This window comes from Thalia democratica, chromosome 8 (assembly GCF_965202585.1).
Source record: "Thalia democratica chromosome 8, ktThaDemo2.hap1.1, whole genome shotgun sequence".
NCBI lineage: Eukaryota > Metazoa > Chordata > Thaliacea > Salpida > Salpidae > Thalia > Thalia democratica.
Genome location: NC_139172.1, coordinates 20,180,104 through 20,252,192, shown reverse-complemented (window position 1 = coordinate 20,252,192; position 72,089 = coordinate 20,180,104). Strand labels below are relative to the sequence as shown.

The window sequence follows — 72,089 nt, the reverse complement described above, 5'->3', positions numbered from 1 at the left end:
TTAGACCAGCTAAACAAAAAACATTTTTCATTGAACGTATGTCAATATTTATGTCTAGATGAGGCAGATCGAATGATTGATCTTGGTTTTGAGGAAAATGTCAGAGAAATATTTTCATTTTTTGATGGCCAAAGGCAAACTTTACTTTTTAGTGCTACTATGCCAAAAAAAATTCAGAATTTTGCAAGATCAGCTTTGGTATGTCCAATCTCAGTGAATGTTGGACGCGCTGGAGCAGCAAGCTTGAATGTGACCCAAGAAGTAGAACATGTAAAGGACGAGGAAAAAATATCTCACCTACTTAATTGCTTACAAAAAACTGAGCCACCTGTATTAATATTTGCACAAAAGAAAAATGACGTGGACGACATTCATGAGTATCTTCTGCTTAAAGGTGTTGGAGCAGTTGCCATTCATGGTGGCAAAGACCAAGAAGATAGAAGTAGAGCTATTGATTGCTTTCGTAGCAAAGAAAAAGACATTTTAGTAGCCACTGACATTGCATCTAAAGGTCTAGATTTTCAAGAAATTAAACACGTAATAAATTATGACATGCCTGAAGATGTAGAAAATTATGTTCACAGAATAGGGCGTACAGGTAGATCTAAAAACAGAGGTATTGCCACAACATTCATTAACAAGGGTTGTGATAGGTCCATTTTACTTGATTTAAGGGCTTTGCTTGTTGAAGCAGGTCAAAAAATTCCAGATATACTTGAAGAGTTAGGACCAGCTGAAGCACTAGAGTTGGGAGGACAAAAAGGTTGTACTTATTGTGGTGGTCTTGGTCATCGTATCAAAGACTGTCCTAAGCTGGAAGCTATTAGAAACAAAAAAGTTTCTAGTATTGGCAGACCAGATTTTAGACCTGGAAATACAAATGAGTATTAAACATTTTAAATTTGAACCTTTTTATACTTTTGCTTAATAAGTTTTTTAGTGCTTAAAATATACATTAAGGTTTTAGTTAGTTTTGTATAAATTTTAAATTATTTATGTTTTAATTTGTTTACTATGTGTAGGGAATGTGATAATAATCATTACAAAATTTTAATTGTTTCTCTAGTTTTATTAAACTTTGTTCTTAGTGATACATTCAAGTTATTTTAAGAGCGTTGACTAAAATAAATTTTAATATTTTATTTTTATGCATTCTAGCTTCATAAAAACCAAAGTTTCTTATTCTGACAGTAACAAAAACTAACATTCTAACAGGTGTTTGTTCTTAAATTACTTAAATTCAAGAATGCTTGCCTCTACATTAGGTAAAATAGCTACAAGTACTGGAGCTAGGTAATATTTTATTTTATTTACTTAATTATAAGTTTAATCTATTTAGAGTTTTGTAATAAAATCTTTCCGATAGTAACATTGTAAAACTATTGAAGTGCGTTTGAAATTCCAAAACAGCTAATTTTTCATAGCTGTTAATTTTTAATATATAGAAAACTTAAGCTTAATATTATTTATCAAATGATTACTTAATCTAATATCATATATACTGTCCAATTTTTATTTTATTTTAACATTATTGAGCAATATATTACATAAATAAAAAACATGTTAAGACATACGTATTTTTCAAAAACACACTTCATTGAAATAAATAAATATTGTTAATGAATATTAAAAAAAACTTTAATCAATTAAAGGCATGTTAGGGCTAAGGTCCTTTTTCACAAATATTACCATTTGTTCTTTTCTTATATTAAACCTTGATAATAATTTGACCATGTTAAATTTTATTAACACGGTTTGATATTTTTAGGGCATTTTCGTTGTCTTCTTATGCCAGTGGTAGTGGAAATTATGTCCATATAGCTGGTAAATCGTCTCGTAAAATTGAAACGCTGAAAATGGAGCATAAAGAATTGGATAAGAAAGGAGGCAAAAGTACAGATATTGCTGAACTTGCAGAGTCTGATGTGAAGCATTCTGTTAGTTAACTGGTATTTACTATAGGTTTTTAAATATTTCATGTCTTTGATAATAAATAATAATTTATAAAACGTTTTTTTATTAAATTGCTCAGTTGTAGCAAAAAACTATATTATTAATTTTTTTTTTATCGAATTAAAAAAGTATTTAAAAACTAGTGAGTTTTCATTCAAAATTAGTAATGTAAACGTTAGTAAATACGAAATTGATTAAAGCATATGTTCATAATATATACGATAATTCTAAAAACAATCTATATAGTTTCTGTTTATTTAGATAGATTGAATATTATAGATACTAGATATAGTTTCAAAAAAATAAAAACAGCCTTATTCCGTTAGATTTCTTTACAATTTTATTGGCTATATATGTTTTTAACAAAAATGATTTTATTATATGTTTTGACTTTTTTGTCAGTACTTAAATTGTATTTAAGCACTGACGAGGTCTTTGACCGAAACTTAGTTTGCATAAAAAAGTCTTGAAATAATGAATAAATAGAAATGATTTTGTTTTTATATGTTTTTGTTTATAGACAAATTTTGAAAGAAAAGCTGGCTTTTAATTAACAAAACATTTAAAAATTTTCCATTGTGTAATTTTAATTTATAATTGTAAAATATATACACAAACTAAGTTTCTTGCTGAGCAGGTTTTCCAAATTTCTTCCAGGTTTTTAAAAGTACACATTTTTGAATCTATTTTTAGTTTAAAGTTAATGTAAGAAACTGTGTTAAATAGTATAAAGACATTGAAAAGATACTGTAAAGTAACTAATTTTTTTTATTTATACGATAGTTTTTTTGAGTCAAATCGAAGTTTTACTACTGAACATGTGAAAATTATTAAAATTCCAGGTTTATTTTTGCATAAATTGTCAAATTTTAGGTTTTTCCAGGTAAAGTGGCAACCCTGTTAAAATGAAAACATTTGGAATAAAGTTTAAAGTAACATATGAAAAATAAAAATAAATCCTATTAAAAAAAAATCAATTGCGCTTAATTTTATTCAACAATCAAAATTGTCTCTGTGACCACATAGACAACCATACAATATCATGTCAAGCAGTTAGTTACATTTTCAGAATTAACAAAACTTCTCAAACTATTGCTAATAAACAATACAGGACGCTTCAACTTTAAACTACACGCCCGAAAGTTTGTTGGACGGCAGAACTGTGCGAATTTACAAGCCGGCCAAGAGCGCCATGCAGAGCGGCCACCAGAACATGAAGCAGTGGAAAATCGAGTTTGACACCCAGGAAAGATGGGAAAATCCCACCATGGGATGGGGATCCAGGTATTTGTTCTTTCAATTTACTTATAATAAGTTGTACCAAATACCTTTTGTTGTTTTTTTTTGCTTAAAAACGATACTATTTTGATTGCTTTGTATCTGTACTTTGATATCCAAAAATATTTTCATAAACAAATACTTGCCCACAAATTTAATCAAAAGTATCAATTAAAATTTTAATGGCTTAATGCAATTTGATAGTTTTGTTTTTACATTAGATCTTTACAATGTATACTTACGCTAAAGTTGTGTCTCTATGCAGCTACTACGTTTTCTATTTAGTCGTTTTGTTAAATTTTTGAAATAAATTAAATATGTTTTAAATCTATTTATGCTAAGTTATTAGTTTAAGAAATAATAGTTTATTATTTTTTCTCTTTTCAGTTCTGACCCGATGTCCAGCATAGGAATGGCAATGACTTTCAAAACAAAAGAAGAGGCTATTAGATTTGTACAACGTCAAGGTTAACAATGATTTTCTGTTTACAGTTTTTTTGTTGCTAAGGACGTTTTATGTTTATTTAGTTTTATGTTTAAATTTATCTCTTAAAATGTTTCCGCTTTAACTTGTAAAGAAATTAGTTATGGAGAAAATTTGCATTGAACTTAATTCTTGTTTTGTATTGCTTCACTATAGTTTGAAAATATTCGCTAGGTTTTCTGAAATTGTTAAGTGAACTAAATTAAGCTACACGTATTTAATAGATTTAAAAGAAATACACTAAATGGTTTGAAATTAATATTAAAGGAATACCATAGAATAATACTAAACTTTAAACAAATTTATATTGTACTACTAGGAGATAATTCTAATAAAGAAAAGTCTATACATATTTTATGGATATGGCTTACGTACTCATAGAGTTTTTATTATCAGTTTTTAGCTACTTTTATATTAGTTTAACTCAGCATTATTTTAAATCCTTGTGCACACGAATTTTTTTATACTAATACATATTAAGAAAAAAGTTATAGCTAGTTAAAGTGTGTTTGTAACATTTATTACATTAATTTTATCAGGGTGCCACTTTACCTGGAAAATCCTGGAATTTGACAATTTAGGCAAAAAAAAAAAACCTAGAATTTTAGTAATTTTCACATGTTCAGTAGTAGAATTTCGATTAGACTGAAAAAATTTATTATATAAATAAAAAAAATTAGTAGCTTTACAGTATCTTTTCAATGTTTTTAATCTATTTAACACATTTTTTACCTTAAACTTAACTTTAAACTAAAAATAGACCCAAAAATGTGTACTTTTAAAAACCTGGAGGAAATTTGGAAAACCTGGAAAATTTGTTGAAAAAACGAGTGGCAACCCTGTTTTAATTAGAATTTTAAAATGATCTTAAGATGTAAGTCTTCGAAATTCATAAAATAAAATCATATTTGTATTAGTTGTGTTTTAGAAAAACAAAACTATGATAAAAGTTAAAAAAAAGGCTTTTCAGTTAATATAAATCTAATGCAAGTAATTTTAAGCGGTAATTTGTTTTAATATTTTGTTCTAAAATTAAAATAAAACATAATAATGTAAATTTCTTAAATGAATAAGTTATTTTCTAGGTTATAATTTTTTTCAATAACCTTGGTAAGAGTTTGAACTAAAATTTTTATAAATTCAGATAATAAATTCTAAAAGATTAAAAATGTGTGAAGGTAGATTACATTATCTTTGATTATCTGAAAAGTATTATGTTTAAAAAAAATTCCAACTTAAACTATATATTTTTCAATTGCTGTATTTTAGATATAAACTTTAAGTTTAACTTTTAAACTAAAATGATGTTTTATATTAAGTTCAATAAGATTAGATTTTGTCACTCATTTAAACAGTAATTTATTTTCAGTAATTTTAAATTAACTTTTTTCACCTTAAATTATCTATAGAGAAGTATTTAAATAAACAGTTTTTAATTTAAGATGTTTAAAACTTTTACAAACAGACAAATTAGTTTAAAAGTTAAAAGTTTTTATAAATTTTTATAACTTGAAACTTGTGATTTAGAATTATACAGTTTTAATAACACTTAAAATGTAAATCAAAAACAAGCACATTAAAGTTTTTATTATATGTTTTACATATGTTTTGTATCTAGGTTGGCAGTGTTTTGTTGATGAAAATCCTCCAAAGAAGATGCAACCGAAATCATACTCCATCAATTTCGCATGGAACAAGCGCGTCAGGAGAGGAATGAAATAAATGTTATGTTTTTGGTACCTAAATCTTTGTTAACTTAAATGAATATTTTCCTTTTTTTTACAAATTATTAAAAAAGTATTTAGTATTTTGATTAAGGGTGAAAATTCATAATTACTATTGTCACAAGTTTTAGAAAAAAATTTAATGCGATTTTTATTTAAGTTTGTAATAAAACTATAAATAAAAAATTAATCACTTTATTTATGTATCTCAATACCTTAAAGCTTTATTTTTACCTTAAGTTAAAACAAACTATTGAAATATTAATTATTGAATTTGTATATGTCAATTATGTACTTTGGTTTAGTAAAACTGTTATAATTAAAAATATTCAAAATAATTTGTTATAGCAAGAAAAGCATGACGAGTCAGATTAAAAACAAGCTTTTGCCAAGTTAATTATAAGACTTACATGAGTAAACGAGTTTTAGTAAATTTAAGCACTGTTATATTTTGTTTGTTTCTAATAATAATTAACGAATAGTTAAATCACTGATAATGTTTTTCATATAGTAAAAAACTATGGTAATATGGTATATAAATACTTTTTCAACTGAAAAAATTAACGTGATAACATAAAAGTTTTAGTTAAATAGAATTTAATTCATAGTTTTTTTTATACAGGACTAGATTCCTTTATTTAGTATAAACATGCGTATTTTTAATTTTATTTTATAATACAAAGTTTTAGATAACAGCTTTAAATTTTTTTTGCACAGAGACTTTTTTCTTTTTTATATGAGTATAAGTTCAGACACATCTCTTAATAAGCTTAAAATCCTTATAAGCGCGAGTTATTTAGCTAAATTCTATTGTTGTCGAAATTGTAAGCTAAAATCATGTATTATTTATAATGCATTCACCTCTCGCTAATTTACGCACATTTTGTCCACAGAAAAAAAGCGTAACTATAACGTAACTAATGAAGAGAGGTAGGTAATATACCTATGATATTGGCTGTTTTCTTATATTGAATTAGATTAAATACATTTTGATGACTTAACCACTTTTTTTTTGTGTCTACAAAAATAGTTTTCATTCAAGTTGTACATATTTGTAAAAAGCTTTTCAACTAAGTTTGTTTATGTTCATTCAAAGAATTTTTCTACTATGTTCCTCGCCCTCCTAAGATCAAAAAAAATCTTGCTCTAACACCATGCGAGACAAACTTTATTTTAGGTGGGCAAGGAACAAATTAGCTAAAAATAAAGATTTTATTGAGTTGAAATGAAACGTTATGCCTTAAACACTGTGAGTAAATTGAAAATTTTAGCTTGTTAGATATAAAGGTTTAAAGGCGGGCTAAGACACCTAAAAAATAAAGAGCAAAGCCATAGAGCCAATAGGTTTCCTTATGAAAGGCACAAACTCTAAAAACACAAAAGTCTCAATTTTGATGGAAATCTATATCCCCATTAATTAGCACTTGAAATGATATATAAACATTTAAATATCTTACTAACTCAATAAACACAAATAAATCCCAATATCAAATATTTTCCAAGTTAGAATTTTTTTTTCAAATTCTTTAATGCGTAATTGAACGAGATTCCTGAGATGTTACTATAGTACTATAATGACGTTTATTCAAAAGATAAAGTAAAATATTTTCGTTATTTGTGCTTTGCTATCTAAAGTTATAATAAGTTTTAGTGGAAAATACTTTTCCAGTTTGTTTCATGCAAAAAAAAAATTTGCAATCGAGAACTTTTTTTACAATCATTATTTTATTTTAGGATAAATCACTAAGAGTTGAAAAACGCTGTTTTTAATTTCATTACAAAACGATATTAAGTTAAAACTATAATAGTTGCTAGAAAAAAATTATCTAAAAAATAACTATCAAATGTTAAAAAAAATTAACTAATGTAATTTTTTAATACAAATATACGAACTATATAAAAAGATAATCCAAATTCTAAGAGTAAATGAACAACTATTAACAATTGTTTAAGAATTATTCAAACATATTTTATCTTATTTTTATAACAAATTAATTTTCACCTTTAAGTACTTTTTCTTATTCTTTTTGTTTTAAATCTAGTCTAAGTTAATATACTTGTAGCTACAACTCTTTTAAATTTTATACAATTTTGTAAAGTTTTTGACAAAATCCTTAAAAATTATTTTACTAATGAGAATATTTTCTAAGGTTTTTTATTCAATTTGTTATTTTTATGTCTTTCTTCGAGAATGACTAATTAAATCATGGATTAAATTTTAATAAATTTAAAAATACTCATTAAATCACGAAGAAAATAATCTTAAATTTAACTATCTTGTACAATAAATATGACTGGTCAGCTTATTTAATTTTTACAATAAAGCTAAATGAATCTTAAAACGAAAATATAAAGTATTAAGGACACTTTATAAAGCGATGATCTGTTCTTTTTTATAAGCTTTTCAGAATAGTCTTACCCGATTAATTTAAAATGAAAAAATAAAAGTATTTGTACTAAGATCATAAAAACTATTTTCGATACTACAAAACTTATTTTTTTAACACAATTTCAACGTAAGTGTTTTTAAAGATAAATGTAATGTCGCCGGATCATCCTAAATAACATAAAACAAATTATAATTACGAGTGTGAAGTTAGCTTGGTAAAGTTTTTCAAATTTTTTTAAAAAATGTCCAATTATTTTCCTTATCTTAATATCTAAATAAATTTTTTGTATTTTAGAGAACGGTCCTTTGTCTTTAGTTGAAAAAATAATCCATTGGATTAGAGCTTGAAATTTAGTGTGGGGGGCCCCTTAGAAAAAATGAGTTTTTTATCAATTTTTACTTTTCTCAAATTAAAAAAAAAAGCATTTTTTTTTTAATATTCATATTTATTAGTAAATAAATTCTGTACAACACTTTTTTTCTCCAACTATTAATATTTTGTACTATTTAGCCTTATTCTAGATTTTCTTATTCCGAAATAAGGTCAAATAAAACAAAATACTAACATTTGAAAAAAAAAGTATAATACTATTCACAAAATAATATAAAAATTAAGAAATTTTTTTTTTTTTTTTAATTAGACCTAAGTAAAAATCGAGTACAAAACTCATATTTCGTACTATTTAGCCTTATTCCGGAATTAGGAAATCTAGAATAAGGCTAAATAGTACAAAATATTAACAGTTGGAAAAAAAAAGTGTTGTACATAATTTATTCACTAATAAATATCAAAATAAAAAGAATTAATTTTGTTATTTTTTTTTAATTCGAGCTAAGTAAACATTGATAAAAAAAACTCATTTTTTCTAAGGGGCCCCACAATAAAAGTTATGCCCTAATCCAATGGATTTTTTTTTCAAATTAAAGACAAAAGACCGTTCTCTAAAATAAAATAAAAAGTTTTTATTTAGCTATTAAGATAAGGAAAATAATTGAATCTAAAGTTTTGACATTTTTTTTAAATTTTTGAAAAACGTCACCAAGCTATTTTCAAACTCGTATTATAATTTATCTACCTAATTGAACACTAAAAATATTGTGCTCCAGCATAAAATAGATACTGGCTTCTGAGTTAAGATTCTGAAATTTCAGGTACCGCATCCGTTTTTTTTTCCAATTGAGATCCAACTAGTTAAAAATTACTAAAGCAAAATGACGAACTGGACTGCTTCGATTCTTTTATTTATTAAAACATATAAGGTTTGTTAATCGAGAAAATAAATAAGTCATTAAAAAGTTTGGTACAAGGATCTAGTGTATGAAAAATTCTTTTAGTTATAGAGTCATATACAACGGATTTTAGCTTATTAGAGACTATTTTAAACCGATGGGTTTGGTTTAATAGATAAGTTTTTTTGTAAGTGGGAAATATTAAGTATTAAATATTTCATGGCCGCGTTATATTCAAATTTTGCTCGTTTTTTTTTTCAATCATTTTAATGAAAAATTGAATTGAAGTATTAACTTAATTAATTTCACGTAACAAAAAACAAAATGATAGCACATTTAAAGAGCATGTCTCTTAAAATTAAAATTTTGATTGCTTTACAAAAGTTTAATTTCAAGATGAAAACTAATTTTTACGCCTTTGCGGGCTAGATTCAGCTAATGGGTTCACTTAGGCGTTACCCCATCGTAACGTATAATTATGTTGTAGTTAATAATAAAGTCGAGTTTTATAAGAATTTTCCGGTTTAATAATTTTAAGTTCAAACAGTTTTGTTGTAGAGTTAGGGTGTACAACATACAGCCTGCGGTAATTTAAAACTAAAAAATAAGCTCTTAAAGATATAAATTTGTACTAAACATAAAATAAAGTTCGATTATGAACTTTGAGGAAGGTTATATATTAACTAATAAAAGCGTAATTAATTTATTTTTGTAACCTGGTGCAAAAAAAGTTAAAAACTTTGATCTAGTATAGCTTAAAAAATAGCAAAGTTAAACTTTAAACTGTTTTATGCACTAGGCCAGAGGTCGGCAGGCAGTTGGTGCTCGCGGGCCTAATTTCAAGTTTCCAACAACCTAGCTGTCTATAAAAATCGAGCTTGAAAAACATTTTTGGGTCACTTTTATACATTTTTTATATTGTTAACCCTTTTTTCATATCTCAAAAATTATTTACTTTCAAAAATAGTTTTTGCGTCTTAAATACACTCTTTAAAAAATTCAGTAATAAGTTAACTAAATAAAATTAATACTTATTTGTATTCAAAAAACTAAAACAAATTTTTCAACATAATTAATTCTCGAATACTTTAATAAAATACGTTATTAGTAGTTAATTAGTATTTTACATGGTTGTCACTTTCAAATCAAAAATGTCTGAGTTATATCAAACCAACCTAAGTTTATCAAAAGTTGAAAAACCTAAAAACTTGCTGTTAATCAAACTTAAATACATAGTTAAAATATCATCATTATAAAAAAGTACAGTATGTAAAGTACTTTTACAGTACTGTAAAAGTAAGAAAAAATATTACAATTAGTAAACTACATTACAGTCATAAATAGTATTCTAATAATTCAAAGATTTATTCAACAAGTTTCAAATAAAAGTTTCACGAACACCTAAGTTTTTAAAAAACGTCTTAAACACGTTTAATCTAGTCTGAGTTTTTTAAACTTTTAAACTAGCCTGTTTGTTTGGCAATTCTGTTTAAATTAAAGATCACGAAATAAAGAAATGACAAAGTTAATTAATAGTGAACTAAATATATAGAAAAAAATATATATAGTCAGTTTGAATGGACAATTAAGTTTATTTAAAATTTTTAACAAAAGTTTATTGAGTCGTTAATGAAGTAGAAAAACTTTTTTTTTGAGCGTTATAGCAATAAAAATATTGCATTTAAAAAGATTAAATGGGAAATATAAGACGAGTTATAAGAATTAAAAACGTTAGTTAGGAGTTATTGTGAGAAACGAAAAAAAAAAAACAAATCGCTAAAGTCAGTACCAACAAAGTACATGATCATTTTGAGTAACTACAGACTGATCAAAGAAATTGTTAAAGCAAGTTATAAAATGGCAAAAATTTTTACTAAAAAGAAAATACCGCTTATGATTGAAAACTTATTTAAATAATATGTGTTGGCAGTAGTAAAAGATTTTGTTTATTACTTTAATGACAACAAAAAGTCGTGTTTAGGAGATGGCTGAAGATCATAAAGCCGGATAATTCAAATTAGAACTTTAATCAAACTGTTAAGATGAGAGCACTGATACAACAAATATTGCTTATCTGAGAATTTTATTAGAGGTTTTTTTACTAACTTTGACTTTTTAGAAGAATTTATAGGTTTAGTTCCAATGCAAAGCACAAAAATAGGTAAATATATTTTTAAATATATTTTAAAAGCAAAGGTGCAGTGCATCAATATAAAGCTTTTAAAAGTACAAAATTTTTCTTCTATTTTTAGTACAAAATAAAATTAAAGGTGAAATAAACTGTCATAAACAACATACAAATATTAAAATGATACTGCTAAGCTTCTTTAAGTTTATTTTTAATAAAAATATTTATATGGTAGACTTTTTGTGTCAAATCAAAGTTTCATAACTTTAGATGTAAAAGTTGTTAGAAATTATAGGTTTTTTGAAAATTCTCAAGTTCAAGCTTTTTCCAGATTTTTAAAGCATAAATTGTCAAATTCCAAGATTTTCTAGGGTACAAGTTTTTTGGCACCACTGATTGTTCACACTTGTATGTATACAATAATATAAATAATATTTAAAATTATATCTTAAATACTGCAATACTTAAAATTTAACATATGTTATAATTCAATTCAACACTGTGAATTGAACAAAATATACATCATAAGTTTAATTTGTCACTTTTTAAAGCAAAAAAGCCAGCTTGAGTGACAAACTAGCCTTTCATTTTCGTATACAAAAAACAATTCAAGTCAAAAACTGAAAAAATGACTAAATTGGCCTGAAATTTGAAGTCTTCAAACAGTCATAGTTTGATTGTGGTAATGTTTAGTTCTTTTTTTGCTTGAATTTGAACTATTTTGATTAAATTTAGTTTGTATTAAACAGGTAGTTTCACAAAACAGCAATTGTGTATATTAGTATGCAACGAATCAAAATTAACTTAATTTGCCAAAAAACACTGTTTGAAAAATGAAAAAGTATACCTAACGAAAAGTATTTAATTTATGTCATTTACACACTTAGATATTACATGTAGAAACAACAAAGTAAGAAAATTGTGCATAAATTAAACTTAATCAACTTATGTTTCAAAAAAAAGTGGTTTAAAATATGAGCATCTTTGTACATTGGTGTGCATAGAAATTAATTTAAAGTGCAAAAATAACTACTAAAAAATCAAAATGCGTCGAAACCAAAATAAAATAAACTTTATTTCTTATTTTTATGCTATTTCAAATGTTTTTGTGCACACTCAAATATAACATTTAGTAATAAAACATATACAAAAAAAAACTTAGGTATAAAAAACATTTAAAAAGTATACCTAAACTGTAACTAAATGACATTTTAGTTAATTACTGTGAATTACTTTTGTATAAAATGGAAAACATTTGCATTTAGTTTATTAACTAAATAGGTATTATATAACTAACATACTAAATCCAAGAACTTTTTGCACCTTTTTTTTCAGATAATTACTTACTATTGTAAGAAGAATGTTATTATGAGACTGAGAAAAAAACCCTATTAGAATGCTAATCTGTCTTTTTCACGTTTTTAATCTAAGCAATAAAGTAAACGTGCTCGCGGGCCACAGTTGGCCCGCGGGCCGCAATATGCCGATCCCTGCACTAGGCAATGTTAACAAATAACAAGCTCTTTAATCAAAATAAACAGAACTAATTCTAATTATATAACTTACAATCAAAAAATTATTACAAAGGAAGGATACTACAACATTTTATTTATTATATTTTGAATATCTATATTTATGTCAGTGTTTATTACTTAAAAGCGTACTACATATTTCTCAAAATAAATATAATGACAAAAAACATTTTCTTGTATTTATAAATTGGATAAGAAATAAAACTCAGAAGTGTATATTATTTTAGTTAAAAATTTGCTTTACGTATATATATTTAGATTAATTATAATTTTAAATAAAGTGAGTTTTAAATGTGAGCAAACGGTATTTGTAATTATTCCACACTACATAAAATACTATTTTTTCCTCGTACTAAGAACTGATATTGAAAATACTTTTAAAAATGTATCTACTGAACAATCCCTGCTCATTTCATAATTTTTTTAGTAGAAGCACTAGTAGAATTAGTTACGCATATATGCAAAATTTAGAGTCAATAGCGGTATAGCAAATATAAACTTTTAGTACCATCAATTAACTTAAATAAACAACTTAATATTTAAAATCTCTGCGAAATTGTATTCGTTGTTATAGAAGATGCCTAAATTTAAAAAGGTTAAACTGTTAAAGCATAGTAGTTTTTGTATCCTATCAATAAACTTTTACAATATAATGAAAGTATACACTTTATTGAAAGAAAAAAATACGCTCAAAATATTTGGTTCTAGGACCTGGTGCACGAAAAAACTTTTCGGTTATCAAGTCGTAACTTTTAATATTTTGTCCAGGACAATACAAAGAATTTGGATATTCTAAAACTTGCACTATCCTTTCTGCTTATATTTTTACTACAGTGTTTATAGTATTATAGTACTTGTTGTTATGTATCAAAAACATTTTGTACAGTAAACTTGAATACTTAAAAAAATTATATGACAATAAAGTGTTCTGTTTGACATTAAATTCTAAAGTTTGCTACTATATTTACTTTTTGAATTTCACAAGTTTAAAAAATTTTTATGATCAATATAAATAAAACAAGATAAATTATTTTAAATTACAACACTAAAGTTAGTTTAGTAGTTATAAAAATAGTTTTTTTAAATTTATTATTTTACCAAACAATCTACTGGAACAACAAGTTTTGGATCCAGATCTTTTTTTTAATTAAGAACTGGCAGGATCCGGATTTTTTTAAACTAAGATCCTACCAGATCAGGATATTTTTTCAAGTTGAGATCCGGTCGAATCAGATAGATCAACAATTTCTAGTGATTATACTAGCAAGCTTTTCGTAAATGTGTTATAGAAAATCTAATTTCTTTAGGATAATTTATCTTATTTCTTAAAAACAGGCTGCTTTTATAACAAAATCCTTTTAAATAAATCTAAAATGTTTTTAAAAGTATAATAAATAACGAACTTCACCACACGACCAACAACAGCATCCCAGAAAACATACGACCGCTTTCGTTCTTATTAGGAATCATTAGGTAGGCAAAGTCGCGAGAAAGCGCTGTTGAAATCTTAAAAAGCGGGAATAAGTACAAAGTTCTGTAGGACCGTTTGAGGGTAAAGTCAATAAAATTTACAAAGCTTGATCATTCACAGCCCAACATTCCAGACATCGTAACCTTATTGTAAGATTATAGTCTCTGCTTGTTTAAACAGTTTTAACCAATGCTTATTTTGGCCATCATCAACCAAGTCGAGACGTTTGCGCCATCAACAATAAATAATGAACTTCATCACACGACCAACAACATAATTGTTTTAAAAAGATAAGTATAGCAAACTGAAAATGGTTAATTCAATAACTTTTTTAGTCAATACTTAGCAGAGTTGTAATAATAATAAACTTTTAATTATGTGAATTTTGCTTCAAAGTATGTTTTAAGAGTTTTAAATTAGTATACTCAAATAGGTACTGTACTAGTGTTATTTCACTCTCTTTAAATACTGATCTAAACTATTTTTTTAATTAGAATAAAAAATCAAAAAAATTAACGTTTATGTAAAAAAATCATTTATTCTTATATGTTTTTCAGTTTTGCGTACCTTGAACTCAAATTAATCTTTAATCTAATACAAAAAGTATACCTAAAAATGTTTTTTTTTATTAAAATGATAAATGTACATTTTATTATCATTAACGTAGTTATAAACATTTATACAAAAAATCTTAAAGACTAATTTATTTAGGATTTTCTTTTTGATCAATTAAATATTTTTTATAAAACAATGTTTAATGAAAAAAAAAAGGTATAGTAAAAATTTCTATATACCTAATCAATAAAAAACTAATTAGCTTTAAAGTTGTTTTTATGAATTATGTTTACAAGTACTTTAAATATAATAAAATGTACATTAATCTTTAACTTAAAAAAACATTTTTTAGGTTTACTTTTTATATCTTGTTTAGTTCTCAACCAACGTAAACTTTCCAGTTAATACTTTTTTTATTATTTCAAAGTGTTTTTTTTTCTATAAATAGCATATAATGATAGATGAAAACACAAGAAAATTCTTTATAAGAAGCTATTGACTTCTTTAAACAGTTTAATATCAGTATTTAAAAAAATGAACTAAGTTTATGTTCAAAAAGTTTTCGAATAAATCAAGGCATACTATAAAAATATTTAATATAAAGTATTTAATTTGTAATTAATTGTAACAAAATAGGAAATGTTTGAAAATTAATTATTTTTTTGATTGTCTTTACAAAGTCAAAAAAAAAAATATTGGTATAAATTCATATTTATAAACTTAAATAAATATTATCTAGGTAAGTTAATAAATAACGTTTATTTGAAATCATTTAAAGATAGGTGCAAATATTATATTTCTTTATGCATATTTTAAATTTTTTAACTAACGACCTTAAAGCACACAAAAAAATTTCCTGCCGCATAACTAAGCGCATTGAACCCTGGTCAAAAGTTTATGCACAGACTTAAACTTTGTTTAAATATCTTAAGGGTCAAAAATTAAGTTATTGTATGAATAAACTTAGTTAATGTAAAAGTTTTGTATAGTGTTATTTTGAAGCTTTATAATAATTTTGTTAAACGTTTTTTAAAATTATGTTTGATAAATGAAATAAATTAAACAATAGAAATCATGCTGACAGAGGACTAAATAAAAGCTAATTATGTATAATATTATATTGAATAAAACAGACACTACTTAAAGATGTTTTAAAGATCATGCATTTATAATAATTTAAACAAAGTTAACATAATGTCTAAGAGCAAACTGAAGAAAACATTCAATTTAACTATGATTAATTAAACTTTTACAATTATTAAAAAAACAACACTTTTATAATGGCAATTTATTGAAGAAATTATTGCTAGATCTTTACTTTAAATACTGTTAATAATAATAAAATTTATCCTTTTTTTTTTTGTAAGATCTTTTGTATAGGTTAATTTATAAGTAGTGATCTATCAGATCCAAAAAAATAGGATCCGGCCGGATTCCGGTCTATTTTTGAAATTAAGATACAGATTCCTGCTTAAAATCGAGACCCGAACCCAGTTAATAATCTGTGAACCCTAGGATCATAATACCAACAAACATAACGAAGATTTTTTTTTGCTTTTCATCGTAAACTTCAGAATGTTTAGTGTAAGTTTCACGATTAGTTTCGTACACCCTATAACTTCGGTGTTTTTTTTTAATAAAAAATTGTGATCTACCGGATTTAGTTAATAAGGACCTGGATCTGTTTTTGAAGTTTGGATCCGGAAAATAGCTTATACAAAGTAAATAACAATTTAAAAAATAATATAGCCTTAAAGAAGTGCAAAACAACTGTTCAATTTTTTCTTTAAAAACCACTAAGTATTTTTGAAGATGTGACTTAAAACGTTTAAAAAATAAATTCTTATTAATTGATCAAATACGTTTTTAATTAACTTTATTTTGCAAAACAAAAAATTATTTATTAATAAGATCTACATACGCAGTTAAACATAAATTACTTTTTGAGTTGTGGCCGTATAAAATTTTTTTAAAGAATTTGAATTTTTATGTAACCGCCTTAAAAAACTTTTGCTATTTTAAGTATTACAACTCTTTAAGGAAACCCAAAATGTTTGTTAAATTTTATTGACTTTATATACGAAATTCTAGGTATTTTTTCAAATTTTCTTAAATTCCAGAATTTACAAGGTTTTTTGGCAACCCTGTTATTTATGTATCTATTAAGGTACAAAAACAAAGTTTATTTTATTTTCATTTTAAACTTAAGTTAAAACTAAAATTAAGCGCTATGAAACCTTAAAAAAATCAAAACTTTAAAACTTAATAACCATGTTAAGTATCTTTTATGTATTTTATAAATAATGAAAATTGAAAATTATATAAACATATTATTTTTATTTAGAAGAAAAATTGTTTTCAATAACGAAAACATCACAAATTGAGATTATTTTGAAGAAGCAGTGAAAATTTCATACTTAATTGATTTTTCAAAAAAAAGAAAATAAATACTTAATTTTTAATTGTTTCTTTTTTTTGTTGAAATGTAATCATCTACCAAAAAGTAAATTATTTTAACAAAAATGTTAATTTGTTTACACCTAAGAAAGAGTAAATTTTGATATTTTTTTTCATATTAAATTTATAAAGACAATAGCTTTAGTGCATATACAATATAAAGTATTTGATAAGTAAAATGAAATAAGTATAGAATGCAGATTGCTGTTTTTTCATTATCTATATTTTTCCATTTCTTTTCTAACAACTTCTATCTTTTTTCTCGCTATTTTTGCCTGCGACTAAAAAAAAAGAGACTTTTTAGTTGGATGATGTTAAAATGATTAAATGTTTACATATAATTATAAATAACGCAACCTATACACAGTGGATCAGAATTGCGCTGACTGGACATAGGGATTTAACTTTGTTTAAATTTAATAACTGTTAACCTTTTTAAAATTGTTATTTAATATATATAATTATATACTTAATATATAATTTAGACCAAGATTATATCATTTTATTTTTTCGAACTAAGTAGAAAAAGTTATTAGACTTTAAGTTGTTGCTTTTTATACTTTTTTAATATTAAAAATATGTTTATTTTATACTATAAAATGAGGTAAGTTAAATTGATTTTTTATTGTTATTTTTATTGCAAATGTTTACTAGATGTTAAATATAAAGTTTTAAAGAAAAAAAAAATCCTTTTTCTACCAAAATTAAACAATGAAATTTAAAAAAAGTCTATAGGTATTTTTTTAAGAACACGTCGTCTAAAACTGTCTTTGGTTTTAAAATTGCTAAGAAATATCTTAAGTTTAGACTCACATATACATACCCAGTAGGGTACTTATAAATACAACGGACCTTTGAGTTTTCAGCTTTAGAATATTTTTACACTTAGCAAATACCACAAAAAAAACCTGTGAAAAGTTGTTAATGATTTGAAGAAACTTTCACCTTGGCAGAATTCGATCATATGAAAACCACCAATGCAAACTGTATTGGACTCAAAAAACGTTACCTTGGAGCTTTCAGCTAGATTTTTATATGTGGCAATTATCACATAAACACTTATTCAAGATTTATTTAAAGAAATTTTTACGGTGACGCTTCTTGATCAAAAAAATGGAAAATCAAGAAAATTTAAAACAAATTATAAAAGTTACATAAAATCAAGAACTGACATCATAAAATTTTCTTTAAATCGTCTTTAATTGTGCACAATGTCTTTGTGTGATAATTGCCACATTTAACAAAATCCAGCTTAAAATTTTAAGGTCGCTTTTTTTGGGTCCCATTATTTTGCATTGGGTGGTTTAGGAAAATCGCATGATGCCAAGGTGAAAATTTTTTTCAAACCATCTAATATTTTTCACAGATTGTTTTTGTGGTATTTTGAAAGTGTAATTTTTTTTTAGCTGAAAAGTAAAAGGTTGCCGTATTTATAAGCATCCCAATGCCTATTTCTGGTATACTAGATTAAAGACAAAACAAGTGGAAAATAATTGTACATATATTTTTTTTTGAAAGAAGCTCATACTTTTTTTTAAACTACTACCTAAACTTCTTAAACTTCTGAAAACTTTAAAGTATGTTTATAAAGTACGGAGACAGTATAAATATTTCTAAGTAAAAGTAGTTAATTTTTTTTGACGGTAGATATTCTATTTTAAAAGACACCAACATTTGATTTATGCGAAAACTCTTTGAATCGCCTCGCTTTATTTGGTATGACTTTAAAAACTAAGTTTAGAACTCTAAAATAGCTAAAATTTTGATTTTTTAGCTACCAATTTTCTAAGAAAAATTCAAAAAAAAATCCTATATCAAGTTGCTAGTCCACTGTGAGCTAACTAAAAGTATATCAACAATTAAGTAATCTTTAATTAGAGTTTTATGAAAGATAAAGCAATGTTTTGTATTATAAAACTGAGTTAGCTTTAGACGAATAGTTTTTTGTTATCTCTATATGTTAAGTAAATAATTTAATAAAATTGAAAAAATCAAGTAGAAATAGTTAAAACCTTTTTTCCTTTGAAAACTTTATTTGTACAAGTTTCTTAGGGTAAAAGTAAAATTCAGGTACTACAATACTGTTTGTATATTGTACGTGTTAAAAACGTAAAATATACTCTTTTTACATAAATACTTTTGTTATAAAGAGTTTCAATAAATTAGTTTTGTTTTAGGACACTAAAATTAATTCAATTGAATAATTTAAAGTTTTAGTGTTTTTATACTAACTCAATACTTACCAAGTTTGCATTTCTATATCAAACGTAGTTAAATAATTTAGTTTATTCTTTGGTAATTAATGCATAAATCTATATTCTTAAAATAAGGATGTTTTATAACTTGGTTACAAATTCTTGTAAAACAAAACCATATAACTATAATATAAATTAAACTTTACTTCTTACAATAATATTTTTAGTTTTAAATACTATACAACAACGTACAAACACAAAGTTAAGGATAGCACCTTCATTACCAAACCTGTATTAGAACATGACTAAACTACCAATTCAATCAGAAGTAATTAGCAAACTTGTTTATGAATGGTTTAAAAAGGTATTAATTTACTGAAATGTTATATAAAAAAAACTAGTAACAAACCGGCTGTGAATTTTTTTCATATTGCTGAACTTGGTGAGCGAGAAATTTCAGTTGTACTGATAAACAATTGTAGTACTCTGTGATAAGTTTTGGTGTTCAAATAGATTAAAACTTCCAGTTTAGTTACATTATAACTAAGTTAATAACGTCTGACATTTTAATTCTAGTTTTAGAGTTTTAGTTAATACGGGCTTAAAATTCAAGTTAAACACTTGATTTCTAACACTAAAGATTTATTTTCTAAAAATAGTGTTATGTTTTAATTATAAGTATAATGATTTAAGATTTTTTTAAATTTTTGTTAAGAAACTTATTAAAAAAAAAGTTTTTAAAGCAATCTAAAAATGCCATCTTTCAAGATTGTACCAGTGAAATTCAATATATTTTTTCATAAAAAAAATTAAACTGGTATGCTTTAAAAACTTTTACAACCTAACACAGACTAAAAACTACTGTAATTTTCCTGATCTAAACTAATTAACAACAAACTTACCAGACTTTAAGCTGAAGAAGTATCTATCTATAATTTCATCCTACTATCATTAATTACACATTTTGTAATTTGTTTATACTATTTCAACTCTTAAGTAAAATTTGTAAGTTACATGACCATTGACCAGACTATCATTTATACCTAACCTACTAACACATTATATATCTATAAGAAAAAATCTCTAAATAGTATAAAAACTCAAAAATACAATATGTTTATATTTGGTAAACATTCAGTGTGTGATAGTTATAATATTCATTGGCCATACTTTATGCAACAATACAAAAGTAAAAATATATATTTTTTGAGTTTATTAAATTTAAATACCTATTGAGGTAAATTTATCATTTTTACTAATAATCTTATTTAGTTAATCTCATTTTTTCTAATAACAACAAACTAAAAAAGGTAGCTTTATTTTACAGATTCGTTGCACAGAATTTATATAAATATCGAAAAAAACTTTGAATTATTTGATGAAAACACGCAACATATAAGGTATAAGAAAAAAAGTAGAAATTAGACTTATTTTTCTTAAAAAAACTAGAAATAACTTAACTTTTCTAAACTTGCCCCAGCTAGCCTAATATACACAAAACGATATAACATAACATGATAACATGAGTGGCCTGACAAAAAGGCCTAATCAACTATCAAACTTTATTGGCAAGTTGTGAATTAGTGTCTTTACTTTGTCAAAGTAAAGAAAAGTTTCTAATATATATTTGTTACAAAATAACTTTGATTGATAAGTATATTTATTTATGAATTTTCAAATCTTAATAGATAAGCACTAAGTTTATTGGCTTATTAAGTACATCTATCTTAAAAGAATTGAGTGTTTTTTTAACCATCTGTAAAGCATTATAAATAATGATATAAAAATCAAAATATAAATTTGAATATAACTTTTACCTTTTGCTGCACTTCGACCACCAGTTTTCAAATAATTTTTAGTCAATTCTATATTGTTTCGAATTCTTTTAGCTTCGGATACCACGTCATTTGGAAGAGGTCTGTTGTTTTGCTTGCACTTTTCTATTTGTGCCATACGAATTTTAAAGTCTATAAGCGAGGCTTCTATACTAGAAATGCTGTTAAAATTTAAGTGAGCTTTTGTTACGTCTAACTATTAAATGAATTAATTAATATTTTCTGCTGTGTATGCGAATTCTTATCTTCAACAAAAAAAATGGTACTGTTGGTTTAAAGCCACGTTAATTTTTTTTTTTAAATAGTACTCTAAACATTTAAAATTAAACAAACTTATCGTTTTTTAAATATATTAATATAATCTAGTTAAAAAATTTAATTAGCACTGTTAATTCTAATGTTAAAAGTAGAATTGTTCTGTTGACGTTTTAAGTATGTTTTAATAATTACAAAGGCTAAAGTACGATCGTAATCTAAGTAAAACTAAAATAATTATTTTAAAATTGAAAAATTTATAAAACTATTTTTCTAATAAACATTCTTATTGAAACTAATTAAATTCTTGTAAGTTATAAAATTGTTTTTTATTATATTTTATTTATACACATATGTTAAACTAAATTAATAAGCTTTTGTTTATAAGTATTTTTTGTACATTCACTGACACAATTAAGTGTTATATTTTTCATTTAAATTTATAAAATGTAGCTGTATCTTATTAAAAACGACCATCAAAGTGATAATTTATTTTAATAAAATAAAAAATAAAAATTTAATTTTCAAAACTATCAAAAGATTAGTTACTTGACTTTATCGTCTTTCCTTGCAGAAGTTGAAGGCACGCCGCTTGAAGGCGCTTTTCTCGCAGCTTTGGGGTTTCTACTGGGAACGGGTGGCTGCCTGACCTTAGCTGCAGGGGCGCGCTGTTCAATCTTCAACCACTTGTGCGATTTAGTCTTGGGTGGCGACGGTGTGATTGGGGTGCGAAGCTTCACTGCAACTTCGATTTCACCAACTTCCTTTCTACCATCTTTCAACTTTGTGGAAAATTAAAATAAAATATTTGCTTAACATTGCTATCAACTTTGTTAAAAACTATAAATAACAAAACTTTAAAATAACAACATAAACACAGTGTAAATAACTCAGTTTTTGGACTTTTACAACTAGCTTTATTTAAACAAACTGTTGTGTTTTTAAGATAAGTTTAATTTTTTTTTTAATTTTCAACAGATAGGTTTTAAAAAAAAGTAATTCAAAACTAGCATATATTTATGTTTGTTGAAATTAAACAAAATTTCATAACTCTTTAAATAAGTCTTGTAATTCAATAAAGGATACTTTTTTAAAATTTCTGATAATAAAACTCTTAAAATTTTTAAATTAATATCGTCAAACGTAATACACATTTTTCCAAAAAAACTACTTTAACTAAATTTTAAAAATACATAGTTATGTTAAAATAATTTAGATAACTACCTTTTCCATGCTTTTTAAACTGCACATAGTGTCAAGTGGTGCCAGTTTTAGTTGACAAGTAGCAAGAGTTTTGTCACTTCGCATAAATCCCCTGCAATTGTTAAGTTTTTGTAAATATTTAGTTTAAGATACGTTAAATTTTGCTACAAAAGTAAAAAAAAAACTATGTATAATCAAATATAATACTTATTTTACGTCAATTTTTTTTAGAAATATTCTATGTTTTCGAACTATTATAGCTAAGTTGATCGTTATTAGTTGTACTTAAACTTTTTTTATATCATTAAAAATAACTAGATTTTTAAATTAAAAAAAAATAGTATAAATGACTTTGAAAACAATTTATTGTATAAAATAAAACTTTAATAAAGAACAGCTATAAATTAACAGCATGTTAAATTAAAGTTTAAATTTACTTTTGAAGTTGTAAAATACACAGCATTTCTTATTTTACAAACAGTAATCTGTTCGATTTATTTGAATATTTGGTTGAAATAAGCTTCTTTTAATAATTTATAAAATTAAATACTCGATTTTTTTTCCATTAAAAAAAAAACTAGATATTTTCTTATTTTTCATTAAACTAGAAAAAAGGTGTATAAATTGTTAAAGATGTAAAAAATGATTAATGTATAAATAGATTAATCTAACCCCTTAGCCATGAAGCACAATTTAATAGACTTGCTTTTCACAGCTCTCTGATTAGATCTTTGGCTTCTTTTGAAGGGAAACCTGAATGTTTGATTGAATTCAGGATTAGGAGAGGGTTTCGATTCCTCAGTGCGTCCTTTTATCAGATCATCCTGAAAAAAACTAAATTTTTCAGCTGTGAAATTTCAATTTAGATCATTGTAAATAGTATACAAACGTATTTCAAAACAAGTTTGTTTGAAAAACATTTGGCAATTAAGTTGTTTCTTTATAAACTAAATTCGATTAATTCTATATTCTAACATAGAATCTAAATAAAACTTAAGTAATTGTTGATATCTACAACATATGACAAACTTTCTACAAATATTATTAGAATTTTATTATACTACTAAACAAGCTAATTAAGGTTTGTAAAAACCGTCAAAGTTATTTTTCTTTTGACAAATTAGTATTAGTTAAGCCAAAATTTGTTTAACTGATAACAAACTAACATGTGGAAAAGGCATTTCGTATTCTACAAAAGTTTTATTGTCTTTTACTATAGGACCAACACCCATGCATTTTACAATGGTAAAGATCATTTCGTTTTCAGCAATATCAGAGTTCATTTCTACCGACTTCAACTTTCTGTAGTAAAAAATAATAGTTTACAAATACAAATGGTATTTAAACTCATTTTAAAATACAATTTTTAAGCTACTACACTAAAATTCCAATAAAAGGTCTTGCATTGTAACATGAAACTTCGGAGTAATTTTAAAAACTATGTTTGATAAGGCTTTTTAATAATAAATTGTTGATAATTACTTTTCATATCTTGCTGTATAAAAAATATCTCATTCAGTTTAAAAAAGACTAAAGTTTTTAAAATAAAATAGTATATAATTATTTGTCTTAACTAAAAAAGATTGCTGAATTTACTGTAATGTAAAGAGCTTATCTAAATAAAGATATGCAAACTAATTTGCACATCTTTATCAAAATAAAACAGTAGAAAATAAATTAAATTACAAATAATAAGTAAATGTGAAACTTTTAGATAATCTTAATTCGCAACAACCAGGGTTGCCACAGATCGAGCTGAAAAAAACTTGCTGACCTTTCTAAATCAAATTCTTTATTATAACCGATTCAAAAATGCATAACCAAGAATTAAAAACAAATAAAGATAATAAAAGATAATTTACTTCAAAAGAATAATTAGACCATGAAAAAATATTAATTGAAAAAGCAAAAACTTTTAGAAAATAACATTACCAAATTACAGTTTTTGTTTATGATAAACTTTCTTATCAATAGAAAATAATTTAACCAAATAAGTTTAATTTTTAACTTTAAACCAAATTTCCTGATTTTCCAGACATTTTTCTTTTTTTCCCTGACTTTGTGGAAATTCTAGACAAAAAATAACCTAAAGCAAATAATTTCTCATTTTATTGTGTAAGATTACAGAGGTTTTAACAATTAATATAAATTGTAGATTACAATTTTCAAATCGTTACAAAACTCCTGAAATAATGAAGTGAATTCTGACCCTTTCATTTTTTTTTACAAATATTAGTTGACACAAAAACTTAATAACTGAGTGTTAATTACTTCAACCATCCTGAAAATTAAATAGTAGTAATAGTTTATTTAGTAACTAATTTTCAAACAAAAAACAATATTCTTAATTACTTTGCATCACATCAAGGAAAAAATGTTTAAAGAAATATATAATTTAGTTATGTTATTACGTTTTGAACCAGCAATAGTTTATTTTTATTTCATTCGTTACTATTCTAGAATAAAATAAAAACTCATGGGAAGCCACATTTTTGTTTATTATTTTTAAATTGATCTTTTCTAGAGTTTTCTTGTGTTTCCTATAAATGAATAATAAGATAACTGTTTTTATTTTTTTACTGAGTTTACCGAGATTATTGGGAAATAGTTTAAACTCAAAAATTGATTATTAAAACGAACGTACTTTTCTTCGTAGTAGAACCTGGGAGGAGGATCATGATGAAGCTTACAGCTGATGACGTAATCTAAATCTTGTTGTGACATCACAGCGAGCTCGTCGTTCATTTGAGCAGATGTTACGTCACACACAGAAGCCATCACTTGTGAATTGTGACGTGCTTGCTAAATGTTTTTTATTTGTTAAAATAATGTATACTAAAGGCTGTCCTGAAGCACTTTATAAATATTAAATTTTTTTTTTACTAGTTTTGTCTAACTTATTTAAAACAGTTATACTTAGAAGAATTACACTTCTTCAAAATCGAAATAAATTAAGCACCTTTTTCAAAAATAACTGTGTTATTAGAAAATATGATACCATATCAGAAAAAAAATTTGTTTAAGTTTTCATTATTAATAAATAATTTATAAAGAAACACGATCGTAAATTTATATAAACTAACTTTTATTTGTTCGGTTAGTATGTTTATTATTCTTGAATATAGTTCTTTGTCATCTTTAGCTTCTATTTTTTCAAACTTTACCTCGTCTTTTTTCTTAATAAGTTCTTTATTGCTTGACATAATTGGAGGCTGAGGACATTTTGATATGTCTATCTGAAAAAACATTTTCAAAAACAACTTTTTTAAATATTAAAATTTATTATTTAACTATATCAACAATGTTTACTAAAGAGCTTATTTTTTTGAATCATGACTGTTCAATTTACTTGTTATTGTTTTTTTTTACTAATTAACAGGTTTTCATATAAGTATATTATAACCAATTTCTTACTCTTATCCCTCCTTTGGCATTTTCGATCATTTGATCGAAACCTTTTGATTTCCGCAAAAGTTCTTTTGCTTTTTCTCTGTCACCCTCACTTAAAGCCTGTTTAGCAGCTTGCTTGAACAACTTCTGTCTATCTTCTAGAAACTGGATTTGAGCTTGGTACTTTGCTATAAATAATAAAAAAATAATTACTTATGTTATTTTATGTACTAGCTTAAACTAAAAACTTACTTGACAAAAAATTATAAAAAAGTTTCAAAAAGGTGACAAAGTAGAAAATTTTAACAAAGTATAATTAATACTTTAGTATACAAGTAAAACAAATGAAAACTTTATTAAAAAACCACAAACTTTTAGAAGGACTAGGAGCCTGATTATTTGATGTTACTGAAGATGAAGTGGTTATTTTGTTGTTTGGAGCTAAGTTCACTTGTGGTGGGTCCTAAAATATAAAAGTCAGAAACTATAAAGTTAATTTAGTGAAGAAAGTTCATTACAAATTTCTTAAAAATGTTTATCTATTTTAGTATTTATCTTATTGTTGAAAATTTTTTTTACTCATAAACAGTATTTTACTTGATATAAACAACAAGAGAAAAATTTAAGCAAAGCTGCAACTTACATTAGCTTCAGCTACTACATCAGTACTTGCTAATTTGGCAGCTTTTTCTAGGATGTTCTCTTCAGAAGGTGCAGAACTTCCTATTTGAATTTAAACAAAATTGTTTCATGAGTTTACATAAGTACTTATATCCTAATAAAAAAATAGAACATACTATCTAAGTTCTATGTAGAGTAATGAGTCAAATTGATTTCTTGAAATAACACTACACCTAAAAAACTACCTGGAATGGGTGGGAAGTTGGGTGGCGTTGTAAGGCTATCATAATTGACGGTTTTTCCAGCTTTCGTAGATTTGACAGCCTGCTGGTACTGCTTCACAATTCGCCCCATTCTTCTTGATTTGCCCGAATTTCCCGACTTTGCTGCCTCCTCAGCTGCGTTCACGAAAAACTTTATCCTCGCCTCTAAATGCTCCAACACCGTCTTCGGCTCTGCGTGGTTTGTTTGATAAGGAAAATCGAATTTCGTTTTTTGTAATTCTTCATTAAGTTCAAGAAAAGTAGTATTACCAGTATTTTACAGCCAAAAAAAATTGTTTTCTCTATTCAGTTTTTGAGCTCTTTGAACGTATTAAAAATTAATTTTTAATATAATGCATGAGAAACATAAATACAAAAATAAACCGCTTTCTGATGCTTCTGCTGCAGCAGGAGTGGATACAACGTTGTTTTGAGCAACCGGTGCTTGTTGGTTCGGAACTTCTTCTGATACTGGTTTCGTTTCTTTAGGAGGTGAAGCTGTTTTCATTGACAAGGTAACGTTTATAACTAGCAGTACTAACTTGCTACAGTAAAAAATACAAAATGACAATCGATCAAAATCATGTAAATCAATTTAAAAGCATAACATTAAAACTTAAATAACTGTGTTTCTAACAACCATGGCTTGAAATAGTTTTTCACTTCAGCATAAAATAATACTATAAAACTAATTTTAATTCAAACAACACAAATATTTTGCAAATATTTATGTATATACAAAAAAAAGCATATTACTTATAAAACAGTTCCAATGTCAAAAGCATTATTACTAACATTTTGTGATTGGTGGCAAAGAATTCAGGTCGATTTGAACCTCTTCTTGTATCGCTGATTCTATTTTCTGTGGTTGTTTATAATAAGTATTAAAGAAACAATTGTAGATTAAACAGTATGAGTTACCGAAAAAAAAACATAAAAAAGCATATGTAAAAATTAGTCATCTACTAGATCTAGCCATAACTTTCCAGAATCTAGTTAAAACTTTATTTGAAAAATAGATTTGTAGCTGGTTCCTGTTGGACCTAAATTAAATTTAAGATCATTATCCGAAATAGCTAAATTAAAAAATAAGCTTCGCTGGATAATGATCTTTAATTGACAAAAAAAATCTCAAAATGGCTATATGTGCTAGTAACATCATGTAACTGAGACTTTTAAGATTTTACTTGTGAGAATATCTAAAAGATCAAGTCGTTTCCAATTAGCGACAAACCTTGGAAAACTTTTAAAGTCGATTTTTTTTAATTATTTAAGATATTTTCCAAGCAGTCAACTGGTCTGTATTGGAAAGGTATATAACATGAAAGATTGATAATTGTTAATATTTTGGATTGGTTTTTACTCGTGAGCGACTTCTATATCTATTTGCTGACCTTAAATTGTGTTATAAAATAAATTAAATGTGAAAGCAGAAGAAGTACTTTAATTTCTAAAATCCCAATGCTGCTTTTGCTCTCACCTTGTATTAAAGATAATGTTGGCTAAGTCTCTATCAAAATTTTGCTGAAAAACTTGTTTTTAAATATAATTTTTATTTTCTATGCTCAAAATAATTTTTTAAATTAATTCCCTTCAACCTTTTCACAAGTTAGTACTAACCAGTAGTACAGGGTTGCCACTCTTTGAGCCAAAAAATCTTCCCTGAGTGACCAAAAATTTCCCTGAGTAACCTTACATTTCCCTGAGTTTCCCTGAGTATTTTTCAAATCTTAAAAAAAAAATTTCTCTTCTAACACAAATTATTAATCCCTCATTGTCATTTTTCTTCTTTAATAATAAAAGGAAGGTTGTATGTGTATGCTTCTGCATTAAATTTATGAAAAAAAACTGTTTTCAAAAACTCAATCTTTGTAAGTTTACTTTTTTGTTCTCCTAACTTGCTCAAAGAATCACCTTTATTTGGAACATTTTTAGCAAAGCACTGTTGCTCAAGATATGCCAAATATTGGGCCCTAGAAGATTTTACAAGTTTTAACAATTCAGAACTTAGTTCAACTGTGCTTGGTTCTAGACTGTTTGCATATAGATGATCTTTGATCATTCTTTGGGACCTTATTGTCATCTCTCCCATATTAGTTGATATTACTTCCTTATTTAAACTAAAGCCCCGTTCAACACTTGCCTGGCCATTGTGAAGCACAAAAACAGCCTCAAGGACTCTTGTTTTATCTTTATACTTGCTTGGGATATCGAAATAAAAGGTTCTAAACTGTGACTTTTTTCAAGAAAATTTTCAAAAAGTATTTGAGTGTTAGAAGAACTTAACAAATCAATGTATTGATTAATGCTGTCATCACCCTCTTTTGCTTTTAGTATCTTCATGCTGACAAGTTGTTGGACCAACCTTGTAAAGTTTCTGACACAACGGTCTTTACTTATTCCAATTAGACATGCCGGATTTAAAACAGCAGCCCTTCTTAAAAAATTCAAACCAACAGTCATTCTTGTTTTAATTTTTATTATTATAGGAAATATAAAAAGTTTACATTCATTGTGAAATGAATTGAAAAAAATGTTAGAAACTTTACCTTGATTTAGCAAATCTTGAATCAAAGTAGAAGCAGCACATCCTAACTCTACATCCTTTTTGTGAAAACTTTTATTTTGAAAATGCTCATTATTTAGTTCAAGTAGCTTTTTTCCATTTGAATGGGCTTCCATGAAAGAAGTAGTAAAAACAATATTCATTAACTTGTATACTTACTTCTGTATATCATCATACATGAAAGGAATGCTTGGGCTGTTTTCCTGATAGCTTGTTAAATATGGAACCAAAATTGAGGCAACAAAGCTAAAAAAATTCAATTTTACAACATTATCCTTTATAGCATTGCTTATAGTTATAAAATCTTGACCTGGTGGCTGTTTGTAACCAGGCAGTTTTTTCCAGTACTGTACCATTTTAACAACATTAGGCCAAATTAAAATGGCCCTGTCAGCTACCTGCTTTGACTCTAACCATCTTGTGGTCTAAATAATAAAAACTACTACTTTTGAACAAACTATTGAAACTGGATAACTAAACCTCATTCTAGATCTAGAAAAAAATTTCCCTGAGATTTTCAAAAACTTCCCTGAAATTTAGAGAAAAAATCAAAACTTCCCTGAGTTTCCCTGAGTTAAAAGAAAAATGCCAAAATTCCCTGAGTTTCCCTGAGATTTTCTACAGTTTGAAAATTCCCTGAGATTCCCTGAGTTCCCTGAGTTCCCTGAGTGTGTGGCAACCCTGGTAGTAGTAGTCAAGTTGTAGAAACTTATGCTCTAAAAACATTACAACATTGTTTAATAAGAATATTTTTAATAATTTAATATCTTCAAATATTTATTAAGGTCAAAAATATTTTGGCTAATCTATAAAACAAATAGCAACAGTTATAGAAGTTTTTTTATGCAATTTAAGTTAAAAAATATTTAAGTTTCAAAATTGTAGTAATAAAAAAGGCAAACTAAAACTGTAAGTTTAAAATAAATTTTTAAAACAAACAGTTCCATTAAATAAACCAAAAAATTAAGACACTAACAAACCTTAAAGGCCTGAAAATATGTGACAGCAAGCATTTTGTCATTCTCACTTTTTGCCTTCAACGCAGCTGCTTTGTAAAGAGACACTTTTTCCCCTAAAACTCTTAAATATTCAGAAGAAAGTTTACTTGAAGCTGCTTTTTCTGTTTGTATATCAGACGTTACACTAGGCTTAGGTTCATTTTGTTGTACATTTGGTACAGTTGTCATGACATTTGTTTCTTGATTACCAACTACTTGAGCTTTTGAACTACTTGTTTGAGATTCAACCGTTTGGTCTTTGTTACCAGCTTCTTTTTTAATGAATATTTCTGGTGGAATCTTCTTCTGATCTATACTGGCACCTCTTTTGACTTTTTTGATCATATCTTCAATTATTTTCAACTGTCTTTGCAACCGCCGTGTCTGTAATTGTTTGAACTTGTTAAATTGTAAGAAGAAAAATCTTATAAGTATATTTTACAAAATTATAGAAAAAAAAATTTTAGTTACCATACGTTTCAATAATGAAAACCTAAATAAAAGCTCTATGCTTAAAATAGCACCATTTATTTTAATAAAATATGTACTAAAATTTTAATAATCATATAAAAGATTTTAATTTGTGCTTAAACATAAAAAATAATAGAAATTTAAAAAGTTTGATGTAAAATAATATAATAGTAAAAGTGATTATACTACATAGTGTATGATCTATAAAATATTATTTTAATATATGCAAGTGTTTTTTTTTTGTTCACAATAATAAACTTATTTTCATCTAATAACATAATACCAAACCTTTCCCGCCATTGTAGATTGGCTGATGCCAGTTTGGTACATCTCTTTTCTCGCTTGCAGAAATGCAGCAACATCAAGTGATTGAGATGGTGGCTGTGGGCTGCTTTGAGGAGGTAAACTTGTGGAGCTACTTTGTGGAGCAGTTTTAACAGGTTCGGGTTTTGGAGGTGGTTTTACAATTGGTTTAACATCTTCTTCAACTAAATCTTGTAGTTCGCTCTAAAATACAGCTTTATGACTAACAATAGTGCTAAATATTACGTATGTTTAAATTTTGCTTTTTTTAAGAAAAATATTGTAATGGTATTTTGAAAAGAAACCGGTTACTTTAAATCTATTTTTTTTAAGTATGCTAGTACTTGAGACCCACAGTAAGGAATATTTTATTTGTGTTGTCCTGTACAAATTGCTGCAAAGATGCATATTTACAAGCTTAGTACTTTTCGTAAAAAAACTTAGGCTTAACTTGGTAAACTTTGTAGGTTTTGTACTACTATGTGATGGGTTTCCATAACTTTTTTTTCAAGTAATTTGTAAAATATTTGTATAGCATTATTAATAATTTTTATTTGAAATGTACATGTAAAACTCATTAAACAAAAAACTATTATACTACATAATTATCTACCCAATATCTTCGAAATTTGCTAAGCATAAGCAAAAAAAATTAATATTCAAATGCAAAATTATCATCAACTATGTTTTAATCCAGGGGTCGGCAGGCAGTTGGTCCCTGCGGGCCAAAATTCAAGTTCCCAAAATCTTTGCAGGCCGCAGTTTTAGTTTTAGTGACATTTGAATATTTTTTTGGTTTTAGTTTCAGTCACTCTACAGAAAATTTTTACTTTTTATTACTTTTTTATTTATAAATGACTTTTAGCTACACATAGTTTAAATTTGAATTATAAATATTTATTGGAATAAATTTACATTGACTAATATACTCAAGTTTTAATAAAATACTAACTTTATTAAACACTTAATAAGCTAAACTTAATACTTTTTATTATTTTACTTACAACTTAACTATCTATAATAACCAAGCTTGAAAAAAGTTTTCAGGACACTTTTATACATTTTTTTACTATGAACCACTTTTTCATACTTTAAAAACATTAACATTTGAAAACAATTTTTGCATCTAAATATTTATATTTTTAGTTTTTTTTTAAATCAGTAGTTAGTTAATTAAATAAAACTAATACCTATTTCTATTGTAGAAAAGCTAAAACAAATTCTTTAACATAATTAATGGTTAAATACTTTAATAAAATACATTATTAGTAATTAATTAGTTTTTTTCATTGTTTCCACTTTAAAAGCAAAAAATGTGTGAGTTATATCAAACCAGCTTAAATTTATTAAAGTTAAAAATTAGCAGTTAATCAAAGTTAAATACCTAACTAAAATATCATCATAAAAAAATGCACAATATTTAAGAAGATAAGAAAAAAATAATAATTAGTGAGCTACACTACAGACATAAAAATATTCTGATATTTCGAAAAATTATTCTAAGTGTTTGAAATATATGCTTAACACACACCTGAGTTCTTAAATAATATCTTTAATAGGTTTAAAAAATCTGAGTTTTTTTAATTTTTAAACTAGCCTGTGTGTTTGACAACGCTCTTTAAAATGAAATTCAGAAAATAAAGAAATAACAATGTTTTTTACAGTAAGTTAAAAATATAGAAAAAAAAATCATTATAAGTCAGCTTGAATGGACAATTAAGTTACTTAAATATTTGTAACAAAAATATAAACTTTTATTAAGCCATTAATGAAGTATAAAAATTTAGTAAGCATTATAGCAATCTTTATCTGCAATAGAATATTGCATTTAAAAAGAATAAATGTGAAATATAAGATGAGCTACAAGAATTAAAAAAAGTTAGTATTTCTGAGGTACGAAAAAGATTAAAAATAGCTTAAGTCAGTTCAAACAAAGCACATGATTATTTTCAGTAACTTCAGACTGATCAGTAAAATTTTTTAAGGCAAATTATAACGTAGCAAAAATAAGTACTAAAAAGAAGTTAACCTTTAGAATTTTAATTTTTTTTTAAAGAACTTGTGTTGGCGGTAGCAAAATATTTTTGTTTATTTCTTCAATGACAACAAAAAGTCGTGTTTAGGAAATATCTTAAGATCATAAAGCCGCATAAATAAAATTAGGACTTTAATAATTCTGTTAAGATGAGAGTACTAATACAACAAAAATTGTTAATTTAATTCTAGATTCTACTAAAATATCTACGTTCTACTAGAAGTGTTTTTACTAACTTTGACATTTTAGAAAATTTTCTAGGTTTAGTTCAATGCAAAGCAGAACAATAGGCAAAGACATTTTAAAAGCAAAGGTGCGATGCACTTATATAACGTTTTTAAAAGTACAATTTTTTGCTTCTATTATCAGTATAATATAAACTTAAATAACATAACAATATTTAAAAATACTATTAAGTTACTTTAAATGTGTTTTTTAATAAAAAAAAACATTTTTATGGTAGATTTTTTGTGTCAAAACGAAAATTTACTACTTTACATGTATAAAACGTTTGAAATTCAAGTTTTCTAAAAAATTCTCAAATTCAAGGTTTTTTCTAGATTTTTTAAAGCATTAATTGTCAAATTCAAAGCTTTTCCGGATTTCAAGTTTTTTAGCAACACCGATTGTTCACACCTATGTGTATACAATTAATTAAATAATATTTCAAACTATACCAATTTTAAATTTAAAATATATTATAATGAAAACGAACACTGTAGATCGAACATAACATACATCATTAGTTTAATTTACCACTCTTTAAAGCAAAAAAGCCAGCTTTAGTGACAAAAAACTAGTCTGATATTTTAGTATACAAAAGGCAATTCAATCCAAAACTAAAAAATAATAAATTGGCTTGAGATTTGAAGTCTTCAAATAGTCATAGTCTGAGTGTTTTGCAATGTTTAGTTGTTTATTTGCTTGAATTTGAACTATTTTGATTAACAATGTAGAAACTTAATAAATTTACCATGCAAAAAATTAATTTGTATTAAATAGCTTTTTCCAAAAAACAGCAACTGTGTACATCAGTATGCAACGCATAAAAATTAGCTTAATTTGCAAAAAAAAGTTGTTTGTAAAATGAAAATATACACCAGACAAAAACTATTTCAATTTATGTCTTATATATTGTTTACAATGTGGTTGCACACAATTAGATATTACACGTAGAAATAACAATCTTAGAAAGTTATGCATGTACTAAACTTAATCTAACTTAGTTGTTTAATAAAAAGTGGTTTAGAATATATGCATCTTTGTACATTGGTGTGCATAGGAATTTATTTTATGTGCACAGAAAACTTCTAAAAAATCTAAACGTGTCAAAACCAAAATAAAATAAACTTTGTTTCTTATTACTATGAATTCTTAACTGTTTTTACGCTCTCTCAAATATAACATGAAGTAAAAAAACACCTACAAAATAGAATAATGAATAAAGAACTTAAAAACATATCTAAACTGTAAATAAATGACATTGTAGTTAACTACTGTACTTACGTAAAAAATGGAAAACATTTGTATGTAGTTTATTTACTAAATACGTATTATATAAGTAACTTACTAAGCACTCTTAACACTGTTTTACAGATAATAACTTGCTGTTGTAAGAAGAAAATTATTATAAAACTGAGAAAAAACCTTGATGGGAAGCTAATCTGTCTTTTTCACATCTTTAAGCTAAAGTAGTCAAGTCTTTTTTTTTTCCTTTTAAATGTTATACAGGGGCTAAAACGAGATTAAACAAACTAAACCAAATAACAAAAAAAAATTCTTAAAATATATTTTTGCTCAGCAGGCCACATTAACATGCTCGCAGGCCGCAAAATTTTTTTCAAAGGCCGCATTCCATTTTAAAAAATAACGTACTTGCGGGCCGCAGATTTATCCTTCAAGGGCCGCATTTGGCCTGCGGGCCGCAGTTTGCCAACCCCTGTTTTAATCTAAAGAGAACTATTTTTTACTTTTTTTTTATTATAAAAGAATTAAATAAAAAAGAAAAAAATCAACAAAAATTGAATTTAAGCACATTGTGATTAAAACAAACAACTAGAACTACTTGTGTATATGTCTTTATTTTGGTATCAATGTGTTACAAAAAAATTACAATTGAAAGCTTTTATATCAAAAGTTTACAGAATTTAAAAGTAGGGGCTAGCAACGTACAGCCGCTAACAAAAATTTCTGTCCAAAATCATAGATTTAAGCTCGAAAACAACTCAGCAAAAAAACTTAAGTTATAATATTTATAACAGGAATTTAAAATGCGCTTTTTATTTGAACTTTAGTACACAATAATGATTATTAAGTTTTTAATACTTTTATTAAGAATATTAAAACTTTTATAGTACGCTTTTTTTTTCTATTGGCTTGATAAGACTTTTTGTTCCTAATTACAGCTTGAAAGTAATACTTTTTTTTTAATAGTTTATTTTGTCGACAGAAAAGTTTCCCACCCTGTCCTAATTGTTATTAAGAATCTCAAGGTGGATATAATCTAGATACATTAACATCTAAGAACTTTTTTTTCAATATAATGTCTAACCCAATATTTTTAGACATGTTTAATATAAATTATTTATTACTTAATTAAAGATACTTGGCAGATCACTATGATTAAAAAGATGAATTTATAACTTAAACATAACTAAATATAGTTATAAAGTTTTGAACTTTTATACAAGATGATTTATTATAGTCTTTTTTTCTTATGCATTAGACTCATGTGAACAATTCTATATTTGTATTATAACAGGAAAATAAAAGTATATCTTACTTATTATGTGCTACTTATAAATCTTTTTATTAAAATAGTTTAAATATAAGTTAAACTCTAGAACAGGGGTCGGCAAACTGCAGCTGGCAGGCCGCATTCATTTTGTTTCAACTATTAAAATTTTGTTAAAAAATGTAAATATTTAATATAATTTCTTTTTTTTTTTAATAGTTATAGTTTTAGTGTTATCTTTAACAGATAATTTATCATCTTTTTTTTTTGTTCAACAGAAATAGTAAAAAGTATGTTTTTCTAAGCTCATTAAAATGGTTTCTTTTTCGACCTGCCGACCCCTGCTGTATAATTAAAGTGAACTCTAAAAATATTTTTATGCAAATACTGAAACTAATTTATTTAACAGAAAGAATCATAAAATCAAACCATAAGATCATCTTCTTCGTCAGAATTGACTTGATTTACTTCAACATCAGCTAACGACTTTTCTATTTCTTTGTTTAGTACAGACCACTCAACCACTGTTTGAAACAGATTAAGTTATAAATATTTTTTGTAGCTTAAGTATACGTTTAATTTAGTCAAATAAACACATATAAAAAAAATCATTATTAACCATTTAACTTTATTATTATTAAATTTTTAATTTTATTAATACAATATTCCTATAAGTAATAACACAAACGCAATAGTTCAAAACTTCATCACAGAAAAATTGCTAATAACAAACATATCTGGAACAGCTAACAAAAAAAAAAAACTAATTAATACTTAAAATATATTTTTTGTATTTTAACTTCATAACTATTTAACAGTTTATGTTATTTTTTTGGTAAACTGTAAAAATAATCAAAAAAAACAAACATTCTTTTTTTGGATTTTTGTTACTGTTGTCTTTAGTAACTTCACCACCCATCAAAGCTGCTAAATCAGCTTCATACTGAGATAGGTCACCATCATCATCACCATCATTGCCAACTCCCATCTGAAATATGAACACAACATGTAAGAAAAAAAATAGTTCAATAATGTTGAGATTTTGAGTACATGGAACACTTTTACTTAATAACTTATTCATATTTTTAGTACATTTTAGAATTTAACAATAAGTATAATTACTCAACACTACTTTATTTTTTGAATTTAAATACTATTTTTGTAAAAGATTATAAATTTGAAAATGCAAAGTTTTATAAAAAATAAAATAAAAAAATTTTTAAAGTAAAAAATTTTTTTTTTTTATTTGAAGTATATTCTATTTATTTTAATTAAAAACATTTTTTCATAGTACAAAAATGAATAAATAAAATTTAAATTTCAACTTAAAACAAAACTTGAGTAGAGTTTTCGAAATAAAAATGTTTTTAACTAATACATTTTTAATATATTTCTTTTAGTTATTAAGTAAGAGGACATGTTTGGTTTTAAAAACTTATTCTGAAATATTATTGATATTTTTAGTGTATAAGTTTCTTTTTTTAACACTGTTTTATCATCGCATCAACTAAAACCATATAATTTAGTAAATAGTTATTTATCATAATTTTAAACTCAGTAGTTGAAAAAAAATTTAAATAATTATTTGTCTTATCTAGTTTTGCCATTGAACATTTTAGAACGATATATATATACATTACTAAACAAACAAATCTAGATTTTTTTTTAACTAGGCATAAAAACCTTATGTACAACTAGCTATAAAAGCATTAAACCAAAACTTAATGTATAACACTTTTTGTTAAAAACTTATGTAACCCATATACATACAATTCTTTATAAATAGTGTATAAAATACATATTCAACTACTATCTGTAATAAACATTGTTCATTTATTCAAAGGCTACATACACTTTAATGATGTTTATTAATAAAACAATAAGATCGAAATAAATAAAGAACACTCAGATGCTATTGTTAAACATTTTAATATGTTTTCATTGCATATCATCAGAAACGTTACTGCAGAATAACAGGGTTTAGTTTTTTACTAAAAACAACAAAAGAATATATTAATGCAAATTAGTCAATATTGTGATTAACAAAAGTAGAAAATCAATCAATGCAAAAACAATTATTAAACTTATTATAATACAACAAAACAAAATGGTCAGTTAATTAAACAAATAAAATCTCTTTATAATCAAAATCTTTTTGTTTACACAACTAAGGTTTGTTTAAAAATATTGATCTAGCCTCTAATCTCACTAGGATATACTAATCACTAGGGGTACAGAAAAATTTCTCACTAGTGTTTACAGAAAACCAGAATTTTAGGGCAACACTTATATTGTCAGTCATTTTGTATTAAAAAACGGAAAATTAACATTAAAATTTTATACAATCAAGCTTTTATGATTTCTTCTCCTGAGATACGTCATTCTGAAACAGAGACAATTAAAGAGATTTGGTCAAAAATCAAAATTGGTTAATCAAAAAGTTAAATTAATCAAAAATGGTTTTCCATTGGAATTAATTAAGAGAGTTATTTAGTTACATGATGAAAATTGTAGGAAACCTAAGTTGTTTGGACCGGATAAGTTTCCTGTGGTTCTTAAATTACCATATTTAGATAAAGTATTACAATTACTTGAGAAGAAAGTACAAGATTTCACACAATTAACTTACAATGAGATAAAACCCAGAGTAGTATGTGTTTTAAACCAAGTTTTAAGATCTGAATTCAAGGACCCAATAACCAACCTAAATAAAAATTGTGTCGTATATAGTTTTAGTTGCTTCTGTGAAAGAAGTTATATTGGTCAGACTTCAAGGCATCTTAAAACAAGAGTTAAAAAACAATTACTAATATTTGTATTAAATTTAACAAAAAAATGACTAACATAAAGACAAAAACATTTACCATTGCTGCAAAAAGATCATCAATAGCAGAACATTCAATTAATAATACAGACTGTGCAAATATCTATATACTATCAAGATTTAGAGTTGCTAGCCATTGCAACAACGTAATTGACCAAATGAGATAAAGGCTACATCAATTTTTTAAACAAACCAAATCTATGTTAACAAAAAGATTTTGATTATAAACTGTTTTTATTTGTTTAGTAACTGATCATTTTGTTTTGTTGTATTATAGTTAGTTTAATAATTGATTTTGTGTTGATTATTTTTCTACTTTTGTTAACCTCATTATTGACTACTTAGCATTAAGATATTCTTTTGTTGTTTTTACTGAAAAACTAATTTTAAACCTTGTTATTCTGCAGTAACATTTCTGATGATATGCAGTGAAAATATAAAAATGTTAAACAATAGCATCTGACTATTTCTTATATATTTCGATTACAATAGACCAGGGTTTCCCAAACTCATTTTCTAAATCGCCCCCTTTTCAGAAATTTAAAAAATAATCGCCCCCCACGATTTTACAAAGTATTTTTTCTTTTGAGTACAAACTTTTGAGCCTAAAAAAGTTGTGTTCAAAATGTAACTTAGACTGGTACTTCTTATGCACGCTCTTTTGGGCTGTGTTTAAAGTAGTTTACAGGGCTTGAGAAAATAAGTTACATTTGTTTTCTTATAAGCCCAGTAAAGTGTATTAAAATACTTAATTATTAAAAAGCCTTGTGTAATCTGTAATTAATCCTGTTTAGATATGAATTGTTTTGAAACTAATGAAACTTTTAGGGTAGTGGTGGACAACTTTTGTAGTTAGCAATTCATATTTACTAAAAAATCTTTTCTAGTTTCAACTCGTTAAAAAAATGTAATTGCGGGCTGCATAGTTTAAAAAAATAACATATATGAAAATTAAAAAACTCGAGCAAAATTGTAGTAAAATTATTTAGTATTATTGTGATCTAGGAAATACTATTGTGAACTGAAAACCAAATTGAAAGTGTATTTCAAAATATTAAGTATCAAAAGACTAAATTTTGTTTATTTTGCACAAGTAGTTTTCAAAATATTTAGCGGGTCGAAATTTGACTGGATCTTAACCGTACGTTACCCATCTGAAATCTTAACTTAAACCTGACATTATAACAATCTCTCATATTACGAATTTCGGACATTTAGAAGTTAATACTAAGTAACTTATTTAAGCCGCACAAAATACTTAAATTATTTAAAGATAGGCATATTCTAAAATTACTATACCAGAGATTAAAAAGCTATAAAAGAATGAACAGTTATTTTACACATAATAAAATACATATTAAAATATAATTTCTGATCTAGTTTGAGGATGTTTGACCGACTGGTTGATTATCTCACATGAAAAGTGGTTTTATCAACAGCTTCAATTAATGCAGTAAAATTAATAATTTCAATGCTAAGATATATTATAAGCAAGTTAGTTGTAAAGTTAAAAACTTAATTTTAAACTTTTTAAACTATATGTTTTGTAGTAGAATACTATTAAATAGTATTTGACTTGGAATAACCTTTAGGAAACTAAACCTTAATTTAAAAAAATTCTTTTTTCTTAATTAAATTCTAAAAAATAAAATCAAAATTTTTGCAGTTAATTCTGTAAACAGAAAGTAATCGATTAAAAAATCTTTTAATTAAGTTAAAATTTTGTTTTGTAACTGTAGCAGTCTTTTTGATGGCTTATTTAAAACTGTTTAATTTTTTTTTATCTAGTTATTAGCCTATAATATTTTACCAGAAGAAAATAGTGAAAAACTAAAAGCTAGTGTTGAACTATTAAAATAAACAACGCAATCTATTTGATAATATATTAAAAATTAAGATAAAACAAAAAACAGTTGTATTAATAGTTCAAAATTCCTTAATATATAGATCTTTTAACAATAATAAATCAAGTTAGAAAATAAAATTGAGTATAAGAATCTTTCAAATGATAAATTTAAAATCAATTCAAACAGAGACCTCAAATCTATACTCTTTTAAAACCAAAAAAAAAATTTTTGAAATAAAAACTTTAATGGTTATCAAGATTTTTTTATTCATACAGATTAAACAAGTAATAACAAAAATATGTCAAATAAATTTCTTTCAAACAAATACTTTAATTACTATGCTATAAAAACTTTTAGTGTAATGTAAAACGACAAATATATACTACAAAATTAACCAGGTCAAAATAAAATTATTATCAGATTTATAACATAAACCATTTAATAAATACAGTAGACTTCCGCTTGAGTTTGCACTTTGAACAAAATCAAAAAGTGCAAACTCAAAAATTGTTGCCATTTTTTGTTTTAAATAATAAATTTAAATATCTTATATGCAATAACGTTATGCATAAACATAAAAATCAACTAAAACATAAAACAAACATTCATTAAAAAAATAGATCTATATAAGCTATTAAATATTATGTATTTTTGTTTTATTAATACTTAGTTAGTAATAGACTTTATTTAAGTTAAATTTAAGAAAATATAAATTTGCACTTTTTTTAGGTAAAATGTGCGAACTCAAGAGGAAGTCTACCGTAATTAATATTTATTAGGCGTTATGAAAACCTGTTGTAGAACAAATAACTTAATAATTTTTTTTATAATAAAAAGACTACTTAAATACAATACAAACCAGGTTAAATAAGAAATATTTTAAATAATCGAATAAAATAAAAACACTTTCATAAAATAATGTCTAATACTAAAAATAGTCTAATATAATGTGAAGGATGAGATTCATGACTGCTCGCAAGTTTTTCTAATCTGATTCTTAATCAGTAATATAAAGTCTATTTACAAATATCTAGATTAGATCTTTTGCTCAAGATGTTGATAACTGAACTGAAAGCTTTCTCAACAACATAGCTAGAAGGAAAAACTATAAACAACAATCTAAATTCCTCTCAAATAATTGGATACTTTTGGCTTAGTTTTTGTTGAGTCCAAAAGCTTTCATATCGTTCTTTGGAAAAATCTACTTTTAATTCAAGGTCAGTTTGTAAGTCTGAGAAGGTTTCCTGTAAGTCGTTTACTTCAAAAAGATATGCCTCGAAGGGATCCATACTTTTATCTATATGATAGCTTTTTTGTGTCAAATCGAAATTTTACTACTTAATATGTTGAAATTGTTAAAAACTCCAGATCTTTTTAGGTTTTTTTTTGCCTAAATTGTCAAATTCCAGGTTTATAGGTAAATTATTTATTTTTTAGTCTAACTTAGTGACTTTTCAAAAAACAATTGGAAATATCAAGAGGTGATATAACTATCACCTCATGATATTTCCAATAAAAATAAAAAAAACAGGGTTGCCAGTTTACCTAGAAGTTTAATAACATATAACATAGATTTTTACAAACCATTTATGATCACAAATAACATATATGTCAGGTTATAAAATGGTAAGAGGGATTCCGATCGTCTATGATCTATGTAATTGTTAAATAAGAAAATATATGTAATTAACATGAAAGTAGGAGCCATAAGTACTTGATTTTTTTCTCTATATTTTACATAAACAAAATAAAAATATTTTTGTTTAAGTTTTACCTCGGGATCAAATATTTAATATCAAGCTAAAATTAGTAAAATAACAATATAAAAAGTAAAAATTGTATGACAGCCCAAAATTTTAAAATCGCCCCCTTTTCGCCCCCTTACTAGTTATCGCCCACCCTTTCGCCCCCTTACTAATTATCGCCCCCCAATTTACTAAAATCGCCCCCAGGGGGGCGATATCGCCCACTTTGGGAAACGCTGCAATAGACTGATGTTTGTGTTATTAAAAACAATAAAAGATAGCAAAACTATTTTTAATTCAAACATGTTCAACAGAAAAAAAATGTCTTAAAACATGTTTAATTATAAAAGTTATTCAAAAAACCCGTCTAAAAAAAATGAAAAAGAAGTCTTTTAATTGTTTTATATCCTTTCATAAGTCAAAGATACTACATTAAATTTACTAGATAATTTCAAAAGTCAAGGAATAAATCCTGAAAGTTTATCTTAATATAACTTAAACAACACAGTTTTAAGGTGTGAAAGTTAAACTAGTTTATAAAAATCAATACATAAGTTAGCCTAGCTATACATACATACTACTCGAGAAAGAAAACTTAAAACTTGCTTGAATTAAGTAGTTTTTAGTTGTTAACTTATACAAGCTATACTTTATAACTAAAGATGTAATGTAAAAAAATTCACGATATTACTGAAAATAATAAATAGTAAGAGCTTTTAAAGGTAGTTGAATCATAAAATAATAAACAAAACAACAATTTTTAAACAATAAAGTAAATTAAAACAAGTTTAAAAAAACTTCTTACCATATTCAACAACGGGTTATCCCTTCTTTCTTGCCTTTTTGGTTTTTTATTACCTTTCCACATTGTTTAAATAAACTTATAAGTTATTGAAACTCTAAATATTTTTTAGTTATACAAAAATTAGTTTTTAAAACACCAGCTATAATAAAAAAAGTAAAATAAAAATATAATCAAAAAGCTAGTCATTAAAATAATTAAGTATGAATAAATGATAATATTTTTAACTAGCACTGCTTTGTAATCTTTACTAAAATCTTCAAAATGGGTATCATGTCAGTAATTTGAAAACTTTCTATGGTTAAAGCGTTGTATAAGTATTTAGACTATTTTCAAAAACTACACAAACTTACAGACTTGTGAAAAGATAAAATAACTTTTTAAACAGGGTTGTCACTATTTAAGACATAATCCTATAGTGAATACCCTATCTTTGAGTGACTAAAAACTGTCCTGAGTCATCCTGAGTTATTTTAATCAAAAATAAATCTAAAATATATGTTTTTAATTTTTATAAGCTCTTAAAATGAATAATAGCCATTTTTTGAACATAAATATTTTAATATATCAAAATGTTGAAACTGGAACAACTAAATCTCATTATAGGTCTAGAAAAAACAGGACTGAGATTTTTAAACAACCCTTAAACTATCTTGAGTATTTAAAAGAAAAGTCAAACTGGCTTTAGTCCTCTTGATTTTTTTTATAATTCAAACTAGCCTGAGTTTTACCCTGAGTCATCTGGAAATTTAATAAAACTTTAAGTACCTAAGTTATCCTCAGTGTGTGGCAACCAAGCTTAAATTGTGAAGTTTGTATATAAAGTATGACTGTTCTAATAGAAAAATTTAAGGTACAAAAACATACTGTTTATAAAAAAATCTAATAAGTAGTAAGATTTTGTAAATAAACAGTATTGTAGTTGGGTATTTTTGAACAATCTTTGTCCCATCCCAAATATCTAATATACAGGTCTAAATTTTCTCAAAAACCATCTTGAAGAAAAAAATATATTGAAGTCAGGAATCTTTGTCATACCTTTATGTAATTTTCATCACTATTTAAAACTATTTGATGCACTTAAAGATCCTTGGTGGGTAGTCATTTAGCAAAAGGTTGAAGATTACTTTATATAACTTTAAAATATTGATTCATATGTGCTTAATGTATCTTTACTGATCATTTTTTATTTATATAAGTATTTCTTAAGTATATAAAAATTTAGTTGTATTTTAGTATGCTTGATTTTTAATACTTTTTAACTAAGGTTGTATATATCATTATATTAGATTTTTTTGTTAAAACCAAATTACCTTTATTTTATCAACTGTTAAGCAAGCATTTAATTATATCTTTTTAACCCTATTTACAACACAGAATATACCATTTTTAGACTTTATTTAAGAATACAATTACATTGTTTTGTTACAATTTTAGTTTTAAACTTAAAATATTGTTTATAGTGGCTTTACCATTTTCACTTCTTGTTTATCAATAAGCTGTTTTTTTTTTATGGTTGCTTTTGTTAAAACGAAACATAAAAATGTAATGGTTGTAAAAATTTAAATCTAGAATAAAAAATGATATATCATGGATTCCATAGTCAATATTACAGTAGTAGGTTAAATAAGAAGTGCTTTTGTTTTTTAGTAACACAACTTATAATTTACAAAAAAAACAACTATTAAAGCATAATCTAGAATTTTTTATGACAGAAAAATTTAAACAGTTTTTAACCAATAACTATAAATGAGAGCATTTCCTTTTTTAATTAAATTAAGTCAATATGTTTAACATGGGTAGGTTTAAAATTTGCATGGGATAAAAAGTTGCACAAGTGACAAAATTGGACAAAGACACTTTTACACCAAGGGTCACTTTTGTACAACTTGATTTTGTTTCTTAGTTATAAATTTTTCTATTATCACTGTTACACCTAAACCTTACCCTCGGTCAGTCACATTTTCTTTTTCATTAAATGATTTTTTTTTTCATAATTTATTTGCTTTTTTTTACTATTACCGTTACCCCTAACCCTTTTTTAGTTTTAATTATTTTAATTTTATTTATTCTTTTTTTTTATTAAGAATAATTTTTATTATCTATTTATAGTTTAACTATAACTGTTACCCCTAACCCTTACCCTCAGTCAGTAACTTTTTATTTGTTTTTTATCTTTTTTTTTTCGCATTTTTATATATTTTACTGTTTTTTTTTTACTCTCGTGCAACAATGACCCTCTGTGTAAAATTTTAACTTGTGCATTTTTGACCCGTTTAACACATGCTTTGCTTATGAACATGTGGCCAACTTAGAAATGTTCAAAATGTAACTGTTTTGTGTTATTGTTTGAGAGAAACTATAATCTAATTTAAATGATTAGATTACTATTTTTATGATTTGCTTATTTTCTTATATCACTACTGTAAAATCCCCGCTTACAAAACCTAAAGTCAGCTGTTATCTAAAATTTGTTGACAAGCTAGCTATAAATAAAGATAGTCGCAAAAAATACATAATCTGAAGTTTCTTTGAATAAAAATTCTATTTGAAAATAACTAATTTACAAAAATTTAGCAAATAAAACGAAAAAATATTTACTTTTATTACGTAGATAAATAACAGAATATTTTATAGTGTTACACAAAAAATAATTATCATATATATGATGTCGGACATAGTCCTATATCATATATAAACCATATAAAGTTACTTCTCCTCGGCACGTTTGCCGAAAAAAATCCAAATAATTTATATAATTACTCGAGAATGATAATTCATGTTAAAACAAACAGACTTATTTTGGTATTTAGTTTTAAAAATTGCAAGAACTCCAAAAATAAGATGGTCTAAATTTAAGACTGTAAAATCTAAATAATATTTTATTTTATTTTCCCATAGATAAAATAACGGAATAGATATGTAACAATAAAAAAAGCAACTATTGTGTTAAGACTTTTTTATTTTGGCAACCCTGTTTCTCTGTCATTAAACTATAATCTAAAACCTAGTAAAAACAATAACAAATGTCTAAATTAAGCAAAGCGATTTAAGTATTTGTTTCATTTAAAAGTTAAAACTTAGAAAAGCGTTAAGATAATAACAACCTTTCTTTATCTAAGATGGGTAATTTTTCTAGCTAGGTTTGAAACAATGAATTCTTTTAAGGAACCAGCTTTTCAAAAAAAGCTAGAATGAAGAAAAAACTTTTGCAAATTTTTTAAATCGAAATTTTAAATATTTAAAAAACTTCATTTATGTTTATATATAATATGTAATTTTCTTAATCGCTTTTGTACTACAGATTGTTTTTGAAAAGAAAGTTCTAATCAGAATGTTAAAAATATTACTTTGTTAGATTTATTTGGTACTTTATCATAACAAAACAAATTTATAGTTTTAAAAATATTGTTCCTTAAGATATTTTTTCCTGCTGTATTTCAACACAACTGGATTTTAATAAAGTAAACTCTGACGCTGCTTAAACCTTTTAATTAATCTTTATTATATAATATTAAAACCTTTTAATTTTAAAACAAACTCATTTAATTGCAAATTAAATGAGTTTGTTTTAAAAACCATTTGCCATAGTTTATATTTATACTTTAAGCTTCATATTTATATTTCTTGGCAAATGGCTTTTGAAATAAACTCATTTAATTTTCTATTAGTTAAAAAGTTGAAGCAGCGTCACAATTTATTTTGATACAATCCGGTTGTGATGAAATATAGCATGAAATATATTTTATGATACAACAATTTTAAAACTAGAAATACATAGTTTATGAGCTAAACATCTAAATCCCGGGGTCTAAGATTTGTTTTATAACTAAATAGTACACTTTGTATACTGATAAGTTGTTAACACAAGTACTATCCATGTAACACATGTTATTTAGCAAGTCATCGTTTTTTAATCTTGACCACCAAAAATTGTAAAACCTTAAGATAATACAAATATTTTTTTTTTGTGTTTGCGACTAGGTATAGCCTTTTTTATACTATGAGTTAAAAAATGTAAGAAAAGCTATTTTATAGATTTTTAATGTTCTGATTTATACATATCTTATTTTTTCGTACAAAAAGGTCTTAGACCAAACTTTTTGAGCAGTTTTTTTTTTTCAATAAACAATAAATTTTTTGTACAATAAAATATTTTCATATCTGCTTTAGCTAACAATACTTTGTTTAATAAAGCTGTTGAGCGATTAAAAAAATAATTTATACTAATTGTCAATTTATTATGATCTTTTTTTTTTGTACGAAATTAAATACAAATAATTTGAAACAAAGTTCAGGTTTGCAACTTTCAAGCTTTTTGCAGATTCTTATGTTAGCAGAAACGAACTTTAAAATTCAATAAATAAAATTTATTTATCTAAAAAATATTTTAAAAACATTTTAAAAAATAGTGTTAGAATTAGTTTGTCTGTATTTAAAGTTTTTTTTTTAAGTACATGAGAACAAAGTTGTCAACATTAGTGATTATCAATAAAAAGGATACTGGTGAAACAAAAAGAAACTAGATATCTAGTTCTAAACTGTTGTCTAATTACAATTATAGGCTTAATAAATCCAACTAGCAACAGAGAATGGATTTAGTCATATGTTTAATAATCATTTTAAAAAGTAGCTCATATTGTGGTTTAAATTTTTGATTGGTGCTAATTTGTTTTAATTTATATTAAATCAATAAAATTAAACTGTCGATAACGAAATAATTAGTTTGAAACATTTCAAACACACAATTATAACCACTTTTATAATTTTAGTTATCAAAAAACAATTGCATAATCATTTAAACCAAAAGTTATAAGTACTAAAGAAAAATATTAGAAAAATACAATTTTGTCGCAAAAAAACAAAGCTGTTAAAATACCTAATTTGAGTTGTTTAAGTTTTTTTCTTGTAAAGTAGTATCTAGTTGTAAAGAACGCTTTTTAGTAATTTTATCAGCACAAAAATTAGTATTAATGAACTAAAAGTACAAAACCAAAGGCTAAGAGTAAAATTACTAAATCACATTTAATTTTAAAAAGTAATTTAAGTACCGTTTTTTAGTATATTAAGTTTAAATCAATAAAATGTATTAAAAACGGTTGATTTTAGTAGTAACAATTTTTAACACATAATAGCTTTTTAAAACTTAAATTCTCATTGCATTTTTTTTTCTATTGTAAAGTAAAACTAATTGGAAACTTATTTTAATAAATGAAATCTTACAGTAGAATGTAACGTAAGTTCTCAAATACTTAGACAATTAAAGCTCATCTAAAAAACTAATCATATATTTCGACAATGCTTAAACTTTTATTAACTTACTATGTTTTTCTTTAAAAAAAAAAATTGAATAGTTATGAAGAGTCTATCAAAACTTATACCAATTTAAGTTAAATTGTTAGTATGTGTTTTATGAAAACTATATTTGATTATTCTTTTTTCAAATATATATAAATAACAAGTGTAACAAGTGTAACAATATTAAAATAAATAGCTACAGTCAGTTTGTTAGCAAGTAAAAGTCTTTTTTATATATCTAAACTAAAAGTTTACCAAATTTACTTTAAATCATTTCCAATATACTTTTCTAATTATTTTAAATTTAAGAAATCAAATTTATTTGAACATATACTAGTGAGGATTTTGTTTTATGATGAATATGTATAAAACAAATGTTTACTAACAAAACTAAAAAGTAAAAAGTTGTTTACATTCATTACAACAAGTAAAAATTTTCTTATACTCACTTTTTTCTAATTCGATAAAATTTCATATTTCTAAATGTATTATATTTAGATTGATATTTTTATGTTTTTTAGTTTATATTATCTTTATTTCGTAATTTTCTCCCAAATGAGTTCTACAAGAAAACAAATCTCGTTTTTTTAATTGAAAAATAGTTTGAAAATTGGCAACATGACAAAATAATGTACATTTATAACTTATATAAACTAATTAAAAAGTTTTAATATTTATTTTTAATTTATTGTTTCACTAATTTTTGAAAGTGTTTCATTTTTCTGCTTTGTTTATTTAAAGTATGAATTCTTTTTTTAAATCTTTTTAACTCAGTATAAAAAAAACTTAAATAAAAATATTAATCGTTGTAACTTTAATTAATAGAAATTTAATTATTCTTTATCTCATCAACTAAATTAACTTTTACTTATACCACTTTACTTAGAAATATAATTTCCAAAATAATTTCGCAATAAATGATTAATGCTTTTTAATTTAATAAAACAAGTGAACTTAAATAAACTTTTAACTTCAACCTTTTTTTTTTTGCTAATTACTAATAAAACATTTTAATAAAAAGTTTTTTTTTTGTTTTGAACCTATTTGGCACAAAAAACTGTTAAATTGCACATATATATTAATATAATTTTACTAGTATCTTCAACTTAAAATTTTCACTCTTAAAGTTGTTGGTGCTTTTAAGTAGAAAAATAATCTGATTCTACAAAAATAAGGACAGCAAAATAAATAAGCAAACTGTTGAAAGTAAAACTAATAAGTTTTTATTTTTAACATTTTTTTTAAAGTTTAGATAAATTTTTACTATAACTAAAACTTTTAAAAAACTAAATATATAAAATTGCATTAGTTATAATTAAAATGTTTGAGTCTAATACTAAATAGAAGTTAAAGTTAATCAAACCATTGTTTAATAAAAGCTATAGTTGTATAGCCAAGATTTTTTTCAAATAAAGTTAAGTTAAGAAATATCGTTAATATGATACTTATAACACACCAAAATTGAAAACACTTTTAAATATACTAAATTTGTTTCAGTAATTCAAAAATAGAACCAAACGAAATAAAAACAAAAACATATTTCACATTACTATCAATTTATAGTTTTCATTCTATTTTTTCGGTATTACATAACTAGTAAAATTTTTCAATAATAAAACAATTTAATTTAAACTGTACACAAAAAAGACAGCAAGTAGAATGTAAAAATAAACATTATGATTTAAAAAAAAACACTTAATTTCTAACAATAAAACAAATAAAAAGAATAGTTTAAATAAATTTAAAAAAAAATTAATAACAACTAATATATGATAAAAAATATTCTTTTTAACGGAGTAAATTTTTCTGAGTTTTCTTAATTTAAAAAATTTCTAGTAAAACGCAAATATTTATTTTATTAAAACATAAAAGGTGTTTAGATTTTTTCAGAAGTATGACTAATAAAAAATACTTTTTTTAATTTCAACTTATAAATCCATTAAAAAACTTTTTAGTTTTTGACTATTTTAAGTGTATAACAAGAAAAGCTGACCAGCTACAACTAAAAGAGTTAAGAAAATTTATAAGTATGTAAAAGTGAAAGATGCAATATAAGATAAGTTCAGTTTATACAACTATGATTGATCTTTTGATTGATTATTCAGGTTTAGCTAATTTATATTTAAGTGTTTATTTTTTTCTCTTGTTTATTTTCTTTACTAGCATCATAACTGAGGGTTTTATGCCTTCGTTTTTCATAGCACTGCAAAGTGTGACGTCACAGTTTAAATTCGATTTCTTAATAAACTTTTCCCAATCAGAAATTGTAAGTTGCTGTTCTCGAAACTTGTCCGACTTGTTTATCATTACCTAAAATAATATGATAAAAAAACATCTCATGACCATAAAATATCAAATTACTATGTTGTCTGTTTTAATAGTAGCTTAACTTAGCAAACATAAAGGTTAAATCAAGTATAACGTAAAAATCAGCATTTCTATGCAGTACAATATGTTTTGCACGTTTTAGTCAATATTTTTCTTCATTAATTACTTTACTTAAAATATTAAAAACAATAACACATTGAAAATGAAAATAGCATACATTTAATTTTTAAGTATTGGTCGTTTATTGCATTATAGTAAAATGTATAAGTAATTATTTAGGGAGCTGGTCAGAATAGCACGGCGTCACTTTAGCATGGCGTAAATTTAGCACGATGCCTTACTTTAGCAAAGTGGGTCACTTTTGCACGGTGCGTCAGTTTTGTACGGCGTTACTTTAGCACGGGGGGTCTTTTTAGCATGGCCCGTCACTTTAGAACGATGGGTCACTTTTGCACTGCGTCATTTTAGGACGGTGGGTCACTTTCGCATGGAGTGTCACTTTTTAAGGGCGTCAGTTTATCACAGAGCGTCATTTTATTTTCTTATTTTTGCTTAAAGCGTCTTTTTTAAACAATTTTTTTGGAATGAGCGTTAGTTTGCACAATCCAAATCTTTTTGAATTTTCATTTGAAAGTCTTTCGATAATAGATTTTTAATTATAAATATTTAGAACTCTGTAATATATAAAACACATGTAGGAAAACAAAACTGAAAAATTAAAAGTAAAAACGCATTAGATTCGTAAAGAATTCAAACTTAATTTACAAATTAATTTTGGAAGTATTTAAAAAAAAAATCAAATGTAGTACTAAGTAATTTTTGAAAACGGTGTAAAAGTAGTATATATAACAAGGTTTAATAAACAAATATAACTAAAAAGATTAAGCAAACACTACAAACCTAAAAAATTTTTTTGATTAGTAACTAGTTTTACCGGTATAAGTATTAAAACAATTTATTTCTAACTTAAGTTGTTATTAAGTTTTATAAAGTTAAAGTATTACATACTTAAAAACAAAACTGAATTTACTTCTTTTATTAAATTTTTATTATGTTATTTTAAGTTTTGATGATAACTATTAAAAAAAAGACTTATTTTAATGTTTTAAGATTATATTTTCTTGACACATTAGTTATAATTACTTAAAAATTTAAGTTCATAGACAACGTTCATACACACATAAAGAAATCTTGAGTTCCTTTTTTTACGTTTCACCAATTTTTATATTTATGTATTGAATAAAAGGCTTATAACAAAAATGTTGCATAAATAGTAAAACTAGAATTAAAGATGTTTTTCAGGGTAATACATTTAAAAAGAAAAGTTCAATAATTGATTAATTGCTGCACGAATTTCTATCAACAACTTCATAATTTTTAGAATTGAAACGTCTTAAAAAATACAAATGCTGCGTTAGTAAACATATTAAATTATATAATTTATGACTTTATAAATCTTATTAGTTGGTTTTTTGATTAATAAAAAGTAAGAATGATTATTGTGCAAAATTTCTGTAAATTAATACGTTTTTGTAAGAAGTTACTAAAAAGTACAACTTTAAACATTTATTTTCACGTTGAAAAACACAGACTACATCTAATCTAAAACAAGTTTATTTTGTATGAAATTAAATTACATATATGAAAAAATATAGTTGTTTCAATAAATATAGAATAAAATTTTCAAGCTTTTTGGTCAATTTATATATCTATTTAATTAAATTTATAAGGATAATTTCTTTTAAAAATTATTTCAACTTATAATTTGTTTAATTTTTTAATTAAATAGGGTTAATATTTGAAGATACTTCTTAGTTTTACTAAACGTTCTAGCCCAAAAATAAAGAAAGTGTATATTTTAGAATGTAAAAACGTTATATAATCATTTGATATAAAGAATTTAAAAGAATTACACATTATTTACAAAATTAGTAAATAAGTATACACTGAAGTCTCTAAAAGCAGACTTTAAATTGTTTTTTTACCGTTTTGCTACATTGAATTCTTGAGTTTTTATACAAAGTCTTGAAAAACCTCAGCTTTCTTTTAATTTTAAAAGTATATGCTAACGTATTGTTGAGTTATAACATTTAATATCTTATCGTATAATTTATTTAGTTTAAAATGTATATGATTAAAATGTAACAAACTTTAACATTTTTAGATTTTCTATTAAATCCTCCTATTGAAAAGCTTTCGTGCAAAAGTGACCCCCGTTCTAAAGTGACGCTATGCAAAAGTGACCCTTCGTGATAAAATTACTCAACGTGCTAAAGTAGCGCACCGTGCTGAATTGACGACCGTGCTAAAGCGCCGCTGTCCCATTCTGACACCCACCCAACTATTTATTTTCACTTGTTTTGTGTTGTCATCTCAACAAAAACAAAGTGAAGTACTAAAGAAAGTATAGTTTAATGAAAATAAAAACAATAACAACAAAACAGTAACAACTAAGTTGATCTAAGTAAACACGCGTAGCTATGAAAACAACTTTTTTGAACCTAATTAGCAATACTCAGCAAAAAACCTACTTTTAGTATAAAACAATAGTACTTTGTTTTTTAACTTTTTTGATTTTTCTTCTCTTAAGTAGTAATTTATTATCATTACAAAAATGTCAAATTCATATTTTTATGTTATTTACCCTATAAAAACAATTAAAATCATAAGGTTTAATTAACAAAGTAATGAAATTGCTAAGGCAATTATGCTATAATTAGTTGTTTAAACTCACACTACATTTTAATTTTGGTTTTATACCCTTATTATTTATTTGAAAAAAAAGTAGTCTGAGTAAAAAACATTTAATGCATCATAATACCTGGGATTTAATTTTAGTTTTTTTTTTTTTTAATATCGAAACAAAAACTTTCTGATTTTTTTATTAAGATTCACAGAATATTAAATACAAACTTTCAACCTTGAAAAAACAATGTTTTACAATATAAACTTATTAATATTTTTTATAACTTTTGCATTGTCTTTAGTACAATTTTTTACGGTAATCGATGTTTTCTGTACAAAAATACGTTTTATTTTTACCCTTTTATTTACAAAATAAAGGCATGAATTAAATTAAGTTTTAAATATTAGGTTGAAAAAAAAATCGAAATTAGATTATTGTTAGTTTTTTTCTTCTAAAAAATTCGCTAAATGCCTACCACACTCTTAAAACATTGTGAATTTTTCTTTGTAAAATTACATTAATTAGAATAATTTTTTTTATTATACTACATTTTTTTGTTGTTTTTACAAACTGTAAAATTTTATAACTTTAACTTAGTTTGATTCACAATTTTTTACTTATAACTTTAGAGCCAGCAGATTAAAAAATGACTTTGCTGCTAATTTTAATGTACAAACCTGAATAGGAAGTCGAGAAAAGTCATCGTGCGCAGACAAGTCCACAAGAAGACTCTTCGACATTTCAACAGACGACGTTTCTCCGCCATCGACGACAAACATTATCCCGTCGCAAACCCGCGAATGCTTGACCCACTGACCCCTCATCGTGACGTCACCACCGACGTCATAAACGTAACATCGCTGTTTGTTGACGTCAATTTCGTCACAACTGAACCCGACAGTCGGGCTCCACTCAGTTTCGAATCCCTCTCCTTTCAACCTTCTCGTTATGGAAGACTTGCCGGCCTGCTCCATTCCGAGCAATATCAGTGAGCAGATTTTTTCTCCTCCGCATGAGTTTCCCATTAATTTTAAAGTTATTGTAAAAGAATATGAATAATGGCCTAAATTTTAGACTAAAAGTTTTGTTTTTATTATAAAATAAAAACATATTTGAAAATTAATTTTACAATTGCAAAACTTAATAGCTGAATAAAAAGTTTAAAGGATACTATAAAAAGTTATACCCAAAATTTGATGGTAAACGTCGACAAATTGAAAAAAAAATATATATATATAAACAGTTTTTTTATATTATAATTTTAGTATAAGTTGATGTGTTAAAAAACACATGTATAGTTTAAATAGCTTAAACTGTGGCAAAACTACAATTCAATTTTTAAAATAAGATAACTAACTTTCAGTACTTTATTATTTGAACTATTTAATTAAAATAAAGTAGACCCTTTATTACTGTAAAAAGCCAATTGTTGATAGCCTTGTGGTTAGTTCAATTGTTTATTATAATTACTGTAAATAAAAACTGCACTTTTTATTTTAACATACATTAGTTTAATTTAATTGGGTTGCAGTGTTAAACCAAACTATCATTTTTTTTATTTTGAAAGCAAACTGATTGTTTTTTATAAGTGTGTATTGTAAATTTTTTTATTAATCGGCTTTAAAAAAGTAAACCTGTTGGACATTTACCTAGAGTAAAGAAGTTTAATTACTCTAATCATTATTTAGTTGCTCATAACTTTAAACTCTTGTATAAACTTTTTTAGTTTTGTTTTGTAATAAAAATAATTGCTTAGTTGACAAGTTTGGAACTGTTTTATCAGGCGAAATCTACCAAATAAAAATATTTAAAATAATAAAGATATTTTACAATAAATATTTTATTTCCTTAAACTATACATCAAACTTTTTAAAACCTAATTGCACAAGTTTCATGCAGGATATACGTCATTATTACCTTTGAACTTACTAATTTATCTTAATAAAAAAATAATCTGATAATATATCAAAAAGTTTTCAAATAAAAACTTCAAATTATAAACTTTTTATTTAGCTATCCATTAATCACATTTTTTTACGATAAGACTAAGAATTTTAATATATGATTGAATATATTCATAACAAAAATATTTTTTAAGTTAAGCCTAAAATTTTTAACTTAATTATTTGTTTTACAACTGAAAAAAAGCTACATACAAGTTATAATTAATCAACCTTGCAAATATGACTTAAGCTTTATGAAGTGATATTTCAAACTTTTAACTTAAAATCTCTACAAATAAACCTCTACCTCTTTTATCTACCTCTTTATTAACTTATAGTATGCAAAAAAGCTTACACAGTAAAAACACTGTAGTATATAAACAAACACTCCTTTACATTAAAGACAATAAAAAATACTTTTGCTAGCTCTTAAAGTACTAAAATCAAACAAAACAAAAAACTGTTTGATAAAAATCTAAATAAAGACTAATAAGCTAAAACTATATTCTGAAACACCAGTTAAAAGCTCAAAAGTTTATATGTATAAAAAGTGGGTGCAGTCTGGTCTAAAACAATACAACAACAACGAGCTTCAGGCGTAAGTTTAGATGAAAGCCGAAGCAGAACTTGCTTGCACGAGAAAGCAGCGCAGCGTGTTTCTCATTTTAGCAAAGTATGCAAAAACGCATTGTAATCCAAATAAATTAAATATTTACAAAACGAATGCAATTATTCATCTTTCGAGATCTATTTTGAACAACTATCCGTTTAGTTGTGTTTAAAAGATTTTTTCTGTGTTTACTTTCTATCAATTTAGGCTTTTTTGTGTTGTTTTTTTAAAGTGTAAAGCTTTGTTTCAACACAATATAAAAAATTTATAAACTAAAAATTTTAAGTTATTCGAGTCTGTGACAAAGAAATATTAAAGATATTAAGAATGGTGATATATATTTTTTTAACTTAAAATTTTTTGCTGTTTTATAAATTATTTCTAAGCTTAATTTATTAAACTAACTAGTATTAATAAGTTTATTTCTTAAGTTAATTAAATAAAAAAAAAAATATTTACTTTAAACAATTATTTGAAAAACTATCTTTATTTTTACCTTAAGTTTAATTTCTCAAATCCTAAGATTATAATATACATAAATGTGAATCATCCTTAAATAAGTTTGCATGTTTCTTTTTTAGAATAAAAACTCTTTAAAAAAATCAAAAATAAAAGAAACACAACAGGAAAAAACACAATGTTTTAAATTTCTGTTTTTTTCAGCATAAAAAATGTTTTACCTCCTTACAACTAAACATAAATAAAATCTGCAAATGTCACAAGATTTATAATTAAATACTTATTATTTGTATTGTTTTAAATTTATCGAATAGAGTTCAGTAATAAAGTTCATGCTTTTCTAGGTAAAGTAAAACATTGCAACTATGTACTTCTTAAAAATATATGATTATTCAACTAAGAAAATATTAAAAATGTTTTGTAGAAATCTTAAAATAGATTATACTTGTTATATCAAACTTTAAACAAATATTTATTTTTAAAATACGTCAATGTAATAAAGTTTTAATTAGATCAAACTTTTTATGCATTAAATAAATCTATGTTTACTAACTTCAATTTCTCAATATTTGAAACAAATACAGGAGCTATCTGATTACAAAGTTTAAAAGATATCTGTTTTACTCTCTTACTTTTATTTCAACACCACATAAGTTTTACTACTGAAGTTATAAATCTGTAGATTAATGTTAGTTTTAGTAGTCAGATTTAAACTAATAGTACAATACTTTTCACAACGTAATTACTAAAGTCAACTAAAAATAAAAATCATTTTAATAAATGTTTTTAATGTAATTTTTATTTTGTACAGTGTTTTCCTTACGTTATTAAAAAAATATCAACTTTAATTTTGAATTTTACATATTTGATAAACTAGTTATTTATATATAAAAAAATCAGATATCACGAGACATTTAAAAAAAATCAATTCATTTGTTAACTTTTATTTAATTAAAAGTATTCACGTGACTTCTCAAATAAAAGTATGATGGTTTTGGTTACTCGTACATTGTAGAGTAGTTAATTCAAAACAACGAATAAGTACTGTATATTGCAGTTTTAACAATAATATAAAAACATTATGCTGCACTGTTTTTTTACACTTTACCAAATAAAATAAGGTAATTCTCTCTCATTAATTTAATTTAATTTATTAATTAATCAGGTTATTTGTTCTCTAAAAGTATTAAGTTATAAACAAGCTTTAATTTCGACTACAGCACTAATTACTATTTTTTGTGTCAATCACCTTAAAAACTCGTTAAAAGTTAAACTGTTTTTTTTTTTCAATACTAAGGATTCAATTTTAAACGTTCCTTCATATAAAACTTTAAATAATAAATAAATAAAACCTAATAAACAAAACATACAAACAAACTTGCGAAACTTTAAGCACTATAAATAAAATAAATGTTTTTAGTCTGTTTTTGTTAAAAATACAACTAAAATGTTTTAAAAAAGCAGTCGCAGTAATAGCTTTTTAATGATACTTGCACTAAACTTTTACAGAAGACTTCCGTCTGTCAAAGCAAATAAATTCAGCAGTTGTTATACGGTTTTATACTTGTTTCTCTTTTAATTATTACTAAAGCAATAAATCTCATCTTATAAAAAGTGAACACAGGAGTGGTTTATTTGTTTAGTCTTTTTGTTACAATGCTTATTTAATTTGTGCTTTACAACTAAAATTCAAAAAACATTGTTACAAATTAGCTCGTTTGTGTATTAGTAAAACTCGTTTGAATGTAAAAAGTTATTTCGTGCTTAAATAGTGTACTGTTTAAAATAAAAGTAAATATTAAAGTAGTAAAAAACCACAGAACATATAAAAAAGAAAGTTGTTTTACTCATGTTTAAGAAGTAGTTTAAAAAGTTTAATTTTTTAAGTAGAATATACTTATTATTCTTTTAATTAATATGACATATTAAAGCAATATGGTCGCTCACTAGTAGAAAACAAAACAAAGCTATTAAAATGACAGTTTTGATTTTTTGTCTTATGTTGCTAAAATAAAGCAAGTCTTCGTCGAAAATATTATAAATATACATATTTTTGACTAGTTTTTTCTTTTATGTTATGTTATAAACATCTATAATAATCTAAATTTAGTTATTTAGATTTAAAAAGCACAAGAACTTATTTGAATCGCTAAAAATACTAAGATAGAAACAAGCACATGATATACCAATAAAAACCTATGAAAATACTTGTTATTAATGATGTTTTTCAATAAAATATTTGAACTTTACAAGTTCATTGGTAATAACAACAATTTTTTTTACTACTTAGTTCTTAATCTATCTCTAGGCTAAATAAATATCTTATTTCGGTGCTGTTTTTTAATTGGTTGCTTTTATACTATATTTAAAACAAACTTTATATATCCAATAAGTACTCTCAATCGATACGTAGCTTCCATCCATTTATGCTATTAATTTAGTAAAAATAAACGTCTTTAGTTTTAATAAATCAAAAATTTTCAAAGTTGTTGTAAAAACACTTATACCATATAGGCATATACCAGCCTGATAAAAGTTGATTTTTTTTCCTTAATTTTTGATAAAAGAAATGCTCTAAATTTATTCGAAAATTTGAAAAATAGTTTCTTTTAAACATCTACGTCAGCAAACTAGGACCCGTCAAGCAAAAATGTTTAGCATGCAAGATATCTTTAATTAAAAACCACATGCGAAAATCAGATTAAGTTTAGTTAAATTTTAATTAATAGTATACGAATATAATCTTATATTACTTGTTAATATAGTTTTACTATATCATGTTAATAAATTGTTAATAAAGTTAATATAGTTTTTAAATAGTATTTAAAACTACAGCAACTCAAAAACTATTTTTTGCTAACAAACTAAAATTTGAAAAATAAGTTCTGTATGATAGTATTAAATGATGTCGACCTTTAAAAGAATTAACTCTTTCTAATTAAAAGCCAAGCTTTTTTAATTTAACTGAAACTTTACTAAAAAAGTTTAGAAAATCTATCACATTTTTATGTCCTACTAGTCGGTAGGCAAACATTTTCAGTTTTGCTCTTCACTTCGAACCTCAGAATCGTATTCCTTAAAACGAATTGTTTTAATTACCAGAGTGTGAAGTTTTAATTCAAACAAACAAAAGCTTATACGCTTCAGTGTTCATTTTAATAAATAACCAAATGCATTCTGGCAACTCTGCTCAGAATATCTAGGGTAAGTTTCAATGTTTTATTCACGGGCTGCATTTTTACTCTTCATGTACCGTATGTAACCCATGAGCCGCAATTTTCCGACTCCTTTGTCCTAGGATAACATTCTTCTTGTACTTAGTAAATTTACAAGCTGATCTTAAAAAAACAAAGAGCTTTTTAAACAATGTTGACAAAACTTGCAAAATGATAAGCAAAAGTTAGAAAATACATTCACAAACTCAAAATCAGTAAGAGATAAAATTTAAATATTTAAATAGAGCTTAAAATATTAAAAAAACCTTTTTTACAAAACAGCTAGTTTGATTAAAGGCTAGTAAAAAAAATCGGTACTTTATTATTAGTATTTAACTTATTCAAAGAGCCAAAATTTTGCTTTAAATTTACTGAACCAGAAAAATCTGACAAAAACAGTTTGACTTTTCGAAAATACACTGTTTAAAGATTTTTATTCTTCAGTTTAATTTTATTTCAGAAATTGCATCGAGTTTATCTTTTATTTTACTTTTTTTAAATTGGCGCACTTATTTTGTTGGTTTTTTAAAATCTTTTAAAAAAAGCGCGTTATTATTTATCATCTTTTCTGACTTATTATAAATTCTCATGATAATTTTAAGATTTTTTTAATCATTGGACTAAAGCAGGGTTTTCCAAAATGGAAAGTATTTAGTAAGTGAGCTACAATGTGAATGGGTAATTAACTAGAAAGGGGCGATTATTTTTAAATTTTCTGCCAAGAAGGTGATTGGATGGAAATGAGTTTGGTAAATCCTGCACTAGTGTAACTTTTACAACTACACTAAATCCATGAAGATACTATTTGTAAAAAGTATTTAAAAAAATAATTTTTAGCACAGAACAAGTAATCTACGGACAAATTTGGTAAAAAGCGGTGTTATTTTAGTCAAGTCATACTACACAAAATAATAAAAAGTACATTTTTTAGTTAACATTGCATTTATGTTAGCATTGTACATTCGTGTCTAATTTTAGTCACATTTATTTGTACGCAACTATAAAACGCACAAAAATAATTCTGTGTTTTGTTTTTTAAGAGAATTGATAATATGACGTATAAGAGACCTACCAGGGTCGTGTGTAGACTTTGTTCAGCGGGGTTGCACAACTTTTATGTTCATTAGTACAGTATTTTTAGTAGTATTTAATAATACACTTTAGAAAACTACTTAACTTTCTAATATTTCTCAGGTACAAAAATGTTTAATCTTTAAATAATCCGAGTATACCAGTAAAACAGATAGCAAAATATCAATAAGTAATCCAGTTCTTTAATTTTTAACAACATAAATATAAATACAAACCTAATTCATTGACAACGTGACAATTTTGCCTTACATTGTGAAGCTAACATCAATAACGAAACATTTTATCATAAGAAACTAAAAACGAAGTACTAATCAAAATTAGTAATTAACTGGTCTTAATAATAGAAAGATATATTCAATGATATGTAAACAAATTATTTAGTCAAAAATTTCCAGTTAAAGTAATTTAGCTAACAATAAGATATCAGTTGAAAACTAATTATATGTTTAAAACAAACTAATAGCAGAAGTAAGCAATATTTTTTAATTTGCTCAAAAAAAATGTAAAGCTACAGTTTTTCTACTGTTGTAAAAATTACAACAATTTTTTTAAACACATTTGCATGGAAAATTTAAACGAAAATGTAAAACTTTTATAATTGTAAAATTTCTAAAAAGTTTATACCAGGAGTCGGCAGGCATTTAATGGTCGTGAGCCAAATTTCAAAAATAAAAGTATTCGCGGGCCGCAGTCCTAGTTTCAGCTTTTACTCTTTATAGCAGACCCAAAATATCTAGTGTAAGTTTCGAATTTTTTGTAAGTTTTAACTAGGACCTTTTTTTTTCATCACTTTAAACGTCATAAAATGTAGTGTAAATATAATAAATTTTCTTTCGTGCGCCATAGCTCAAGTATGGCATCTCTGCTCAATATTTTATTTTAATTATTGCATATGTTAGTAGTAGTATAAAAAATATTTTAATCGAAAAAATACTCACTACAAAAAAATGTTGATGAACATATACTCATAGAGAAATGAAATAAGTTAAAATTTTACATAGGAGTAAATAACAAACAAGCTTTCAACTAGTTTCTTAAAAAACAAATGAATTATAGAGGAAAAACTATTAAAAAAAAAAGAAAACTAAAAAGATTTCACTTCTAAATGCATGAAAGTATTTGATGAGTGTTATAAGTACCGCAGTTGGAATTTTTTCCCTAAATAAGTAATTGTTTTATAATTCGATTAAAATTAGAAATATACTGATTTTAGCTATAAGTTGACTTAAATTAGAATAGCTTCACCTTGTATATCGGAAGATTTATAAATATCTTGAGGCAGTACTTTATTTCAAATAAAGCAGTTTACTAGTATTATAAATGTTAAAGAGCAATCTATTAATATTAAACTAGTGCCCATATCAGAGCCAACTAAATACTCACAAATCTAATTGACATACACCAAAATCAAACACCAAAAATAAGAGTAAACTAGGAAATAACAATCAACAAATTATATGGTATATAAACTCCTAACTGTGCAAAAACTAAAAATATAATGCAGAATCAAACAAAAAACAATTGAATAAAAATGAATTGTTCAAAAAGTAAAAGCAATTTATAATCTTTTATCAGAACCAAATTGGCAATTAATTTAAAGTTTAATTTTTTAACTACTATTGCTTTAATTGTTAATTTGATTACTTCGAAACAACTAAAAATGTTATCACAAATATGAAAAGATCAATGATAAAGACCCAGATAAAGTGTAAAAGCTAATGTTTTTAAATAATCCACTTTCGTTCTAATTAGTATTTTTGTTGCTATTCATAAAGTATTGATCGTTAACTTGTATTATACTCCTACATTTGCTGAACGATTAATTTATTTTATGATTATTTATTTTGTACTCATAAAAAAATATTTATTTTGAAACATTGCTCAATAAAATTATACTATGAAAAAAAAGTTTTTTTTGTGGAGTAAAATGGAACTTATAAAAATTTATTATATATAGACATTTTAAAATCACTTAGTCCCGCCTTAAACTGCAACTTAGACCATTTGTGGTTATCAAAGGCTAGTAAAATTATTTAAAAACTCGGGCCAATTCTGATCATTTAGAATTTTTTAAGGATAAGTAACAAGTTCAAGCTAGTTATTTACAAAACTAAATGTATATTGAACATTTTTTTTAAATACCAAATTTTTGATTGCTTTTTGATTAATAATTAAGTTGATCTAGTTTCAACTTTTTTTTCAATTGCTTTTTTAAACTGTGCTATGCTTTTTTATATACTTAATTTTGGTCATTCAGACATTTTTTTTCCTCGAAGAGTGGCCAATATGCTTAATTTTTAGTTTCACAAATAAAAACAGCTGGACTAAAGCAAAGAAGTAAAATTAAAACAAAATATTTTAAATTCAAAGCATAACTGTAGAAATTGTTTTTCTATACATTTGTAAAACGATTTTACTTGTTAAGCTATGTTTTAACAATTCTTAGGCTTTTTAGTAACATATAGTTTTTTATAACAATATATAAAAATTTTATAATAAGTTTGAGATCTTAAACATTTTTGTAAGCACTTAAAGATCTTAGTTATTTGCTTAAACTAATTGTAAAAGTAATAAATGATTGTACTACTAAATCTTCTAAAGTTAAGTAACTTTATAAGTTATGAAAGAAAATGAACATAAAATAAAAGAAAGAAAATGAACACAAAATAAAAATATCCCAAAACTCAAAGCAAAATGCTACAAGAAAGCACCTGATGAAACAAAAACTAAAAAAAAGAAAAAACTAGGAATTTTGAAATTAGTGAAAACGCTGAAACTCCAGTCTTTTCTATCAAATTAAAAAACAACTCCTTAAAATTGATTGACCACTAAACATTACCTGAAATGAAAATGATTTTTTTTTTATGTGAGAAAGTTGTAATAAGATCATAAGCAAGAACAGTCAAATCAAAGCTTCTCTAAATAAAAACTTATTTTAGTCTATCGGTATTAAAGCTAGTTTACCTCTTTTATTGGTCGGGACTAAACTTATGATGATATAAAAGAAAAAAAACATAGAATACAGTTTCTATTTTTATAAGATTATATTTCTCACTGCTTATGTCACTAGTATACATTAGATGGAGCATTTTGAAATTTGATACTATTAGCTACGTAAAAAATACATGTTTTAAAATAAGCATGCCTACTAAAGTAAGAAATATATGTTGCGTATCAGTCATTTTTCATATTAAAATCTGAAGAAAAAAGTAACCTTCAAGTAAAACTTAATAAATTTAATTGTTAGGTTATTAGATTACTTAGTTTTGTATTTTTTAAACAACTATCAAACATCTATCACTGACATATTATAAGCCCTATCTTACAATTAAATAATTTAAAGTGTATATTAAAACATAGTTACCAGCACAAACAAAACTTTCCTTGTTCCTGTTCGTTTGTACATACAAAATTCTTATTAACTTCAATGTTAAACTTGATATTTTTTCCAAGAAATGGACAGCGTAAACTAATCTTTGTGGCTCAATGTTTCAAAACAAGTAAAATCTGTTGAAAGAAAGTATTTATGAAAACGTAACTAGAATAGTAGAAGACAAAGTCAACTTTGAAACCGCAGCTACATATAACCAGTTAGCAAAAAAGTTCTGCTTATCCAAAATAGCTGATATAACCTTTTGTTATATTGAGCATCTTTTCACTACGACTACTTAAAGTGTCAGTTTTCTGGTATTAGATTATTATTATGTGAACAGAGTTCTATCTAGTTCTGAGTTAGATATTACCTAAGAAGTACAAGTCTTGAAAGCAGCTAATGCATGGATAACCTATGATTATGGTAAACGGAGCAAACTTTCAAAAGATTTTTTGTTGAAAGCTCGCCTTTTATTGCTATCCGAACATGAATTGAAAAAGTACTTTTTTCGACCTCCCCTTACACGCAGCTCTTTAGTTTTTCAAAGAAGTAAAAAACGTCTGACTCTAGTAAAAAACATCCAAAAAATCAAGAAGCCTAATAAATTTAAACTAAACTCCATAACTAGATATTGCAGTCAGAATAAATTCAACTTGATGTTATGTGGGCCTGTTCACAAAGCCGCAAAAAAATTTGAACACATATCAGATCATAAGTTTATCTTTGATGGGGAAATCTAGATAAATAAAAAGTTTCCTCCTGAATTTTACGATTACAGATATTTTAGTAAGGGTAAACTGTGAGCTATTCTTGTTGGCAGAGTGCACTGGAAACAGTTTTATAAGCTTGCACAAGTACAGCTACACGAATAAAGCATGAACTTCTTCGCACCCAAAACGACTTCTACAGTTGCTGTTCTTTCATGGACAGAAACTTTGTCCACGGAGTTTGATGTGATAGGTTATGGTCCACTCTCACTTACTTTGTGTTCAACACAGACATGTGTAAAATTGAATGTATCAGACCCATGCGCAAAGCGAGAACTAATTCGGCTGCCGGCGTGCTCCAAGGCAGAGTGGTTGTTTTGGCGGCTACAACGTTGAAACCGCCACCGTCCTTAAGACCGTTGAACTTTACGACCACGCCACTGACGCGTGGACGCGCATTCCTGCCATGATCCACGAATGAAACCGTCACTGTTTGGTGGCTGTGATGAGCAAGCTTTACGTATTTGGAGGAGCGACACGAATTAGTGTAGTTTTTGATGGTTCGAGAAACAATTTTTCTCTTCTACTGAGCTTGTTTATAAATTGTCTTGGTAACGGTGACTTGAGAAACCGTTACCAAGACTATTTATAAACAAGCTCAGTAGAGCCGTTACGGTGGGAAGTAAAATTGTGGTCTCTTTTGAATGTTCGACAAAAACTGCTGTGTTAGACTTTGGTGAAAAGAATGGCAGGAAGATGAGTTTGAAGTTAATTACAAAGAGCATCAAATGGTTCGATTGTCTAAAAAGGCCTAAGATCTAACGTATCCTTAAACAGCATAATAAACTATTAGATAACAACAAAATAGTTTAACCTGACATGTATAAACCCTGTATACAAAATGCTTGAAATTTTTTGTTTTATTTTAAAGATTTAAAAGTAAAGATTTTTATTGAGAAAACAAATTATAATTGATTCAAGCTTCTCAAAAAAAAAGTAATGTTTCAGTCTATCTTAATCGAAAGGTTCTACGTACACCAGGTACTAGGGCAAAGTATTTTGAGCGTCTTTTTTTTTGTTGTTCTATAAACAATATATTCAAATGTAGGAAAGCGTGTTTTAAGAAATAATACAGAAAGAAAGCAGGTTTTATTTTTAGTATCAGTACTGAGTTAACAATTTGTTATCTAGGCATTGTTCTGCTTCTAGTTTTTATAAATACAAACTTATCAAAAAAGATATCTAAACTAGTGTTCGGAACAAGCCATTTTTCACTAACATCCGGATTTGACGGAATACTAGTCTAAAAAAAAAGATCCTGTTAATAGGTTTGGCAGTAATTAACAAAAAAAAGATCGGGTCCAAATATTTGAAACGAAGTCTCAATGAAAAGTCTTTGTTTTGTTGAAAAAATGTATTTACACAAGGATACAACCACACTAAATTTATAAAAAAACGTTCTCTGAAAAGAAACAAGTATTGAGCATAAACATTCTTTTAAAAACTATATATTGTAGGTTGACAAATACTTCTGTGTGTTTCCTCGTTGCTATAAAAATGCCCATTAAAAAAACAAAGTGAAACATTTAATTACTCATTATTCGCATGTGTATCCCATATAAATGTATCAATAAAAACATGGAGTAGTTTTTATTACAATTTTATACTTTATTTTTTGTAGTGTTTTAAGTTTTATTGTTTTTTTTTTTCTAAATTAACCCTTTTTGTACACTTTGAAATGTTTTAAAACAGGGGTTGGCAGCTTCTCCAGTCGGTGGACCTGATGTGTCAGCACTTTGCACGTAACAAGCCGAACTTATTCCAAATAGACATTTTAGGGGCTCTTTACTTTTGTCAAACTACTAATTTTTAAAGTAAGTTATGACCTGAGAAAGCTTTACTAATACGAGTCAAAAGATAACAAGTACAATTACACATCTAAAGCTTATTAAAACACACATTCAAGCATTAGGCAATTTTTTAAATAATTAACTTTACGATACACAAAAATAATAAACTTTTAGAATAGATAATTATCAAAAAAACTTAATCTTGATCATATACCTATTTATAATTTTTTGGTTAATTTCGGGATGGATCCTAGTTTTATGGTACCAGTAGATCACTAATTTAAAGTGCATAACAATGATTTATTTAATAGAATGAGAAATAGAAGTATTTTCAACTTTAAAAATACTTATTTACTATGTAAGAAATGTTGTACTGATATACTAAGTTTAACTAATATTGTAAAACAGGTTAAAAATAAAACTCAATAAAATATGCATATGCTGAATTGTTTATAGTTATTACAGAATTGAATGTCAAAAAATTTGTACAATAGTTTCAAATAAACTGTTTAATTGATGACGAAGAATACCCTTGATCACATAGAGTACTAAAATTATATGTTAGATATATCTAGAAGTCTTAAAAATTAATTTAATTTTGGTTTATTATCTATGTAATAAACTAAGAAGTATAACTATGAAAGTGATAGTAATTTAAAGAGATTCACAAGATCTTTTTTATCAACCCAATTGCATTAATTTCAACATCGTTATAGCATTTTAGTTTAATGATTTTTAATATTCAGCATTTATTAGCAGTATATATACTTCTTAAAGAAAAAGTAATTAGTGTCTATGAAAGTTTATTATATTTTTATTTTTAAATCATAAGACTTTTCACGCACACTACACTTGTAATTACTCAAATAGGACTTACTTTTATTTTACTTCAACGTAATGTGAAAATTTTACTAAGTTAAAATGAGTTGTTTGAGTCAAGTTCTAATGATTTTTTAAAACTAGTTTTAGCTGTTGGTTCGCTAAACGTAATTTAATGTGTTTTAATCTACATTAGACTGCGATATACAACAACTACAAACATGTAAAATGTTTAAAGGAAAACGTCTATAAATTATTATCTTATAAATTCTAATTGTAAGTATTTAATTTTAGGATAAATACTTCAAAAATAAAATTTATATTTAAGTTATTAAATTAAATCAGTGCAGGTAATTAAAGTTAACTTTTAAAAATCTTTAAAATAAATCATAAGTTAACTTAAAAATTTTTAATATTAATCAATACCACTACCTGACCATTTATAAAATCAATCTCATAGAATGACAATACTTAACGGACATTAACGCTTGAAAAAAAATGTTTAAAACATTTTTAAAACTGTTTATTTAAACTCAATAAAAAAGACGTTTGTTATAAAATTGATAATAATGATTCAAAACTAAACAAACACATAAAAGTCAACTATATCATTTTAAACCCTATAAAACTTTACAAACAACTACTTGACTATCAGCAGTCACCCTCGCAATATACATCATGTATCGTAATTCACTCCTCCATTGGTTCATTTTCTTCTTTTTCATCTTCTGCATTTTTTACTTTCTCTGGATTTTTTCCTTCCTCTGCTTTTTTGCCTTCTTCTGCAACATCACCAACTTCTTCATTGCTGCTGCTCGACTTGACACTTTCCCTCGGAACGACAGAAGATCTTCTTCCTCGACCTCTGCCCCTTCCGCGGCCTCTACCTCGACCCCTCGGGCGTCCACGGCCGGTAGACATCCTTCCCCTTTTGGACGGTGAAGCAGTTGGTGTCCTGCTCACATTAGGCTCCTTTTTTATTTTAATTGGAAGGGGAGCTTTTCCAGCGTTTTCAGCAGCTGAACCGCTCTTGCCGTCTTTCAGTTCAAAGTCAGGATCCGCGTTTTTCTGCTTCCTCTTTCTCTTCATCTTGAGAAGCGCTGACGACTTAACTTTTGCCTTGCGCTCGATGTCTTCGCTTTTGCCAGCCTTGTACCTAGCCAGCCTCAGCTCTTTGGTTTTACGCTTCTTGAATGTCGGATCGGCGTGCACGCACTGGGAGCAAACCCACACACCGGTCGGAATGTTGCGCAGGCTGACGCAAAACGTGTGGTAGCCGCGATCGCAACGATCGCAGAACATCATCAGGTCTTCCCTGTAGGGCTGCATGCAGATGGTGCACAGCTTGCACTCCATGCACGCCCAGTCGTAAGTCTTTATCACCTTGACCAGCTCCTCATTCATTTCAAGACAGGAAGGATGACCGTAGTTGTCGCACTTGGTGCACTTGATGAGCTCCTCGGGCTCGCCGTTTTTGTTGCAACTGCTATCTTTCTGGCAGATTCCGCAAACAGGCGTTTCAACAACTTTGTCTTCTCCCTCAGGGGCGACTGCTTCCTGGGCTTCCACGGTTTTGTCAGCAACATCAACTTCTTCCGGTTCCTCCTCGTTGAGTTCTTCCTCTTCCTCGCTGGAAGACTTGTAAGAGTCGTTCTCATCAAAGTAAGGGAACTCATCGTCTGACGGAGGCTCAGGGCCGTACAGAGAAGTCTTGACTGGCAGGTACATCAGCTCGTCTCTCGTGTAAACCTTGCAATACTCCTGATACTGTCCGGGTATCAACGAGCAAGGATAAAGACTCGGTTTCGTCCAGTCAGGGTGCAGTTTCTTCTTTTTGTTGGCTGGAAACTGTATAATGTTAGTGTGTGCGTCGTAGTAACAAGAAAAATCTTCCTTTCTTTGTCTGTTAAGTCGCATGTTGAAGTCAGCGGCTTGGTTGATCAGCTTTTTTCTCAAAGCTTCAAGTTGAGTTTTATCATTGGTCACTACCGTAGAAGTGTTTAGTTGGGCGTATTTAGTTTTGACTCTTTGCTTCTCACGATCTTGAACTATTTTATTGAACGACACATACTTGTCAGGATAATTTTTCATCATCATGTCACAAACATCTGTGCTCCTCACTGCTGTGAGTCCGTAAGAAACTTGCGCCTTATTTATATTGTGATTAGTCATTAGATAATTAATTTCCTCCGGATCAAGTTTACGCCTTTTAACTTCTGGGTACTTTCTTTTGAATGAAGTAATGCCTAAAAAGGCTGATATTTGTTCTTGCAGTAAATAAAACTCTCCACCTATGAAAAAGTTAGTTAAATGATAGTAAAATAATAAAAAAATAGAAATATAGAGCAAATACACTTAATTGTTGAAAACTGATAATAGGCTATACTTATAATATATTAAAACAGTCTTATTGTGAATGTTTATCAGTATTTTGATAATTAAATAAATATTAATGAAATTATTTAAAATTTATAGTAAACACTTAATTACTATAAATTAAATATATATAATATTAATAAACAAAATCAAAACATTATCTAATTAATATTATAAATGATATAATTTATTGCTATAACTAAAATGTAAAAGTAAAATCCTTAGTCTGAATCATTTTATACAATATTATAAACTTACAACTTATGACTAATTTCTAAAATTTTAACAACATTTGCATTTCTAAAAAATAGACAAAAGTAGTATTAAACATATTGTTGTTTTATCAAATCTGTGGTATACAGTGCTCAATACTTTGTGATTAAATAGAAAGAAATATATTTTTTTGTAAAATAAAAAATAACAGGTTGCAATCATTTTAACCTAAGTATAAAACTTCATTATTATCAGAACTGTGTTTATTATTAAACTAGAATCGGTTTGCGCAAAAAACTTAAAGTGTGAAACAATTTCATTTTGCAATAATCATAAGTAATTTTATATTGAAAAAAGATAAATAAACTTAAATTAAATTAACAAAATAAACTAGATCATTTAAATATAGATAAAAGTTAATAAGATTTTGTTTTAAATACTTTATAATAAAAATAAGCTAAATAAAATGACAGCTAAATATTGCAACATAAAACAAAACATAAAAGGTGAGATATTTTTTTAAACATTGATTGTAAAATTCAATATCAGGGTTGCAAAATATTTTTGGCAAATTTTCTCTAGGTTTTCAGAATTCCTCCAGGTTTTTAAAAGTACGCTTTTTTGGGTCTATTTTTAGTTTAAAGTTAAGTTTGAGGTAAGAAAATGTATTAGATAGTAGAAAAAACATTAAAAATACACTGTACAGGGTTGTCACTCATTTAAAAAACGTTTCTAGGTTTTCCAAATTTCTTCCAGGTTTTTAAAGGTACACATTTTTAGGTCTATTTTTAGTTTATAGTTAAGTTCAAGGTAAGAAACTGTGTAAAACAGTATAAAAACATTAAAAATACTTTACATATAAAAAAAAAAGCTACTTTAAATATGTTTTTAAATAAAAAAATTTTTGATGATGACATATTTATATGATATATTTTTTGAGTCAAATCGAAATTTTACTACAGAACATGTGAAAATGGTTAAAATTTCAGGTTTTTTTTTTGCCTAAATTGTCAAATTCCAGGTTTTTCCAGAATTCCAGGTAAAGTGGCAACCCTGACTGTAAAGCTGCTTTAAATGCGTTTTTTTATAAAAAAAAATATGATGATGACAAAAAAATTACCTTAAGGATGAATTTTTTGTGTCAAATCTAAATTTTACTACTTAACACAGAGGTAGGGAGTACTTGGGTGATGTTTGCTGGACTTATGAGTTTATATGATTTGGATGTGTTTTTGCTTCATTAAGAAGTATTTGAATAAAAATCAAAATAAATTCAAAAAAAAAAAGTTTGCCGCCCAAAAAACTAATTTCACTACCAAAAATCACATACTTTTCGATTTTTTGACTTAAACAGTAATAAAATCACTTATACATGTCCTAGACTTATAAGTTATGTCTTAAATGAAAGCTTATAATTATAGGGATAAATTACAAACATTTCAAATGCTTTTGATGTATTATGACGTCATAATCACCCTAAATGTCCAAGATTTGTCTGTAAAATGTAGGGGCAGGGATTACAGCACATTTTTTGGTCATATTGTAAAATCAAAAGTACATATGATTCGGATGTGTTTTTTCTTAGTTAAAAAGAACCTAAGAAAAATAAATAATTTTGCAAAAAAAAAAGTTGTTTCCCAAAAAACCAACTTCAACCCCAAAAATCACATATTTTTTGATTTTTCCACTTAAACAGTAATAAAATTACTTATACATATCTAGACTTGTAATTTATATCTTAAATAAAAGTTTATAAATACAGGCATAAATTAAAGACATTTCAACTGCATTTGTTGTATTATGACGTCATTATTACACTAAATATGCAAGTT

At 25.5% G+C, this 72,089-nt stretch overlaps 5 protein-coding genes across 5 annotated transcripts in view; 2 read left to right on the top strand and 3 right to left on the bottom strand.

Moving 5' to 3' along the window:
* Nucleotides 1-1,021, top strand: part of LOC145842011 (putative ATP-dependent RNA helicase DDX41) — a 1,995-nt gene extending 974 nt beyond the window's left edge. Inside the window, exon 1 of the mRNA XM_082949356.1 lies at nt 1-1,021. This exon is cut by the window's left edge and continues 974 nt beyond it. Coding sequence (XP_082805482.1) covers nt 1-891 — 891 coding nt within the window. The 3' untranslated portion in view covers nt 892-1,021.
* A 175-nt stretch (nt 1,022-1,196) lies between these two features.
* On the top strand, nt 1,197-5,888 carry LOC145842352 (NADH dehydrogenase [ubiquinone] iron-sulfur protein 4, mitochondrial-like). Its single transcript, XM_082949777.1, has 5 exons — nt 1,197-1,293; nt 1,769-1,937; nt 3,065-3,237; nt 3,619-3,698; nt 5,334-5,888. The coding sequence occupies exons 1-5, from the start codon at nt 1,247-1,249 to the stop codon at nt 5,435-5,437; spliced, it is 573 nt and encodes a 190-aa protein (XP_082805903.1). The 5' UTR covers nt 1,197-1,246; the 3' UTR covers nt 5,438-5,888.
* Nucleotides 5,889-16,788: 10,900 nt separating this feature from the next.
* Nucleotides 16,789-43,387, bottom strand: LOC145842099 (coiled-coil and C2 domain-containing protein 1-like). Its single transcript, XM_082949481.1, has 20 exons — nt 43,292-43,387; nt 36,938-37,058; nt 36,500-36,594; nt 31,287-31,505; nt 30,510-30,911; nt 27,759-27,825; nt 27,348-27,461; nt 26,946-27,155; nt 26,723-26,802; nt 26,452-26,542; nt 26,104-26,267; nt 25,773-25,925; nt 25,334-25,491; nt 23,856-23,991; nt 23,362-23,513; nt 22,711-22,801; nt 22,036-22,268; nt 21,214-21,392; nt 19,806-19,882; nt 16,789-17,482 (listed from the first exon to the last, which is right to left on the bottom strand). The coding sequence occupies exons 1-20, from the start codon at nt 43,352-43,354 to the stop codon at nt 17,417-17,419; spliced, it is 2,871 nt and encodes a 956-aa protein (XP_082805607.1). The 5' UTR covers nt 43,355-43,387; the 3' UTR covers nt 16,789-17,416.
* A 7,065-nt stretch (nt 43,388-50,452) lies between these two features.
* On the bottom strand, nt 50,453-54,646 carry LOC145842715 (ADP-ribosylation factor-like protein 4D). Its single transcript, XM_082950194.1, has 2 exons — nt 54,278-54,646; nt 50,453-50,896 (listed from the first exon to the last, which is right to left on the bottom strand). Exons 1-2 carry the CDS (start codon nt 54,623-54,625, stop codon nt 50,717-50,719), a joined length of 528 nt encoding a protein of 175 aa, XP_082806320.1. The 5' UTR covers nt 54,626-54,646; the 3' UTR covers nt 50,453-50,716.
* A 13,047-nt stretch (nt 54,647-67,693) lies between these two features.
* Nucleotides 67,694-72,089, bottom strand: part of LOC145841979 (PHD finger protein 10-like) — a 7,550-nt gene continuing 3,154 nt past the window's right edge. The window contains exon 2 of the mRNA XM_082949306.1: nt 67,694-69,959. Within this exon, the coding sequence (XP_082805432.1) occupies nt 68,359-69,959 (1,601 nt within the window). The 3' untranslated portion in view covers nt 67,694-68,358. The remainder of the gene's footprint in view (nt 69,960-72,089) is intronic.

Coding starts and splice junctions, on each gene's coding strand:
- LOC145842099 (XM_082949481.1), bottom strand. CDS start 43,354: ATGTGGAAAGGTAATAAAAAACCAAAAAGGCAAGAAAGAAGGGATAAC. Junction 27,462..27,758: donor TTTGCCACCAATCACAAAAT/GTTAGTAATAAT, acceptor CAATGAAAACAG/CTTCACCTCCTAAAGAAACG. Junction 22,269..22,710: donor GTTTAAAAAGCATGGAAAAG/GTAGTTATCTAA, acceptor TTTTCCACAAAG/TTGAAAGATGGTAGAAAGGA.
- LOC145842715 (XM_082950194.1), bottom strand. CDS start 54,625: ATGGGAAACTCATGCGGAGGAGAAAAAATCTGCTCACTGATATTGCTC. Junction 50,897..54,277: donor TTTCTCGACTTCCTATTCAG/GTTTGTACATTA, acceptor ATATTATTTTAG/GTAATGATAAACAAGTCGGA.
- LOC145842352 (XM_082949777.1), top strand. CDS start 1,247: ATGCTTGCCTCTACATTAGGTAAAATAGCTACAAGTACTGGAGCTAG. Junction 3,238..3,618: donor ACCATGGGATGGGGATCCAG/GTATTTGTTCTT, acceptor TTCTCTTTTCAG/TTCTGACCCGATGTCCAGCA. Junction 3,699..5,333: donor TAGATTTGTACAACGTCAAG/GTTAACAATGAT, acceptor TTTTGTATCTAG/GTTGGCAGTGTTTTGTTGAT.